Here is a 72,089-nt window from a genome sequence, read left to right as displayed (position 1 = left end):
GCAAAGGGTGACACATTTATGCAAGCAAAACATATTCTATTATGTACATGTTTAACTCCTGCCATAATATGTATGTTACAACTCAAAGTCAGAATGATTCCCAATTTTTACATGGCCCTCCATGAAACAAAAAAAATATATATTTAAAAAAATGTTGCATCAACTTCCTTGGACTACAACTTATTTAGCATTATGGTTGTGGTATTTTAGTGTATTTCTTTTTAAAATACAAAATGTATAGAGTTTAAGGAGGTGTTTTGAGAGAGAGAGAGGATAGTGATTGATTGATTGATTGGTGTGTTAAGTATTTGTTGTTACACCATATGTTCCAAGACATAGTACTGGTAATTGACCCAGAAACTATGCATCTCTGTGCTGCATAATCAATTCTAAAGCAATCATTTGAAACTTAAAACCCCATGTCCCTGATTAATAGTGGCAAGAAAGACCAGGTACTTTTGAAACAATATTCCCAGTGTGGCTTTATTGTGAACTAGCATTGCGATATTGATTTAGTTTTGTTTTTAAGTATAAAACATTTATTAAATAGGTATACTAGTCCTCATATCCTTAACCAGAATGGTGCCATTTTGAATTTGGAAGCGGCACACTGATGAAAGTCAGAAAACAAACACAGGATTGGCTCGAGCTCCAAGCTTTAGCAAAGCCAGTCGACATTTTATGATATTTGCATCAAACGGGGAAGCATCATGTGACATCGCAGCCTGTCCTGTCAAAGGCTTAGCTGGCATTACAAAAAACATGGCAGGTCCTAGATTTGTATCCCTAAAATTAAAATCTTGTGCCAAATCAGAATTCCTGCAGGATCTCCGATATCAACAGGGAATTCGGAAGCCTACAAGTAAACATATGGGTATTAAGATAATTGTCAGTTCTGTTGGTGGACATGATAGAAGACAGATGGATGTGAATCAGTGCACTTTGAGGCACCCTGGGAGATCATTTTCTGTTTTACCTGCCTGAGCAGCTCTGCCATGTTTGCAACTGCTAGATGATGTTCAAGTAAAATAGCCTGCCTTCCTGTTGTGATTTTTGTGGGGGACAGTGCCCTCTGGAGTTGAACTCCAGCACTGCTTCAGAGAGCCCCCCCCCCCAACTACAGGAATACTTCATAAAAATTAATTACAACTTAATGTAGAAAAATTGGATAGCTGAAGCTTTTGGTATATTGGTAATGTGCAAGATTAAAACAAACATACTGGTTTCTGCTGTGGTAGATTTATGTTATTTTTCTACTGTAGGAATAATTTTCTTAATTAGTACCGCACACCTTTTTATTTTTTTAAATTTGCTTTGCTCCAAAATTAATATACAACTATGTAACCTGATTTATGTTAATACTGGTGAGTTACAAACTACGGATTTGTATTTGGTAGGCAGAACGAAGACCCTTTGTGACCACTTTTTTCTTTGTTCTAGGTGGGAGCTCATCGTGAGGATGGCGTGGGATTACGTGGCACAATTGTGCCAAACCAAGTGCCAGTCCCCCAGCTCCCAGTACAGTCAGCAACTTCGCCTGAATTAAACCAGACTCCAGATCCTTACAGGGGTAAGTACTGCTACATGATACACTGCATCAGTACAAAGCACAGTTTGTGAGGTTTGTGGCTTACTGAAGCTTGTTCTACATTTTTTTTTTTTTTTTTTTTGTCTGAAGGCTTATTCCCAGTCTCTGTCCAGACTCTCGATAAGAAGATATTTGTTCAGGTTCAATCAGGTCAATTTTTTATTCTGTATTTCTGGGAATTAAATTTGTACTTCAGGTTGATTACACATTTTGCTGCTGTTTTTGCTGCTGTGTGTGTGTCTATATATATATATATATATATATATATATATATATATATATATATATATATATATATATATATATATATATTATATATATATGTAAAATATACATTTTAGTATGCAGTAATTCATCTGGTAAATTAATTTAAAGGGAAACATCAGGTTACAGACAACAGTAAACTGCATATTTCCACTACATTAGTTTGCTTATGAACTAGAGACATTATAGAAGTTGTTTTTTTTTATTCACAGGAGTGTAGCACAGCCAATTGAAGCCAAACAAAGGGGGCAGTGTGCAGATTTGGGACAGTCTTCTTTATGAAAGGGGGAGGGTGATGCCCAGCTCAAAATTCTATTGTGCTAAAAACTAACGACTGCTTCACAGCTTTTGTTCTGCGCCGTTCTATTCCAAACTGGGCACCCAATAAGATGAAGATACACTGTGTCCAAGATTTCTAATGGCAGGGCTTTATAATATAAATCCATTTTCATTTGGGGGTTCACACCACTGTTTATTTTAATTTTGTTTGACATTTTCCTTCTCAAGGATAAAATCCACTCATGTGTCTGTGGACTGCAACAGCACCATGTTTCACTGCTGTGTACTTAGCCAAACAAAACCTCAAATATATTTTCAATTATTTCTTTCCACTGCCAGCTTCTAAGCTACTTGTATAATTTTACATTATCAAGTAGTATATTGTTTTGCTACCTAGCTGCCTCTTTCTGTAGTTAATTTTTTTTCTGCAGTGTGTTAAGGATGAAAGGTTGCAAGCTATGGCAGGGTAACACCTCTCCTTTGTTAGCTCTCTCAGGTGGGCTCCAGGGACACAGCGTGTCATCAGTAAGCTCGGAGATCAAATCCGAAGATGAGGGGGACGAAAACCAGGATACCAAGTCCCTGGATGAGAAGAAAACAGAGGAGGACAAGAAGGATATCAAATCAATTAATAGGTACCCGTAACAAAAGTGTTTGCTTCATTTATTCCTTTGCTGAACTGATGAAGTGAACAATGTGCTTTGAGGGACAGCTACATTCAAACTTGGTGAATCCCAACCAGTTTCCACATTAACACACAAAACACACATTCTTCATTAGTCCTTGAAAGGCTGTGAAAAAAAATACTGCGATAAATTAAGTATATTTCATTATGTCTTCTAAAACTAGAGAGATCAAGGCATAAAGTAACTGCTCCTGTATACAGTGGTAGATCAGTTTTGGTTTTGATAATTCAGAGAGATTCCATGCAAGTTTAAAGGCAAGTGCTGCTATTTACAGGTATTCATTTGTTGATAAAACAAAAACAACATATAAACACATATTGGTTAGAGATTAGGCAGTAGACTATATACAATGTGTGTCACTTAAAGTCCGTGTGTATTTACATGACTAAAACTAAAACAGGTACATTCTTAAACCTGCCTGTAGCTTCCAATACATGGGTTATACCCCAGTTCTCGTGGTTTTGTCCTTCACACGTGAGTGTAGGTAAAATAGGTTTTACTAAGTGCAGTCTTTCCAGGATAAACTCTTATTGGCAGTGTCTTAGAATGGTTTATGTATCTGATTTACTTGGGCAGCACAATTTGTAGTCTGTTATACTGTTTATGCAGTATGTGTAGAGGTCTCCACAGCTTAATGCTTTCACTTCCCTGTATCGGCAACCAGTGGAATTCTGTTTTAAAAACAGGATTTGGCCATCAGGTGAAAAAAGTGAAAATGACATAAGAGTAAGTAACTTCAAATGTAAGTTAATTTGTGTAGTAGTAGTAGTAGTAGTAATTTTTTTTACATTTGCTTACTGTTTTATGGTTGTTGAGTTGAAAGGTCCTGTTACATTTGAAGCTTATTACTCTTTAAATGTAAGGTTAATAAAAAAAATATATACCATAAAGGGGAAGATATATTTATATATTATAACCAATAGAATCAAAGGCCAGTGGGGATATTTTAACACTCATTGTGCAGCACATGATAAGCATGGGCCACTTCTATGTTTCTGCAGCAATAATGATGACGAGGACCTATCACCAGAGCAGAAGATCGAGCGGGAGAAGGAGCGGAGAATGGCGAATAATGCCCGGGAGCGTCTGCGCGTGCGTGACATCAACGAGGCCTTCAAGGAGCTGGGGCGCATGGTGCAACTGCACCTGAAGAGCGACAAGCCGCAGACCAAGCTGCTCATCCTCCACCAGGCGGTGGCCGTCATACTGAGTCTGGAGCAGCAAGTCAGAGGTCAGCTAACTCATTCGTTTAGCATTGGTGCTGGGGAGTTTCAATCATTCCAATGCCAAAATTCACATTGATTCACAAATCTGTGTTTTAATATGTTTCCCAGCACTATGCAGTGCTCACATGTGGGATTGTAAAGACATTAATGCAGATGTATAGCTTTGTTATAAAATGTTGTTGTGTAGAAATTCCCACATTTCTGGCATCTTGACTGTTTTTAATACTCCTCCGATAATCATTTAAACAAATAAGTATAACAAAAGAAACTGAAGATATTTTTGTTACATAAACAGCTCTTGCGCTGTTCTCGTGCTGCACACTAGGTGACACTGTGATACAAAAGAGTCTGATCCATTAAGCTACCATATGGAATGTCTACCACTCAAATAACTGCTGAGGGCTGGGAGAATGAAGATACTTGATTCTAGATGTGCAGAACTATTCAGGGAGAGGCATTTAACTTTCTCATGTCTCATTACTGCCGGTTAGTCCCCAAAAATTAGGGGTGGCATCATTTAAAATGCAAAACTATTCATAAAGCTTGTATTTTGTGCAGCTGCAACCTCCAGAATCCTTGCATCTTAGACTCCAGGCATCCAAATATGTAAACATATTTCCGTTTCTGTGTATCGTGCAGAAAGAAAATCCATCATTTTACCAGTTGAAACAAAGTCCATGGAATGGAATCTACAATACTTTACAGTATGTCATAAGAAACACCTTGCCTCCTGGTTAATTTACAGTGTCACTTATGATATCTGCAAAACATCTGATCAGTAGTGCAAATTAATTAAAAACTATGTATTTGGATAAAATACAAGTCTATTTTAAAACTAGTAACCCCTAACTAAGTCAATTGAATGAATTGCTTTTTATATAGCGCCTTTCATAACAAAGTTATCACAAAGCGCTGAACAATCAAGAATAAGCCAAATCAAAAAGGTATGTTTTTAACATGCTTTTAAAAATTAAAAGGTGAATACTCACAGGGAGCGAATTCCAGTCTGTAAGCATGATTAGAAAAAGCTCAGAGATTAGACCTGAGAGTGAACGGCTTCTCCAGCTCATCGATGTAATCAGGGCTAAGTTCCTTACAAGCTTTATAGGTCAGAAGTAGGATTTTTAAAATCAATTATCTGCTTAAAAGGCAGCCAATGTAAGGATGCCAAGAAAGGGCTAATGCATTTAGTTTATGTTACGAGGCGCCCAGCAGAGTTTTATAGGAGCTGAAATTGTGAAATGGTAGAATCAGGAAGGCCTATAAAGATACACAATAATCAATCCTGGAAGACAAAAGTGTGGATCAGGCTGCCTGCATCCTTTTTAGATATCATGGGGCGAATTCTAGAAATATTCCTAAACTGAAAATAGGTATGTTTTGTATGGTTGCTTGCTGCAGATTTAAGTTAAAGTTGATTGTCATCAAAAACAGTGAAAAGTAGAAGTATTTTCTTAACATGTATAGATCCAATCAGCATAACTTCATCTGTGATTGAATTTAGCTGGAGAAAGATATTACTCGTCCAGGACTTAATATCACTGAGACAGGGAAAGAGCAGAAGAGGTGTGTTTGTTAGAAGGATTATGCATTATAATTATGCATTGTGTTTCTGGATTACCTGCCCAAGAGGGAGCATGTAAATACTGAAAAGAAGGGGAGCGAGGACCGAACCCTGAGGGCCCTCAGAGGACACTGGCAGAGAAATAGCCACCTATTGTAGCAAACTGGGATACCAATGTCAAATACGAGGCAGTCAATCAATCTCCCATGGTGTACAGCATTGGACACCAAATGGCGGAAGCCTACTTGGCAAGGCTGTATCAAGGGCTGGGCAAGAGCACAACTTCACCGTGCGCCATAGGTTCTTTGAAAAATAACCTGTTTTAATATCATCTCACAAACCTGCTTATTGTCACGTTTTGTGCAGCCTGTCAAATGCTGCGTGGCCGGGCTTAACTAAGTAACCACAGGATAGAATTAATTTCCACTTCTACATGGGTGGTGTAATGGGATACAGTTCAGGTACAATTACAAAACACCACCATCAACTAATGTTTCTTCTTTAACATAGTCAGTCTATACAAATGCACACAAAAAAACACCAAGAGCAACACCTAACTGATAGCTCTCATCAGTTGACAATTCATGTTTTTTTTTTCTTTTAGACAACGTATTTGTCCTGTAGTAAACTATATGTGTGTGTGTGTGGTGTTTAAATGTAAAGAATGGCTAAATGTACAGTAACAACACTGCTCTTTAATTCACTGTTAGTTTTCCTTCTTTTTTTCTCACACTCATAATGCAATCTCATAGGCAAACGTGAAACCTGGTTGATATCATGACCCGCTTATCACACAGTATGCCTGCATGGCAATTATAATGTAAAGCGGGCTCATCGTACTTGCTGATTGTGCTGATACTTCTATGCATTGCTATGGTACTGGAATCTTCATATGATAGACAGGGACGCAGAATAACAAAGCTAAATTCAAAAGTAGCATACAATTTTTATTTTAAATGCTAAATTGCGTTATGACAAATTTTATGAGAAAAATTGCACTTCTGCGATCAGCTTTAGAACACCGGGTGTGATAGACATGAAGATGATATGTAGGCAGTCCTCCAAAGATTCTTGTGTCAACCTGTTTCGTGCATGTGTTTTTAATATTGCATTCATTGTGGAATAAGCCACTTTGCATGTGAAAGTAGATCCAAACATGGAGAACACAAACAGAGCCTCAGGGTCGTGTAGTTCTCTGGCTATATATAGGCAGACCAGAATTAGTCCAGATTTGCATTGTTAATTAATTCAGCTTTCAGTAACGACAATGCCTGCAAATCTATTAGTTCTAGTTGCAGAACTGCTTCGTTGATTGCGGGAAAGAACTCATGGGACAAGAAGTCACCATAGGGGATGACTGAAAAAGGATCACAGACAAAAACAATGACGTCCCTGTGAATGCTGTTTGTTAAAGTAAGCGCTGAAATTGTCTTTCAGCTGAGCAATAAAGTCTGTCATAAGGCCAGTGACTACATAGTTAGGAGTAGCTTAATAGGTACAACACAGATGCTATATATTATAGGAGGCTCTGTGGTCATAGGAGGCTGTGTGGTCCAGTGGTTAAAGAACCCAGCTGAGCCACTGACTCATTGTGTGACCCTGAGCAAGACATGTAACCTCCTTGTCTTTCAGGTGAGACACTGTTGTAAGTGACTGCAGCTGATGCATAGTTCACACACCCTAGTCTTGTATCTTGTAAAGTGCTTTGTGATGGTGGTCCAGTATGAAAAGCGCTATATAAAAATAGATTATTATTATTATTATTATTATTATTATTATTTATTATTATTAGTAGTAGTAGTAGTAGTAGTAGTAGTATTACTAATATTGTTATTACTAATATTTATTTGGAGGTTACAAAGACATACTATCACAATTGATACTTCTTTTTTCCTTTTTGGTTTTGTTTTTCTGACCAGCTCTTTTTTTTTTTTTTTTTTTGACAAGCCTGTATGCCATGCCACATGCTGCAACAAATTTATAGGGCGAGTGTTTCTGGGGTGGGCGTGCGTTTTGGTGGGGGTGGGTGTTTTGCAAGTGGCCCACTCTGCGGCTGCCCGCAGGTCATTTGGCCCGCCATAAAATGTAATTACCGTCCACTGAGATAAAGCAGTACAAAGAGACAATTTACCAGTCTGCCTGTAAGAGAAGATCATTGGCGACCTTTAACAACGCTGTTTCAGTATTGTGTAAAAATCTAAACCCAGACTGAAACTGTTAAAAAATGTCCATGTTTGAGTTGTTCATCCAGTTGAAGAGTCACCACTCGTTCCAACATTGTAGCCAGGAATGGCAGGCTGGAGATTGGCCTATAGTTATCAAGGATCTCAGGGTCCAGCTGGGGCTTTTTTTTAGCAGAGCAGTGATGGCAGTGATCTTGAAAGCTAGGTGGAATGCAGCCACAGCCAAGCAACTGTAACATCTTAGAGGTTACTGGCCCTGCGACTGTCAAGCACTTCTGGAGCAGTTTAGTAGGCCATGGATGTAGCACACAGGTGGTTGGGTTCATGGAAAGAATTAGTTTATTGACTGATGGCGGAGAAACAGGCTGAAATTAATGTAATTAAATAACTTGAACAACTGCAGAGAACAAGGCTCTGATTAGAAGTCACCTAATCACTGAAGAAAGAAACTCTTTGCATTTCTGGACTGAGACTGAACCAGAATTACCTACAGGGTGTAATATAGTATTAATTGTCTTGAACAGGAAAGCTAGATTTGTTTGAGGTGATCAGCATAGAGAGATAGGTGGTTTTCCGTAAATGATATGTGGTGGATTTGGAGCCTAGATACCCTCCACATTCGCTATGTATAGTGTGTGTGTATGTATATACAGTACAGTGCAAAAGTTTTAGGCAGGTGTGAAAAAATGCTGTAAAGTAAAAATGCTTTCAAAAATAGACATTTTAATAGATTAGATTTATCAATTAACTAAACAAAAAGTGAGTGAACAGAAGAAAAATCTAAATCGAATCCATATTTGGTGTGACCACCCTTTGCCTTCAAAACAGCATCAATTCTTCTAGGTACACTTGCACAAAGTCTGGGATTTTGTAGGCATATAGTCAGGTGTATGATTAAACAATTATACCAAACAGGTGCTAATGATCATCAATTCAATATGTAGGTTGAAACACAATCATTAATTGAAACAGAAACAGCTGTGTAGGAGGAATAAAACTGGGTGAGGAGCAACCAAACTCAACTAACAAGGTGAGGTTGCTGAAGACAGTTTACTATCAAAAGTCATACACCATGGCAAGACTGAGCACAGCAACAAGGTAATTATACTGCATCAGCAAGGTCTCTCCCAGGCAGAAATTTCAAGGCAGACAGGGGTTTCCAGATGTGCTGTCCAAGCTCTTTTGAAGAAGCATAAAGAAATGGGCAACGTTGAGGACCGTAGACGCAGTGGTCGGCCAAGGAAACTTACTGCAGCAGATGAAAGACACATCATGCTTACTTTCCTTCGCAATCAGAAGATGTCCAGCAATGCTGTCGGCTCAGAATTGGCAAAAAACAGTGGGACCCTGGTACACCCATCTACTGTCCGGAGAAGTCTGGTCAGAAGTGGCCTTCATGTTAATAGATTGTATTTATCAATTAACAAAATGAGTGAACAGAAGAAAAATCTACATCAAATCAATATTTGGTGTGACCACCCTTTGCCTTCAAAACAGCATCAATTGTTCTAGGTACACTTGCACACAGTTTTTGAAGGAACTCTGCAGGTAGGTTGGCCCAAACATCTTGGAGAACTAACCATAGTTCTTCTGTGGATTTAGGCAGCCTCAGTTGCTTCTGTCTCTTCATGTAATCCCAGACAGACTCGATGATGTTGAGATCAGGGCTCTGTGGGGGCCATACCATCACTTCCAGGACTCCTTGTTCTTCTTTACGCTGAAGATAGTTCTTAATGACTTTCGCTGTATGTTTGGGGTTGTTGTCATGCTGCAGAATAACTTTGGGGCCAATCAGATACCTCCCTGATGGTATTGCATGATGGATAAGTATCTGCCTGTACTTCTCAGCATTGAGGAGACCATTAATTCTGACCAAATCCCCAACTCCATTTGCAGAAATGCAGCCCCAAACTTGCAAGGAACCTCCACCACGCTTCACTGTTGCCTGCAGACACTCATTCATGTACCGCTCTCCAGCCCTTCGGTGAACAAACTGCCTTCTGCTATAGCCAAATATTTCAAATTTTGACTCATCAGTCCAGAGCACCTGCTGCCATTTTTCTGCACCTCAGTTTTTGTGTTTTCGTGCATAGTTGAGTCGCTTGGCCTTGTTTCCACGTCAGAGGTATGGCTTTTTGGCCGCCAGTCTTCCATGTCTATTTTTGAAAGCTCTCTTACTTTATAGCATTTTTTCACACCTGCCTAAAACTTTTGCACAGTACTGTGTGTGTGTGTGTATATATATATATATATATATATATACACAAACACACACACACACATACAGCTCTGGAAAAAATTAAGAGACCACTGCAAAATTATCAGTTTCTCTGGTTTTACTATTTATAGGTATGTGTGTGGGTAAAATGAACATTTTTGTTTTATTCTATAAACTACTAACAACATTTCTCCCAAATTCCAAATAAAAATATTGTCATTTAGAGCATTTATTTGCAGAAAATGACAACTGGTCAAAATAACAAAAAAGATGCAGTGTTGTCAGACCTCGAATAATGCAAAGAAAATAAGTTCATATTCATTTTTAAACAACACAATACTAATGTTTTAACTTAGGAAGAGTTCAGAAATCAATATTTGGTGGAATAACCCTGATTTTCAAGCACAGCTTTCAAGCGTCTTGGCATGCTCTCCACCAGTCTTTCACATTGATGTTGGGTGACTTATGCCACTCCTGGCGCAAAAATTCAAGCAGCTCAGCTTTGTTTGATGGCTTGTGACCATCCGTCTTCCTCTTGATCACATTCCAGAGGTTTTCAATGGGGTTCAGGTCTGGAGATTGGGCTGGCCATGACAGGGTCTTGATCTGGTGGTCCTCCATCCACACCTTGATTGACCTGGCTGTGTGGCATGGAGCATTGTCCTGCTGGAAAAAACAATCCTCAGAGTTGGGGAACATTGTCAGAGCAGAAGGAAGCAAGTTTTCTTCCAGGACAACCTTGTACTTGGCTTGATTCATGCGTCTTTCACAAAGACAAATCTGCCCGATTCCAGCCTTACTGAAGCACCCCCAGATGAGTCCAGTTTTCAGCTTTGCCCAGCACCTGGTCGTCTAATGGTTAGACGGAGACCTGGAGAGGCCTACAAGCCACAGTGTCTCCCACCCACTGTGAAATGTGGTGGAGGATCGGTGATGATCTGGGGGTGCTTCAGCAAGGCTGGAATCGGGCAGCTTTGGCATGAATCAAGCCAAGTACAAGGTTGTCCTGGAAGAAAACTTGCTTTCTTCTGCTCTGACAATGTTCCCCAACTCTGAGGATTGGTTTTTCCAGCAGGACAATGCTCCATGCCACATTGCCAGGTCAATCTCCAGACCTGAACCCCATTGAAAACCTCTGGAATGTGATCAAGAGGAGGATGGATGGTCACAAGCCATCAGACAAAGCCGAGCTGCTTGAATTTTTGCACCAGGAGTGGCATAAAGTCACCCAACATCAATGTGAAAGACTGGTGGATAGCATGCCAAAACGCATGAAAGCATCTGGTTCCAAGCCCGTACGAGTATATAAAAAAAGGTGGAGATTGTTTTGTATTTGAGTGCATCTTTGCATGTGCTTCAGTGCATCTTTCAGCACCCACTGCTTTATGCCTTCCCACTGCTGGTGTTGCTACCACAGTGCCTGGAAAAAAAGAACGGTGTTGGGTGGTCCTGGTAGCCCTGAATTGGCCCAGGAGAGCCTTGTTCTTGGCACTGGTTTCGACCTGCTCAGCCAGGCAAGGGAAACATTGTGGCATCCCGACCCAGCGAGCCTGTAGCTGTGGGTCTGGTCGAGCCCCTGCATTTAGCAGAACTGAAATATTTATCTTTAAGGCGGTTTTCATATTAGCAGTCACCTCCCGGAAGCGAGAAGGTGAAATAAAAACATTTTCCATTGCTAAAGCCTGTCTATTTTTCATGGAGGCCAGGACTACAGTCACACTCCATACTAACCTTGCGTTTGTCCCTACAAGTATCACTGCTTTTCATGTCAGTGGAGTTAGAGGTTTTTAATCCAGTCTGACAGGGAAAGGAAGCTCCACACATCTTCCCAGTTAAGGCATTAGCACACTGTTGACCGGGTATCATAGATTCCCCAGACATTTTTTTTTTTTTTTTATATACCAGAGTGCTAAGGGCAGATATTCAGTCTACCCTTTACAGCATGCGCACTAAGGTGCGGGTTCTCCACTCACTCTTTTAGGTCCTGTGGACTATGTGTCACGGGTCCTCAAAACCTGGGCTTTACTACCAAGTGCTTAGGGTGGCCTCCCGGTCTACCCTTTTTAGCACATTTGACAGCTGCAAGTCCTGCACTTGCGACACTTGGTTCCCTTAAATAGAAATGCTATACATGACCTTTTGAGGTCGCTCCGTCCACGCCAACGCAGAGGGTCTGAATAGAAAATTGCCATTAATCTGCCTTCTGCTTTCATCACTTTATCCCCTCGGGGTCCGGGACTCTGTGCCTGATGCTCTGTCGAGCACCTTTGACATACATATTCAGGTTTATCGGGCTTGTGGCAGGATAGCATCATGGCCCAAGCTGTTACTGGCAAGAATGAGAGACAGAAGATGCAGTTTAAGCCCTGGTGCACCCGTTTTATTAATTAAACAGAACAAAAACAAACAAAATAAGGCACAAGGGCCAAAATTAAAAAGGTTAAACAAAACAGTATAGTAACTGCCTGTAGGCTAGGCATTTACCTTCACTACAGAGTTATTTTTCAAAACACTAACATAAAACTCACCAATACCATCTCACTCCAAACTCCCTCTCCCCAACAAATGATTTTACTTCCCTTATATACATATGGTCATTCTCCAGTTAGCACTCAGTTACCTAACTGGGGAATGACCACACTTGTGATTTGCTGGCAGGGACAGAATTAACCATATCCTTGCCAACTTTAAATTTCCCCACACACTGTTTACATGTGCAGGGCTTTCACCCTGCTACAAGGCTACTCAGGGATATATCCCAATTGGTAATGGAGAAAATGTTTAGGCTTGTAAGGGTAGATTGTTTACAGGTTTGTTATCTCTGTAATTATTTTGTTTATACAGAGAGGAACCTGAACCCGAAAGCAGCCTGTCTGAAAAGGCGAGAAGAGGAGAAGGGATCATCTGACGCGCCTCCTCTCTCCCTTGCGGGGCCACATCACGGATTAGGAGATGCATCCAACCCCATGGGACAAATGTAAAAAGAAAAAAGAAATGGTTAGAATACTTCACTTTAAACTAATCTGCTGTTTCACATTTGTACCATGAATAGTTATACTAAAAACAAAACAAACAAAAACAAACCTTTGTGCAGTGATTTAATTTCACTTATGCGGTGTGTTTTTACTAACGTTTCATAATGGTATGCATATTTGTGCAGTGTACAAGAAAATGTAGGGAAGGTACTGTAACATTGAACCTGACATCACCTGTGGGTTAAACTGACCCAGGGCCTTGTCATACTGTATAAACCTAGCAAAGCTCAATTTGGAAATCATTAAAAAGTAAACAGATGCTATCAGTGGCATTTATGATAAAGATAATAATAAATACCTAATCAACTTTTTTTCATGGGGTACATTTTAACAACAGATTGGCAGTAAGTGTGCTACTAACATGTTTATATAAGCGTGAAGTTCTTCACAATGAGCCACTGTTTGTGGTGCTTGCTGCTGCGGAAGCACAGTGACCAGTGCCACTTCCAGCTGGTTTTAGCAGACAGGTAGCCCCAAGTGTGCTGCTTCACCTGGAGGCAGGCACCTTGTCGGGCAGGGGCTTAAACTTTTGACTTTCTGCCCCAATTCAACTGTACCGAGGTACTGATCTGTTTGTCGTTATGCCTTCATGAAAACCTTTTCTGTTATCATTTTGCTTACATTCGTGGAGACATTAATAAGTCTCTAAGAACGTTATTATGTAATGACCTTACTGAAGGAGAGCATAAACACTAACTGCACACATTTGTGTTGGGTGATTTAAAAATAAAAGACGACCACTGGGTATTGAGCATGATCTCTTCCCTTGAGATCTTTGCTGGATTTAATCAGGGGTCTTTTAGATGAAATTATATAGGGTCAGCCAACAGTAAAGTAACAAACAAGTAAAAAAAAAAAACATTCTAGCTATTCCCAAGGGTATTTCATGAAATTTAATTTTGAACAGATTTCATTAAGATTCTACAGCGTGGCAGTTTAAGTTCTCTGAGTGCCTGCATTGGCCTCTGGATTACTAATGATCTAGTCTTTGTTTTGTTTAATTGTACTTGAATGAGGCAGCAGCTGCTTACTGTCTTAATAACCCCAAGCTCTTCTCCTCCACAGGTCCAAGTTGCCAGAGTTCTTCAAAATGATGAGCGACCACTTCCTTTGACAACGTTAATATCTTAATCCCACAAACCAACACTTTCCCCACCCCTTTCTTGTGTAAAATAGAGACAAATGCAAGTAGCGTAGAAACACAGACACAAGAGGTTTTTTCAGCATTCCCGATAACGTTAATGTGCAACTTGAGGTGAACAGCTCTCTAAACATATCATTAGGAATGTTCAACAATGTTGCAAGCTGTTGTGCACAGCCTAGAGACTGAATGGCAATCTTCTCCACACTGTGGAACAATGCATTTGTGCCTGAACTTCTTTTGGAAAAAAAAATATAATCAATTTGTAAGTCTTGGGAAAAAAAAAATATATAATTAAAAAAAATTGTAAAACTTGCAATAATGAAAAAGTGTACTTCGAAAAGAAAAAAAAAGTGTCGTTGTTCTAGTCAGCTAGTGTTTCTATTTACTGGAGGATAAAGGGAATCATTGCTGCCCCTATAGCTACGTAAACCAGCAAATGTCCTGATTATAACTTTATTCATATCATTAGCCATTCCTTTGCATGGGAAGAGCAGATGGATCTTATGAGCATAGGGGAGAAAGGCAGTAGTTTTTTTTACTGTTGCTTATTTGCTGGGCTTATGCTGTTATGCAGTGTGAGATGGAAATGAGCTAGATGAGTAGAATTTAGTGAATCTTTTTTTGTACCTACTAAGACCTCTCAAGACTTGCTTTGTAGGTACTGTATGGCTCAGACTTACATTGCTGTTGACTAGCTCTGCGTACGTTTTCCATGGGGAAAACCCTGTATCCAGTGCCATGGCTATGGATAAATTAAAGCCACGTGAGCTAAGGCACATTTAGCTTTTTTAGTCTAACCCAGGTTACTCCTTACAACCCATCCCGACCCCACTCCCCAGAGATGCAATGTTAAAATGCTACAGTTTTACCAATGTGCCTTTTAGAGTTCATATCATTAAAGGGAACAGGAGGATGCTATCTGAACTTTTTAGGATGAAAGCTTAGGGAACTTGTTGGTCATTAGGTCTATGCAGTCAGGTTTTTTATAACCTGTTAAAAAAATAAATAAATAAAAAAAACAAGAAAAAAAAAAGTATTTTTTGGATAAACTGTATTTAATGTATTGTATGCTTATAAATGTAATTTGGAGACGTGTTCCTGGACGAACCTGTTTATGAAAATTATCCCAAGTTGTGGCGCGGTTTCGTACTTAGTGAAAAGGCACGTCAAGAAACAAGTTTTGTATAGGTCTTAAGTAATGGCTTTCTGAGAGCCACAGTAGTCTTTCAGTACAGTATGTGGTTGTATGTGTAGATTTGATTTTTAGTCTGTTTTGGTTTCGCTGTCAAGGCAACCGCAAATTCTGCAGCAGAAACGATGGAAGATAAATATACAGAGGTTATGCTGAGTCTAAAAGAGAAATTTAGAAAGAGAAGTGTTTTCTGTAATCATATGGGGCAAAATGGAAAAGGCACCTCAGTATAACCTTTCTAAAGTCTTGGGTTGTGTTGGTTGTTTAAGTGCCGTGGAAGGTGATGTGGCAACTCATGGCACCATATAAACTAAACACCATCGGAAAGGCAAAGGAGTTCCATCTGCTCTACTTATTGCCAATTAGCTGTTAATGAAACACAGATATTTGTAAATTTTATGCAACAAATGCGAACTTATCATTATTTTGAAATTGTGTACGTAAAAGTTATATTTTTACATGTAGACTCTTGTTATGTGTTTAGAATATGTTGTATCCGTTTTTAAGAAAAAAAATAATTCAGTGTGTGTTGAAAATGTGTCACATTGAAAATGTAGTGAGATTCAAGCTTCAAAAAAAAAATCTTTCAATTTTATGTTTATATTGGGAACATTTTTGGGTGAAAAAACAGAACAAAATATGGTATTTAAGATTATGTGTCATGCTCATCTACATTGCAGTTAGAAGTGTATTTGGAAACAAATTGTGTATATAGTCATATAAAAACAGGGTTAAGTGTCTTCGGTAAAGAGAAAAATTGTTTGACTTAAGACCTGGAGGTGGATCAATTGAGTTGTATAATTGCTGTGCTTCTATCGATCACGTGAGCCAAGTGCCAAAATAAGTAATGAAGTGCATTCATTACAGCTATGCACACTGGGCACATATCTGTTCTGCACAAGTGTATTGCCCTCTGTCCAATTGAGTGAGAGCATCAATTACAGATTACATTGGTTGAACTCTGCTTTTGTTGAAGTGGATCTAAAAGGAAGGGGTATATGAATGCAATCATATAAGTGCATTCAATAATAAAAAAAGGACGAGGAATCAAGCTCAATAACCAATACTTTACAGCCATTAATATTTTCTAAAAGTTGAAAGGGAAGTTTGAAAACTTCATTTTTTTCATTAGGTACTCATATACAGGTGCATTCCAGTTAGAACGGACCCTGTTAGAGTTCTGTGAACAATGTACTGAGAAGGCATGTCCCTGCCAAACAACATGGGTTTTAACAGTGAATTACTCTGGTTAAAACAGACTCATTTATAACGAATATACTATTTAATACATACAGTTTTCCTGTTCCATAGGCATGTCTTTTGCATTTAATATGTACTGTTTAAACGTACAGTTTTCCTGTTCCACAGGTAGATATTTTGCTCAAATTAGCTACATCCAGGACAGTAAATGACAGTCACGGCGGCATTTGTGACGTCAGGAAAAACAGGAAAAACAGTTGCTATTTATTCTTCCGTGTTTTTGTTGGCACAGTCGTTGTACAGTTTAAATGTATAATGGATACAATTTTGATCGCATTCAGCAAAAAAAAAAAAAAAAAAAAAGTAAAATGGTACAACTTATTACATTATACGTTCAAATAATAATAAACTCCTGTTCTTTGGCAGTTAAGCTTTCTTGTATTGTTTATATTGAGCTACTTATGTTCGCAGTTACATACAGCATTTCAAATTGTGTTTACTTTGTACTTCGTTTATAAAGTACTGATTTCCATTGTCCATTAGAGTCCGTTATAAGTGGAGTGCACCTGTAGTTGTGTGTAAAGAAGTATTAAAGCGTGTGAGCACCAGATCAAGGGCTAATTCCAATACTGTATATGTGTATGTATTTGGCCCAGTAATAAATGGTCACAGTTTTGCCTGCTATGTGGTCACAGTCAGCAGGCAGATGTTTATTCAAGTGTTACAGGCTTGTCGAATGTCCCATCAAGTGTTTGGTATTGCGAGTATATTTGAAGAGCTGACAAGACTGTTTCCATTCCTCTGAAATTTTGATACTCTGACAAGCCCAAACTTGTTATAACACTTATTGATACTATCCTAATGTTGCACTTCTTGAAGACTAGAGGCACAAGAGCTTTTCGTTACAGACTTCTTAACCCATGGGTCATCATAGCAATGGAGCACAATTAATTTGTTTTCATAGTTCATTTCCTTAAATCCAAAACAATTGTAAGACACAAGGCTTAGAAAAATGTTAATATTACACAGAAAGTTTCCATTTTGCTTTGTTTTTGTCGTTGTTTTTTGTTTTTTTTTCTTTTTTTGTTTTTTATTGAAAACATGATGGTATCCTAGCATCTTGCCTTTCAAATGCTTCTTCTGCAGTATGCTATGTGACGACAATAATTCAAGGATTCATAGATGTTTGTTGTCAGCAGCCAACTAATTTGCACGTTATGCATTAAATGTTTAGAGCATTTAATGTTTGCTTTAGCATATATTACAGGAGTCTTACACTACAGTCACTTTGCTAATGAATTGTCTTCTGCTGGTGCGTGCACACAACGGATTACACAAGTTCAGTCCCTTCATTTGTTTAATTCCACAATAAAAAAAAGGTCAGGCTAGTTTATGCTAGAAGAATTTGCATAAACATGGTTTATTTGAAGAAATACATTTTTGGAATGTATGGTTGGAGCGGACCTCAAAGTTTCATGCACCAATGATTACTGCGTAAACAGAAGGTTACATGGCTAATAGGTAAGGGTTGCTTCAGTTGACTTACACTTCAGATTTACTGCTTACAAGAAATTAACTGCCAATAAAGAATTCCGGTCAGAAGTTAATGGCAACCATGTTGGTTATGAGACGAAATAATTTTTATTTTTTTGGCCAACATATTTTCAGTAGCACTGAAGGTTCTGAATTGATCCACCTCCATTCTTTTTAGAACATGCTAACATATAAATTAGAAACTGTTCATTTAAATTTGGAAGGGGAAGGGGGGTTCCATTTGTCTTCAGAGTAGCTACAATGAACACTAACGCCTATAAACTGTCAATCAAGTCGAGGATGCAATTTGTACTGATCCAGTCTTCCGATGTTTTTCTTTTTTTTTTTTTTTGAGGGAGGGAAGGGAACCCTTTTTTTGTGTCGAGGCTAAATTTACAAAACTGAATAATGAGCAGTCATCATCATTAGAAAATAATCATGAACAAGCACAAAATTGCTGACTGGAAAAAAAAATAAAGTAATATATATATATATACATATATAAATATATAAATCAAGTATAATAAATCAAACATGAGGCACCGAAGCTTCTAGGCCTGACTTCTTTTTTTTTTTTTTTTCTTTTGAGTAGACATTTCTTTCTCATGGATTTTAATTCATCTTTGTGCAGTGCTGGTTTGACCATGATCATTTCAAAGTATTATAGACATATGTAATGGTGAAAATATATGAACTGTGGCCTTTTTCATTCTTCTTGTTACTTGTGATGCAATTAAGTGAAGAAAAAAAAGCAGAGATATACCATGTATCAGTGCCTGGCTTTTTGTTATAAAGCTTCTTTTGTCTAGTGCTCTTTTGCTATGAAATAGACTAGTGCACCCTATTACAAAAAAATAAATTAAAAATCTAAATTTAAAATTAAATATATTTGGCTTATTTTTCGCAGGGGCAATCCTTTTATACCATGAATATTGAAAAAAAGACAATGTCAGATTCTGAATATTTCTCTTTGTAGATTTTTGGAATCATTCTTGAGTAAAAGTTTGTTACTTTATTTTACTATTTAAAGATGTTATTTTACCATGTGTTACTGAGATGAAACTGTATGGTTTTTCGTGGTTGGTCGCATACTGCCATTTGCGGCTGTGCACAAACCTGCAGCAGTGAAAAATAAAAAACAGTTACACTTTGTTTCCAATGTGTGGCTGACCGCCTCGACTTTTTTTCTATGTTTTTGATGTATTTTTGTTTTCTGTTTTTATTTTTATTTTTTTTGATTAGTAGAAGTGTCCAAAACAGGTTGTGTGCTGGAGTTATTCTTCAAGCCAACTCATTGTAGGCCATTACCTGTTATTTTTCATCTGTAGTTATTCAATGAAGTCATGTACATGACCGTTCTGTAGCAATAAATGTGCCATTTTTATAACCTAGTGCTTTCCTGTGTCTTGTTTCTTTTTATCCTTCAGGACAAAGTTATAATGTTAGTTCTTTATCTCTTCTGCCTGAGGCCCTATTATGTCTTAAATGAATGGTCGCACCTTGACTTGCTTCGTCATGCTTCAGAAATTAATAATTTGCCTACAGGTTAAACCGACTGATTCCAAGAAGGAATCCATGCTGTGTAGGGTGGGGAATATCAATTGTGAAAACAGTTCCCATCAAGCAAGATCAGTTGCCAATAGCTAACGAGTCTTTTTTTGTTCTGTTCTAACATGCAACTAAAAACTATAAAAACACTATTAGCAAGAAAAGAGCTATTGCTGCTTCTGACAAAACCCTTATTGTATATTGGTTTCAATATGACGGCGGGACTGTAGTCAAAATAGTGTGGGTGTGAATAAGATAAGGGAATATCCCGTAAATTCAAAGTCACTGTTTTATCTATTTCAATTTACAAACACAAGCAAATGCACAAAGGTAACCAGGCAGTGCACTATTCTTTACCCCACAGTATTGAGGGCGTCTAGTCTTTAAATAGTCATAACCCTGCCCTGGGTTCTAAATTCCAGTAGGTCACAACGGAATGAGTGTTTGGTGGTGAATTTAGCAATTAGTGAGGAGTCAGCGTCACAAAAAAAAAATCACACATTTGAGGCACTCACTGCGACAGTGCTGTAACAAATTTCAAGCTGTACTTAAAATGATTTGTACTTTTTCAGACAAACATTGTTAACCAGAAGATGCATGCATGTTCCATTATGTGTCTTAAATACATGACATTGTTAAACAAAAAATTACAGCAATTCCATTAGTTTCACATTTGTCGTTTTTACAGTACCTTGTTAGTGGTCTTGGTTTATTGTAACCTTAAAGTAAGAGTTTTGTATGATATTTCATAAAGATGAAACAACGTTGATAATCTAGATGTGTAGTAAAGAATTTAGTTTTTCTGTGGAAAATTCCCTTGGCCATATTCATAATGCCTGTCATTTTCCTAACATACTATTTCAAGACTTCTGTTTCTGTTTTCCTTAGTGTTCACCTAAATTGCAACAACTGGATATTTGACTTCAAACTGAATGAGGGATTGGCGATGCCTGTGCCCCACCCTGCCACTCCCATTACACTAAACTGCATTCCTCATCCAGACTCCAGTGTCAACTTGCTCCCTTTAATGTAAACAAATATTCATTCACAGACTTGCTGACCTCAACCAGATTTATCTTTTCCCCTAAACTGCTGCACACCCACCTACCCCAAGGGCTGAATACCCAGGTGAGGTTTAGTGGGGGCGCTACATGTGTGTTTATTACTTACAATTCAGCAGCAGCCTTTATGACAAAATGCATTGTTATAATACTGGTTTAAAGGGTTAGCAGAAGATTATACACTTCAATACTACGGTCAAGGCAGCACCAAAAAAGTGTTTTCCAAAATGACACTTTACTTGTTGTCACTATCAACTACTTCATAACATTTAGGCATTGTTGTCTTTATCAAATATTGTATTGCAAGATGCTTTTGAGAATTTTAATTTAATGGCAGGATACAGTCACTAGAATCAACACTTTTTCTTTGGTTGCTCTAACATTTTCCATCACAAGAGGGTTTTTTTGTGTTTTTCTGCATTTTTTATACAGATGCAATATCTAAAAAGGGCTGAGTCGTATTTGATATCTACGTAGATTACCAAACAGATTAATGAAGCCTGTGAGTCAGTCATTAATTGCCCAGAGAAGTGATTTGGTTTACCACTAGTTAAAGCATGTCTAACAGATGATGCATCATGCAGGTTATGAAACATCTTGCTTTATAATACCATGATGTAATCATATCAGTAAGCCAATTACAAAGTACATTGGAATTCCTTTATGTATGCTTGAATTCTTAGATTTCACCAATGTGCTACCCAGCCTTACAATCCACCATTTTATACTACTCCAATGGGTGTGGTGGACCACAGACACAAAAGTTTGAAACCCCTGTCCCTTTTTGATCCAACCAGAGAAAGTTTCACTGCTTGCATAGCAATGTGTGTGTAATGGAAAAAATATTAGCCATATTCTGAAGTAAAATATCTCAAGGTTAATATGGTTTGAAGTACAAAGTTTGCACGCCAATTAACAAACCTAAAATGCCACACTTTATTTGCACAATGCTTAGGTTGTGTTAAAAAAAAATAAAGGAATGCTACATCTAAAAAAAAAACATTTAAGATATTTACAAAGCAACTGGTCTACAATGGTGTCATTGCATGTTAACCTGCAAGGGTAATACAGTGTGACAGCATAGTAAAGACAACTCAGCCATGGGCCCACCGTACATTACCACAAGCTTTAAAATGTGTCATTCCACAAACAGATATAAATCCTCACATATACAGCATTGTAGGTGTCAATGTTCTTTATTGCATGAAACATTATTCATATCATACCTCATGCCCCACACCTCTGAAAGCCTAAGGCTAAATTGGTCTCCGACAAGGGTGATTAAGCATTACTCAGTTTACCTTATAAAGTTGTATTGGAAATTCCCCTTCACTTAAAACATACACTGTATACCAGACTTGCAAGCAAGTCTAATTAGACGTTTATACAATTTGTTTCAAAGTCCAATACAGCATTCAGAATTCAACATTTGAGTCCAACACCTGGTATAGTATATTCAAAGGTCCTTTTTTCAGAGTTTATTTAAGAAATGCACAAAATATTATGATAAAGCATGTACTTATTTTGTTTTGAAGTTGAAATATTAAAATTGAGCAACAGGTCACGGTTGCCCAGTTACCAAGTATATTATTTTGGTATTGAACTCCTTAGTGGAAGTTAAACTAGTAAAATGGGTATAAAGATTTTTTTTTTTTTTAAGTACTTCTCATATTACTGAATTCAGGGATATTTTTACATTCTACACACATTTTAGTACAAAAATTACATAGGACGAATACAAGGCTTAGAATTCAGAGCTGAAGGTAATTTTGTTTAACTAATTATTTTGTTTTGCACTTTGATATCTCTCTCCCCTTCAACTGATAAAGTGAAAAATGAAGAACCCCAAACTTCTCAAAAAAAACATATTCTAAAATGTTAACACCGAAATTATAAGTATGTGAATGTTTTGCATAATTCTCACATTTTTGGGCATTGAATCCATGGTTACCAACCAAACAATTACATAGGTCAAAACAAAAAAAAACATTCCATTCCAGAGATAATAATTGCTCTTCACCAAGAGTATGATTAGGCTCAAGTCCACAAAGCCAAACAAGAAGGCCATTCCGGCTCTTTACCTTTGCAAGGTATGAACATTCCATTCTTGAGATTACAGATCAGAAACAATATATTGTGTTTGAATGTATGTTGAGAGTGCTTCACTTAGTTTATATTGGGTTTTATTTGAAAATGTTCGTCTTGTTTCAAGAGAACTATTTAAATAAATAAATAAATAAAAACATGTCATACCAAAACAGTACAGTACTAAGAAGAAAACAATATAAAGGGAATGGTATATTGGATAGAATGAATTGAAAACATTAAGTAGAAGGAATTTGTGAAACAATGAGTAGTAATTGTAAAGAAAGGGCCTTGTAACCAGGAGGTTTGTGGTTTAAATCCCGGCTCACTCAATGACTCAGTGTGACCCTGAGCAAGTCGCTTAACCTCCTTGAGCTCCATCTTTCGGGTGAGACGATATTGTAAGTGCAGCTGATGCACAGTTCATACACCCCAGCCTCTGCAAGGCATATGCTAAATAAACAATAATAACGTTTAAGAAGTATGTATAGCTAACAGTGTCTAGTGGTCTCGACAAATGTAACTGCAGAATGGTTAATGTGAAGTATTGTATATGACCAATAACTCAAAGTATGCTGTCTCTATTCAGCAGAATGGAAAAAGTCTTCACATGGCTTCAATAGGACAGCAATATTAGGTCCCAGATCAAAGTAAAGTGTACTGTTACATTTTGCCCAAAAGAGTTTTCATTAAATTGAAGACATGAAGGTGAGAAGCACTGTAAGTAGCTGAAGCAGCAGGTGCGGAGACGTGTTGTTACAAAAACATAACTTCGCTATATGGGAGACTTCATAGATGTACATCACTAAAAAGATACAAGTTTGGTCTACTGTATGGCCACCTGAAAGACAGAACATTTCTTCAAGTAAGGACATTTTTAAAGCATTACTAACTTTTCAACTCATAATCTTACCAAAAATATTCATGTGTGTATGGGTAAGACAAGTATTTTGTCACCTGATGAGCAAAAATACTATTAGCAATTAATACAATTTCTGTATAACAGGAAGGTGCACAATTGGGTGCTGGCTTGTATAATAATACTCTCTAGTTTGGTGTCATCAGGCAATGGTTGTCACTTGGATGTGTCAAAACAGGCAACACATTCCTTCAATCAGCACACCTTCTTGTACTTCTGAGCTATGAAGTTATCCTGCAGTAAACATTCCACATAGAGGACAACGCCCAAGGTATCTATTGTTTTCAACACAAACCAAAGATTCTCAATGTATATTTAACAATACAGAAGACCTTCATTTTATGTGTAAATATTAACATACTGTTTTGTCACATGACAAAGAAAAAACTAATTGACTTGGTCCCATATTGTTCCAAAATGTGGGTCACGCATCACAAATATCTCTAAAAGCTATCAAATTGTAACATCATTATCTTATTACACTATATGTATTTAGTTACTGTAACTGCAGAGTCATAACAAGCAATGTCTTTCTATACAGGTATTTTATCACAAGTCTTCAGTTCTTTCAGCTCTTTACTAGGCAGAACAACTATTCTAGGATAACTAATAAGCAGTTTCTATGTAGAGTATTTAATTAACAAATAAATAATAATTGGCATATGTACTGCCTGCACTTAATTAAGACCTACCCTGGAGTTGGGCATGTTGTCCTCGTACAACCTCGGTCCTTTGATTACTCCGGAAGGCTGAACGAATGTAATTGATTACCTATGTATTGTTGGTAATCAAATCCCACAACAATGAAACTATAGGCATCTTCCAATTGAGCAGATGTGGGATGAACTTGAACAACACTTTCAAAATCACAGTTATCTGTCTACCTCTCAGCACCAGTTGTGTGAAATATTAATTACTGAATGGATCCATCCCTCGAACACCTTCCAGCACGCTGTGCAGTCTATGCCACGTCAAGCCCTAACCCGATATTAGTTCAGATCCTAATAAGGTGCATATTAATAGAATATTATTTAGGAGACTTTTTGGACTCTGACATTGAGTGGGATGAAAACCTGTATCTTTCAGCACCCTATGCTGTATATGTGTCATTAATGTACAGTATAGTATGCAGTATAAGAAAAATGCTACTGTATCTGTGACATAATTTGCATCTGATACCAACTATCTGATAGAAACAGTGTAAGAACAACTGGAAAATGAACTGTGCGGGTATTATGTGCAACTATTCAACAACAAGCATGAGAATCCAGAAGGTTCTTGGTTACTTCATAAGGTGAATGATACTAGGTACAGTGTATTGCTATAGCTTTTGTATTATTATTAGTAGCAGTAGTAATAATTATCGTCTGATATATTTTATAAATAGTGTTATTCATAACAAATCCTCATACTACCTTATATACAAGTGATGTAATGTTTTGGACCATATTTAATCATAGAGCTCTACATCACCATTGTACTTGTGAAGATTCACAGGGTGGTGTGGTTCATCAGTGTACTTTATACTACAACTTGCCTTGCGTGAAAGAAGTTGAAGGGAGCTGACGATAAAACAGTAAATAAACCAATACAAACTGAACGGTTATTATAAAATCTACCGTGCAGCCGTCTCACTTATCCGTGCACTTCACAGAGGTAGGTAGGAAGGAGACTGAAGTATACTTGCAGTCTTAAATGCAGGTAGTGTTTTAAAAAAATCTTAACAGGTATGCTCCACCCACTAGTTATGGTTTTGAAAGTCTATGTAACTGTACAAGCAGTCAAGTTTCCAGAGTTGATGACACACACGAGAAGTCAAGGAGCTTTGGTGGGAACGATCACTGCACAGGTAAATCAGAATTGTATTAATTATAGTAGCCACGCTGTTTCTTGAACATCTTGATCCTCAGTTAACACGTAGACAAATGTGATTAACTGTAACTTAAACTCTAAATGTACCGATTACTTATACCTTTTCACAGTTTAATGGTTGTGATTCGGTGATTTGACAAATGTAAAATCGTTACCAACAGTAGTTTTACTTATTATTTATCATGTGTAGGTTATTGGGTTACAGTATTTGTCGTCACTATATAACGACAAATATCAGAAATCCTGCTGAAAATCCCAAGTGGGAACTGAAAGAAATAATGAGTGCTTTCAGGATATTTCGCAGTTGCACGTGCTTCAGTCTAGAATTTGGTTTTAAACTGAACATAACTACATGTAGCTTTTGAACCAGAGTTGTTTTGTTTTTGTTTTTGTTTTTTTAATAGAACTTTTCATGTAAAAATCGTATTGCTGGTGGCATTGTTCCATGAGCCTGGAATTCTGGTACTGTATTGTCCTTTACTGATATGTCTGAGTATAATAAACATTGCTAGTTGCCATTCATAAGAGATGCTATATTTCATAGGAGTGTGAAATGTATTGTATTGCATTGGAGAGGATGTAAAGTTTTAAATCCTTGTGGCAATAATAATCCCCTGGTGTCTATTCACTATTGTGTGTTATTCCTTGGGTAGCCGTACCTTATTGGGAAGCAGAAACCTTGTTCACAGTCCTACTTGTTTACATTCCCCAATGTAGGGCATGTGTGAGTACATTTGGAGCTGTTATTCTGTTGAAAAAACTGAAGGGCAAATACTGATGTTCTGTTTAAAGCTAGCAAGTGATAAATGTCTTGCAGTTTCATTGAAATGTATTGAATGGTAATTTGTAAAAACGCATGCAATGAGATACAAATTCTTGGGGCTTTTTGTGGGCATTGTCATATCAGATAGATATCAAATAGTATTCAGAAAACTGTAAAAATACTCTTTCATGTGACTTTGAGGCAAAAAGCACAATTAGAAAATCAACCAAATCTTTGCTGGTGGTCACACATAATCAATAGGTTGTTATGTCATCTGAGAATAAATTATTGAGACCAATAAAAACATAAAAGATACCCTGACCAGAAGAAAAATCATGTATGTCCTCTGAGCCAGAACTACCAGTTACTTTCTCCTGTTGACCTAGGTTAACCCACCAACGCAAATGGTGACTCAGTGTTTTAAGACCATCTGCACCAAAAGAGGACAGTTTTGTAGGCCAAAGAAAATGGACTCTTAAAGATTTTCACTAGTGAATGCCTTCATCAGTACTGAAGGCCTTAGCTGAAACTTTCCCACGTTGGGATGCATTGCGGCTGTTTCTATTCATACCATTATAAAAAATATTAAAATTTTTCAAACCTGATCTACAAATGCAGTTCAGATATGTTGAAAGTGATTGAGAGGTGTGTCTCCTCCAGCAGAGATGCAAGATGCTATCAAATATCAACTAAGACGGGAAATATTACATTATTAAAAATAATCTTTTTGGACTACACCCTTTCTTGTAGTGGGGTGTTCATGACAAGAATGAGGTGAGCACACAGAGCTATGCTTATAAGCCATCATGGCGCCTGTTTGCCATGTGCCTAATCAGTACCATCGACCCTCATTTTTAAGGGAAAAAACTCTAGTTTTCATATGGCAAAAGCATGCAGTAATACTCTTCCTGTCTTGTGGAATCACCCTTTACTTGGACAAGTTTCTCTTGACTGTTTTTTTTTTTTTTTTTTTTCTCAGATCACACCCAGTAGTGTAGACATATATAAATACAAAGAATAATGGGAGCATTGTGAGGATAACAAAACATCTTTGCTATAGAAGCACTAGTTATAGGGTACCTCCGTGCCAGGTCAACTAGTCTAGTCCTCTAGTGTACTGAACAGTTCAACATATCATCCCTATGACTGTTTTAAAAATACATTTTTAATTCTCTCTCTCTCTCTCTCTCTCTCTCTCTCTCCTCTGAAGCCTCCATACCTTCAGGAAGCAACGACGCAGGTCCCGTCGATATATATATATATATTATATATATATATATATATATATATATATATATATCGTATATATATAGCAATATTAGCAATGTATGTACAGTTAATTTTTTCAAAAACAGTGTGTCGTCCAAAACAGCAGGCAAAAAGAGACGTGATGCTGCACTACACCAATGAATTTCCTGGCAGACTTTAGCTAGTAAACATATCAATTATAAAAAACAGCAGCATAGACTATTTGGGCGTTTCCATGCTAACAGGGTACACATACAGTACCAGTCAAAAGTTTGAGTACACTTGCTGGAAACTATTTTTTTTTTTTTATAATTGACATTGTTTTACGTCGTATACTTTTCTGGAAATACTTGAAAATGAAAACATGGTACAATATACAAAACAAAACATAAGGACTATCAAAGCAATGTTCAAGAAAATTGAAAATTGTCCCTAAATCTTGGTTTCCTCAAAATAGCCACCCTTTGCCTTAAATACAGCCTCACAAACACGAGGCATTCGGTTAACAAGTTTCAGCAGGAAATCACCCGATATGTCTTCCCAGCTCTTCTGCAGAAATTTCCAGAGATGTAGGGCACTTGTGGGTAGCTTTGCTTGTTGTTGAAGCTGACACCCTGGGATCCTTCAAGAAGCTGCTTGATGAGATTCTGGGATCAATAAGCTACTAACAACCAAACGAGCAAGATGGGCTGAATGACCTCCTCTCGTTTGTAAACTTTCTTATGTTCTTATGTTCTTATGCTTCGATTCTTCTGTCCAGTTCGTCCCATACAAGTTCTATGGGTTTGAGGTCTGGAGACTGGGCAGGCCAGGTCATTAGATTGAGTTGTCCTTCACTTTCCTTCTTCAACAGATAGTTCTTGCATAACTTTGAGGTGTGTTTCGGGTCATTATCTTGCTGAAGAATGAAGGACTGCCCAACTAGCCTTAATCTTGATGGAATGGCATGCCTCTGAAGTATGCTATGATAGTCATGCTAGTTGAGCTTGCCATGGACTTGGTAAAGATCACCAACTCTGTCACCAGCAAAGCAACCCCAGACCATGACACAGCCTCGTCCTTGTTGACAGTGGGAACCACACATGCAGAACTCATGCGCTCACCCTCTCTGCGACTTACAAATACTCTGTGGTTGGACCCAAATATTTCAAATTTTGACTCATCGGTCCATAAGACAGACTTCCACTCCTCAAACCTCCAGTTTCTGTGTTTTTTGACCCAGGCAAGTCTCTTCCTCTTATTCTGCACTCTTAACTTTGGTTTCTTTGCAGCAATTCTTCCAGTTAGGCCAGCTTCACACAATCACCTCTGAACAGCTGATGTTGAAACATCTGTACTTCTAGTAGCATTTAGCTGAGCTTGTATTTCAGGAGCAGTTAATCACCGGTTTTGCAGACTTGTGACTCAAATGAACTTGTTCTCTGATTCTGAGGACACCCTTGGCCTGCCTGACCTTGTTCGGTCCTCATGAGTGCCAGTTTCTTCAAATTGTTTGATGGTCTTGGCCACAGCAGTTACAGACACTTGCAAAGTTCTTGCGATTTGTCTTAAAGATTGACCTTCATTTCTTAAAGTAATTACAGACTGTCTTTTTTCTTTGCTTAACTGAGCGTATTTTGCCATTTTCTGCTCCCTTACATTCAGGAATGACAAACTTGTGCCTATGGTACCTATATTTGTAGTAATCATGGACCCTCACCTGTTAACAATAATTGGTGACAAAAGGTTAATTAGGTAACATGCTAGTTAACTCAGAGAACATCTAACAAAGACACTTTTATACTTAGGCCAGTGTTCTAATACCGTGTTATACACATTTCAGACTTTTAACTGACTTGTGCTTCAGACTGAAATCCCCATGCTTTGGGTGACCATTTCACTGAAATTGACAAGATTTACATTTTCATTTAAAAATAAATTTTTTGAATGCAATTCACTTATGATTATCAGCTTATATAAGTACACATATCATATAATGAAATATTAAGTGTTTATAGACACGTTTATACAGTTAAAAGCATAGATAATCATGAAATACCTGGTTTCAAGCAGGTGTACTCAAACTTTTGACGGGTACTGTACAGTATGTAACACAAAATTCATGATGTGATGTTCATCCTCCTCTTATATATGCTCTAGAGTCTCAAAGACATAGAATTATTAAAGGGAAGATAACTTTTCATGTTGCATAAATGTTGCAGGCACTTGAAGTTCATACTCCATGCATGGACAGAATTCAGGACGCAAGAGTAAAAACCTTTATTAGTGATTAACAAAATCCTGCATCCCCAAAACCATGTTTAATAAATAGTACAGGTATAAATTGGCTTCCAAAAAAGAACACTTTATTATTCCTTCCTAAAGAGGTGAAATAATAACTTTCACGTCGTAACAGTGTGGACAGACACTGATATGAATGTAGCGCATTTAAAAAAAAACGGATCTAGAATATAGAATCGTTTGCTACAGTGGTTTCGTTTTTTTCAAACAGTTATCTACACTATATATCCAGTCTGTGTGTTTTTTTTAATTAATTAATTATTATTATTTTTAAATCAAATTTTAATATTTAATCTAAAAAAAGTCAAGCTGCAGTTTATCAATTTACACATGTGTGAAATGTTCATTAGCATGGAAATGCCCAGTTCTTTTCTTTTTTTCTGTTTCAATTAAACCTGCGACACTTACAGGAAACTCTATAAAAACTTAAACATTCCTTTCATGACAGTTTTATCATCACCAAGTGCAGTACAGTAAACGATATAAAGATAACTTACTAAGGGTATGAAAATGCCAAGACAAATAAATTCCACTGGTATTTTAGTCTTAAGTTGTGAATTGAGAATCTCTGATGTAATCTGACAGCGTTCCAAAAATTAGGGAGTGTATTGGAAAATGACTGTGTTTAGAGTCACTCAGGGATGTTTCTAAAGAGAGAAAGTGAATTAGAGTTAACAGCAGAATAAAGCATTCAACAATATACATTCCTTTAACAAAAAAGCAAACAAATATATGTATGTGTTAGTTTGTATTAATATATATATATATATAGAGATAATATATAGATATATCTATATACATTATGTTATTATATATAATATATGTACATAATGTATTTAGTACTATCTTAGATATATAAGGTTAATAACGCATGCCCAAAACAAAACTCTCTCAGAATCTTTACATTTTAATTGTGACAAAGCACTGACAAGGTGTGTCTTTGCCTTGCTTTGATCACTGTTTCTGGGGTCTTGTTTGCTGTTTTCTATTGTAATGATTCCAGACAACAGTATTCACAGTTCAAACTGGGGGTTACCTGTATCTCTGTTCCTTTACAGTGTCCTTTCACAGAAGGTACTGACCTTTAATATACAGTAAAACAAAATAAACACAAGAAAACCTAGCTCTGTTCAAGAGCACCAACTAAACTTTGTTTAGACCTGCCTAATAATTGAACTGCTGAACTGTTACCGATTTCTCCAAAATGTGTATTTTTCCACAATATATAAAATAATAATAATAATAATAATAATAATAATAATAATAATAATAATAATAATAATAGTGTTGTAGCGCTTGTTTACCTTTTGACCGAAGCTGTGTCTATTCATATGAATCAACTCAAGGTTTTTCACACCAGTCCTCATGGTCTCCACACCCCAGGAATAATAACTACACTCTTTTTAATAAATGACCATTCGTAATTATCACCAGGTGTCATTCATTATTGGCTCAGTTGTCAATCATCCCCAATGCAGCTTGGGAAATGTAGTCTTGTCATTTCTGTTAGCTTTTTGGACTACATTTTACATGGGATGCACACTCTGCTTTATTCTTGGACCTATTTATTTGGCTTTCCCAATCTTGCCCCACAATTTACCACATGTCCTCCCCTTGGCTCAGACCCAACTGGGCTAAAAACCTGCGGAAAGAAGCAGTTTATAGAAGACAGACCATCTGCATTTCCTTGTCTTGTCCCTGCTCTGTGCTCAATTGTAAAGTTAAAATGTTGTAAGCTTAAAAGCCACCTGGTGACCTGTGCATTCCTTTTCCAATTCTGGTGCAGCCAGGTTAATGTTGTGTGGTCCGTGATTAAGTTAAACTCTTCCCAAGAGATAATACTTGAGTGACTATTTAATCGCTGAACCGTGGTGACATTTTTCTCCTGGGTGTTGAGCTTGTGATTAATTAACAAAATGGGTGTACTTCACTGCCAGACTCTTGTGAGAGAACTGCTGCCATCCATCTGTAAAATAAACTCTGGATTAATTAGAACGTGTTTGAGTGCGGTTTTGAGATTGGTTATGTAGTGTGGACAGGGCCTAAAAGTAAATATCCTTAATATTGCTGCATAAGCACAATTTGAGGCTTATTGCTGCCACCTACAGGACTGGAGTGTACTTTAACCAATGCTATTATATTGCAGAACAGTTTTTTTTTTTTTTTTTTTTTCTTTAAACAAGATTACTGTGAATATTCATGTCTGCATCCCTTTCCCATTCTGTGTGTTGCGTGAACACAAGCCAAAATATTTTTCCATCCAATGGATTTATTTTGCGTCTAGGTCGCAAAATTTTGCGTTAACACTTTATTGGTCAGCACTTAGTGTAGTTCCAAAATTGAACTACATTTTGAAAATTCTACCAGAGAAAGACATTTCTTTTAATTTTGAGTCTTCACTTAATTTACCCCTATTTTTCACACCCGGTTTAGAATGCTCATATTCATTCATTCCCATAACCAATCCAGAGTGCCATGCCAGCCCTGCAGGTGTCCGCTTGAGCGCCCTGGGCATGTCGACAGTTTGGTTCTTTGTAGCACAGTGAAGAGAAAAATAACCTATTTTTGTCCTCTTACACCATAGAAGCGTCAGAGCCAATGGGAGACTAGGACAAAAATAGGAAGTTATTTGAAGGGTCTACACTACAACTGTGTGTATATTTATTTATTTATTTTTTTATCTGTGTGTATTGTTTAAAATCTAAAGTCAGTCTAAAGTAGAGAAGCAGTTTGATACTTCTCGGGTGCAGCCTGAACAAAACATTACTGTTACACAAGCATTCTTTGGAAATACTTTGCATATGTGTGATTATTTATTTGCACATCATCAGCATACTGTAGTGATTATTTAGACACTGATGTGGAAAATTACTTTGACAGTTTGTTGGTTTTGTTTGGCAAAGATTTTTGCTAAAACTGAAAATGAAACAGATGTCTGTCTTTTCATGTGTCATTTATGGAAAAAAAAGTAATACAATGGCTTTATACTGGCTTGTTCGTGTTCTAAACTAAAAGAGCAGGATACAAGCTATCAAATGTTGCTTAACTTATGAGATATGTCTTGACAAAGACAGTTTTTATTTTGTTTTGTTTAATTCCAGGTCCACACAATAGTGAATCACGCAATATGCAGTGCACACCAGGGTAGAGCTGCTGAAACTTAGTGACCTAACTGTGACACGTGTGAACAGTATGTGTCATTTTATAACAGTTTTGCTCCAAAGGTCTTATTTATTATGTTCCTAACTCAATAGGGGGATAAAATGTATTTCGGTTTTATAAAATGTTGCTCAGGAAGGAATCATGGGTTTTGAATTACTGTAAACTCGCAAAGCTTGGTGATTTATTAATCTGGTCAATGTCTTAAATGTAATCTGTTGCTTTGTCAGTGGAATTTGTTTGCATATGTTGTATAAGTGCTTACTCTATTGAAGGTAAAACAGATTGGTTTCATCATTCACCTGCAATGCACTATTAAAAGTGATTTGGCTGTCATGTGGTCACTCATACTTTTCATGTTTGTGAGGGATTTACTGTTTTCCTTGATCACTATGTTTTTTTTTTTATATTGTTTGTTGTTGGTCTGTTAACTCAGTATCAGTTGTATTTGTTATGACTAAAGGTAATTTGTCATATGCTTGTTAGTTTGTGAATTTTTCATTTATAATTTATAATATTCAATGCAATGAACAGAATTTTTGCAAGTAAACAAACAACCAAAAAAATGGAATACAGTACATTTTATTGCAGAAGAAGGAGAAATGATATAATTTTTTTTATTTTGAAAATGCATTATAGGAAATAATTTTAATGTTTTCTGTGTATTTTGTGGATCTCTTTTGATGATTATTTTTTATGTAGCTAATTAAAATGAATTAATTAAACAGAAATGCTTCTACTATAAAGATTGCATTGGAATACCTTATAATTATGTCATTCGTTGAAAGCATATGCATCAAAGAATGAATACTTAAAACCAGTAATTAAAGACACGTGGTCTGGTCTTTCTCATGATCCAATTACCTGATTAAAGAGCTGTTGTTGGCAGCTAGTCAAACAGCTACATTGTTGTAAAAATATTAAGGCTGGGGCAATGCCTAGTATTTCAGTATTGATTTTATCGATATAAAAAAGCAGATGCATCGATTCATCGACGTTATGAAGGGATAAACAAAAAAGCCGTATTACACGTGGAGCTGTGGATTACTGTGCAACACTGCAAACAGCGCGTTAAATGGTCACGCAAATTAGTTGTGTTACCGGAGTATCCCAAACATTACTGTCTTTACTTTTCTTTCGTGCCGTCTTACTTTAGAAAATAATTTTACGGTTATGGATAGGTTGCGGATGAAAGAGAAAATTATCACCAAGAATACTTTTGGGATATGCCTGCTTATCAGGTATTCACTGAGAATTTTATATCAAAGCTGCCGATAGGCCCCTCTGTGGAGTGTCGTCCTCGGTCTCTCCTCCCGAGGTAATAAGTAGCCACTGCACGAAGACATCAGATTCTTTTGCATTGAACCCGCAAATGCAAGTGATGCGACCTCTCAAGGTGGACAGTCATCTTCTCTTTCAGGGAAACAGGGTTGCATTCATAACATCGTTCCCTTTTAATTCTAAGATGACCGCCAACGATACTTTTGGGAAAGTATATCAAAGGGAGGGAGGGAGAACGAGTGGACAGGAAGCACACAGGGGCAATGGGTCATCTCTGCCGTGCCAAAGAGATCGACCTTGGCTTTCCCGAAGCGTTCCCAAATGCACTGCACCACCTGAGGGTACAGTCGCCATTCTGACGAGTGAGGACACTCCCTGGAAAGGAGGTCCCAGTTCACCACTCCTGGGAGGTGTACTTCCCGGAGGGACAGGAAGTGTCCTCTACCACTGGAGCGTTACAGGATCTCCTCTACCGCTGGTCCGAAAGTATGGTCAGGGGAGATTCAGTTAGGCAACCATTTTTTTTTTTAGTAATCAACAACCTGTAGGGGCACTAGGCCGTGCACAGTGAGTGGGCATGCTGAGGTCGCAAAAGAGACAAAAGGGACTGAAGTGTGCAGTGACATTCATTACCTTGGGAGGCGGGACCGAGGACGTCACACCACGGAGGGGCCTATCGGCAGCTTTGATATAAAATGCTCAGCAAATACCTGATAAGCAGGCATATCCCAAAAGTATTGTTGGCAGTCATTTTTCGAATTGAAAGGGAATATAAGGATATGGTGACATACTTTTTTTAAATGAAAAAAACACAAACAATTTTTTTATTGATGCCAACTAAATGCCATATTTAGGTGGAAACAATATTTTTCCTATCTCGGACTAACTTGTTGTGCTTAAATGTGTATCGACTGAGACCAGCAAGTTTATGCTAGTGACTAAACTATTTGAATGCCTCAAAACCTTTCCTCTGTTTAAGATTAATTTGCTCGTTCTGCTGCTACTGCTGATACCATTAGGACATCATTTTTTTAATCTATTTATTTGAAAATAAACAGGCTGTATTTTGTCCATCACTTTCAAACAATTATTGCAATAGAATGCATTCTTTGTTGTGTTATTTAATGATTCCTTATTATACAGTGTAAATTGAATTTACAGTCAATCATGGTAGGACAAGATGGTAAAAAAAAAAAAGTACATTATATTTTCTCTTCCCAAAGTCCCTCAAGCAGGATGGGTACAGTATTTTAAATTTTTTAGTATAGGCCTATAGCCCTAGCTAAATAAGAGACAGTAAACAAATGACAAATGTTTCATAAGTGGTCTTTGTCAATGTCTTTAAATGTTATTTTGAGAAATAGTAGGGCACAATGCAAATTCAGTCCCAAGTAGACACAATAAAGGCTTAATTTATGATTGTTCATGTCCTTGAGGGTGAAATGTTATCTTCCCTAAATTGCTCTGTCCAGTGTTCTCGTGAAAGTGAAATGTTTAGTTAAAGTTCAACACAAAACAGTGAACACATTTTGTATAAGACCAAGCATGCTGTGGTCTGTTTAAATCTCTTATTTAACAAAACAAATGCAGTGGATATTAGTTAAATCCTGTCCAAACCACATGGCTGTAAATGTGTTCATTATTATTAAACATTTAATTGTATACAAATAAACCATTATCAACATTACATTGTGTTTAAATGATGATAATGTAAACACACTTCAATCCCTTACTCCCTGTTTATATTAAAGAACATGTAAGAGGTTTGATTGTTTTCTTAAAAATAATGAATATTCAGGTAAAGTCAATCAAAAAGGAATTCAGGAATTGAAAATGCAAACAGGAACAAAGAAAATCAAATGTGATGCATCAGTGATCTCACACACAGGCCTCACTTGATGGTGTTCTGAGCTGTCATCAGGGTAGATGTTACTTACTTCTGAGCCAAGCTGAGCTTTCATGGCATCAGAGATGTTTACTTTTTTTCTGAGCCGGCATGGCACAGAGGTGTTAGTTTCTGAGCTGAGCAAAGAAATTACTTCATACAGCACAGATGTACAGCAAGCTTACGTAATTTCCTTTACCAAATTTGGTCTTATTTCCATAGCATGATAAGTAGTGTGAGATGAATCACATTATGTGTGTTTCTTCTTCACTTCACCAATCTCACAGGCAGCACAGCGCTATACCCACGCATCACCAGGTTGAACAACAAGGCTGGTGATTGAAAACTGCCGATGTACACCAGCTATGTACAACTTAATTTCAAGAGTTAATTAACCCTACGTTGATTCAGAGCTTACATTAAACACAGGACAATCACATAGTGTTTATAGACAGTTTCAATGATTTCTCATTTCCTTCACCATAAATGGGAAGCATAAGTAACGGTTTGTGTAATGAAAAGGAGCAAAGGCTGATGAATCAATAAGAGCTTGTGCAATTTAGCTGGAGCAATGTGTACAATGCCCCACACAAGGTGTGTGTTTATCAGAAAAAGCCTAGGTGTTCCAGTTGTATAGTGCTTTATTATACGTTCCATGACACTTACCTAAAGTTATATCAAGTCACTTTTAACAAAAGTAAGTGATTTTTAAACTTGTTTTAATTGGTTTTGATTATGGTTTGTAAAACCGCTTATTAAGCAGAAACAAAGGTTTTATCATCCCTCCAAGGTCACAGCTGTACTCTAAATTATGAAAAGCCAGTCACTCCCAACATGGGTGTATTTCGGGCCATGTGCCAAGCTTCAAGGTCAGGAAAGCAAAACCTTACAATCAGCCAGACAAAACACTGTCCAATTTTATTTCAGCTTATGTCTTTGATCTTGTTTGATCTTGTTCCAGGCCTCCAGTGCATTGTATTTTCCTCTCCACCATGCTGGAATTGTCTGTTTATGGACATAAAGTGTTGCCTTCAAATACCATATATACGTCATGATTTGACTTGAGTGTTGGGGGTAGATGTCAGGATATGTGCAAAGTGATTGGCTGGCGCAAAACCTCTATAATTAAAAAAGGACCAAAAAGAAAGTACGCAGAAAGAGTACACAGAACTGCAAACGCAAGTCAAAAAGGAAGTTAGAAAGGCCAAGAGAGAAATAGAAATGAACATTGCTAAGGGAGCTAAAACCAATTCCAAAATGTTTTTCCAATATCACAACAGCAAGAGAACATTCAAAGAGGAGATTAAATGTTTAAGAGATACAAATGGCAAAATCGTAGAGGAAGAAAAAAAAATAGCAAATATATTAAATGATTACTTTTCACAAGTTTTTACAAAGGAAGATACTGACAACATGCCCCACATGTCATCCAGTTCCTATCCAGTTTTAAATAACTTTAGCATAACTGATGCAGAAGTGTTAAAGGGACTAGGAGCTCTTAAAATAAACAAATCCCCTGGGCCGGATGAGATCCTCCCAGTAGTACTCAAAGAAATGAAAGAAGTAATTTACAAACCGCTAACCAAGATCATGCAGCAGTCTCTTGACACAGGGGTGGTACCGACAGACTGGAAAATTGCAAACGTAATACCGATCCACAAAAAGGGAAACAAAACTGAACCAGGTAACTACAGACCAGTAAGCCTGACTTCTATTATATGCAAACTTATGGAAACTATAATAAGATCCAAAATGGAAAATTACCTATATGGTAACAGGGTACTGGGAGATAGTCAACATGGTTTTAGGAAAGGGAGATAGTGCCTAACTAACTTGCTTGATTTTTTTGAGGATGCAACATCGATAATGGATAATTGCAAAGCATATGACATGGTTTATTTAGATTTCCAGAAAGCTTTTGACAAAGTCCCGCACAAAAGATTAATTCTCAAACTGAACGCAGTTGGGATTCAAGGAAACACATGTACATGGATTAGGGAGTGGTTAACATGTAGAAAACAGAAAGTACTGATTAGAGGAAAAACCTCAGAATGGAGTGTGGTAACCAGTGGTGTACCACAGGGATCAGTATTAGGTCCTCTGCTATTCCTAATCTACATTAATGATTTAGATTCTGGTATAGTAAGCAAACTTGTTAAATTTGCAGACGACACAAAAGTAGGAGGAGTGGCAAACACTGTTGCAGCAGCAAAGGTCATTCAAAATGATCTAGACAAGATTCAGAACTGGGCAGACACATGGCAAATGACATTTAATAGAGAAAAGTGTAAGGTACTGCACGCAGGAAATAAAAATGTACATTATAAATATCATATGGGAGATATTGAAATTGGAGAAGGAATCTATGAAAAAGACCTAGGAGTTTTTGTTGACTCAGAAATATCTTCATCTAGACAATGTGGGGAAGCTATAAAAAAGGCTAACAAGATGCTCGGATACATTGTGAAAAGTGTTGAATTTAAATCAAGGGAAGTAATGTTAAAACTGTACAATGCACTAGTAAGACCTCATCTTGAATATTGTGTTCAGTTCTGGTCACCTCGCTATAAAAAAGATATTGCTGCTCTAGAAAGAGTGCAAAGAAGAGCGACCAGAATTATTCCGGGCTTAAAAGGCATGTCATATGCAGACAGGCTAAAAAAATTGAATCTGTTCAGTCTTGAACAAAGAAGACTACGTGGCGACCTAATTCAAGCATTCAAAATTCTAAAAGGTATTGACAATGTCGACCCAAGGGACTTTTTCAGCCTGAAAAAAGAAACAAGGACCAGGGGTCACAAATGGAGTTTAGAAAAAGGGGCATTCAGAACAGAAAATAGGAGACACTTTTTTACACAGAGAATTGTGAGGGTCTGGAATCAACTCCCCAGTAATGCTGTTGAAGCTGACACCCTGGGATCCTTCAAGAAGCTGCTTGATGAGATTTTGGGATCAATAAGCTACTAACAACCAGACGAGCAAGATGGGCCGAATGGCCTCCTCTCGTTTGTAAACTTTCTTATAATGCAGCGTATGTAAAGAATGGTGTTCACCTGGTGTTCTGCACCCTCTGTCAAATTTGCACTTTCTCATCATTAATACATTCAAATGAAGAAAAGATCATGGAATTGGGCGGGATCTGGATACTAAACGGGTGCTAACATTATACTGTGGTGTAAGGATTTGCTGACCCTCCAAAAACTTTACACCTCTTCTTACAAGGTGCAAACCATTGTAGAAGTGAGCAATTAAGAGCTGTATAAAAGCACACACCTGCAGAGACCTGTCATTGGCTTCGGGATGGCTGCTGTGGTTCACTTCCTGATGCAGCGACACTTGGCTCTTGTTGAGGAGAGGCAGGAACATGTTTGGAGGAGAACGGCAAGATGAAGAAGACCCAGCATATTCAATCCCACTTTGTTTGGGATGCTGGAGGATGCAGTACTAAAGCATTATTGTTCCACTCCACAGGTCATTCTAGAACTAATAGCTGAACTGAGGGATGAGTTAGACCCCAGCATCAATCTAGGGACCACTCTCCCTGCACATGTGAAAGTGCACTACTGGCACACAATTGGAATGTCTGGAGGGATAGCCCAATCCACCTTTTCCAGAGTGTTTGTATATTAATCTTGGTTCCAAATCTAATGATTTGTACTGCTGCTAAAAGTTTTTTTCTGCCAAATCTAACCCCAGTTCTCTATATACTATAGATTGTATATAGTGGACGTTTATTTTTCTACTTCTTTTAAACTTTTAGTTACAGTAAATGTTTGTATATTTGCTATGTTCTCACATCAGAATAAACTATTTGGTGCACCCAAAAATTAAGGCATTTGTTATAACTTGCTGTTGATACTGACAAGGGAGCACTAACTAAAAAATAGAAGGCCAATTGCTGCTGATTGTGTGTGAATCTTACTTACCTAAAGAAAAACAGGAAACTAAATTGGAGTCCACATCTTTTAATTAGTACAGTATGCACGGGAATGTCAGCACAAGAAGCAACATTAAGAACAAGGTATAACAAAACAAAAATACAGAAAACTGCAATTGATAGACTACTTCCTGTCTCTTGTACATGGTTTTACTCCTATAGGTCTCCTTATTCACATTCTTTAATGCTTAGTAATCTCCCTTATATGTGATCTTCTACTGTATTCTTTATCTCCCACTTATCAGTATCTATAAAGAGAATCCAGTTATAGGGAAACAGGGCTATATATATATATATATATATATATATATATATATATATATATATATATATATATATATATATATATATATACACATATAGTGTGTGTGTGTGTATATATATATATATATATATATATATATATATATATATATATATATATATATATATATAAATTATTATTTGAAATTTGAGAGATAGGAAAGGGATAATCACAGACATATTTTTCTTTCCTATTTTTTCTTCTTTGCTTTCACTATCAAAAAAACTAAACACAAAGAAACAGGTATTCCCATTGGGATTCCTGCAATCATTTGATCTCAACCCTTGTTTAATAGATACCCTGCAGCCAAGTGTACCTTCTCTGATAGTGATCCTCCCATTCAGATGTTTTGGCATTTCCAGATCACATGATACATTTTTTCAACAGATAAATTTAGCCTCTTTTTCAAACTTTCACACAACAGTGAGGTGCATACGGGCAGGGTTCTTTTACTTCTAAATGGTTATTTGTTAGCCATTTTGAAAAGGTATTTAGTTGTGATACTATGGTATTAACATAGTGTAGACATACCTTTCATTTTAAATACACCTGGAACAATGTTGGTCATGGTAGTTAAAGTACTTGCAAACAATAACTTGCCATTTACCTAAAACACAAACTCATGACAAAGCAAAGCATAAGCCTGCAGTACAGTCTAATTTTGCTTTCCAAGGACACTTTGAATTTCTTGCGCTTACTGTTTTTTCTTTTTTCACTAGGGTATTGGACTTTCCTGGAGTCACACTTTCAAGTGGAGAAACTTTTCTGGCAGATATACTAGTATAGAGAACCCATCTATTGGCTGTAAATAGGGTTAGGTGAGTGTCATAATGAAATCCAATGCTTGTTGTTCCTTTATTTAGTAAATGTGTGCATCACAGCGTGCATAACTGTATTAGTTATAAAACTGCAATCCGATATTAAAATGAGAGTAATAAAAACAAGGTAATTTGCTTGTATCCCTTCATGACAAATTAAAAGGTTACTCTCGTGTATGTTTAAGTATTATTGTCTGATGCAGCGTGATTACCTGCTAGATAATTGGCTGCAGCGAGTGTTAGGTGGCTGGAGCCGAAGGCAAGGTCACTTGACAAAATGTAGTCATTTATCTGCAGTTAATGACCACTGTGAACGATTTGAATGCTTTTACAAACCAAACAAATGTTGTTGTTTTTTGTGTAGGAAAACATATTTGAAACATGTTTTAGGTTATTTTTTGGTATACATTGCTTAGGCTGCTTGATATGTATCGCTGTTTGAAGAAAATTCTCCAAATTACCAATAGATTTTCAGAACCTGATTGGCTTAGTCTATCCACGTGGTCTATAATTTCATAATAAGAAAAGTCTGTCAATATGTCACTTACCTGGTTGTATCTTGATAACTACGTGTCAGAATTGCATGAACCTTTACATGGACATGTGTTACAGTAACTAATTACTCATCTGGTGTAATGTCGGTCATGGTGAACTTGTTCACTATAGTGACACCTACAGTAATTGGCTCACCTTCTAAAATACATTTCCTGTCCCCAGAATCATGCCACTGCATGTTTAAAGTACAGGTTGAAACTCACTTGAGGAATTTAATTGAAATCATTTAATTACACTTTGTATTGTGTAATAAGGAAATGCAAGCTTTTCCCAAGGGTTAGGCTTATAAGCTGATTATTCACAATGGGATTTTAATCATTACTGCCAAGTATACGTTCTAACACGTTAAACCTTTGAATTTCTTCCTTCAGTAACTAATTACTAACCTTTAACTGGTGTACTGTGTGTATGATGAGGAGAAGTAGTTAACCCTTTCTCTTCAGGTCTATGTTCCAGGTAGAAAACAGTTGAGGTCCTTTACTCCAGATAAGTAAATAGAAAATATGTCAGGATGTTAACAATGAAAAGAAAAATGACAGGTACATTATTTAAATAGTTGTAGCAACACATGGAGACATATAACGCTATATTTTTAAAACCCCACTACATAATCTTTAAGTATAATAAATCGTTAAGATCTCAGAGCAATCCTGCTCTTACTTGTTAAATGTGTTCATGCTTATATTTTGATTTTGTTTTGTTTGTTTGTGTTAACAGTATCCCATCCTCCTCCTATCCCCTACTTTTGAAATACTTTTTGAAGTGTACAACATTTCAATTCCAGATATATGTAAAATATTTATATTATAGATATTACTCAGTCAAAACAAACATGTAATAAATATTAAAAATGCATGTAAGGCTGTGAAGTCGTAGTCTCCCAGACATATTGATGGGGTAATTTGCATTACACAATGAAGATTCAGTTCTAAACCTCTAATTAAGCTATAAAGAGCAAGAACATTGGGCAGAGGGAGGGAGTCTTTAATAATTCTGGGACAGGAATCTAACACAGCAGGTTGCTGACTTTGGTGTTACTGTAAAATCAAAGACATTTAAAGAGCCAGTATCATGTCCATATAAGTTAGAACAATATCTGTAAGATATATTGGATATTGCTGTGCATTTTCCTATCTTCCCAGGTCATTCGAAATGACTTTCAGTATTTTTTCAGCATGAAGAACTGCGTCAGGCATCTCCGATTTTTTCCGAAGCTTGGCGGTAGGGATGTCACGGTATACCGGTTTTATGGTAAACCGCGGTATAAACTGCCGCGGTTTTGAAACCGCAACAATTTTTCTATACCATGATTTCTGAGTTCACACAGTTTAACGTGATACGGGTGTGTTTTTTATTCACCGTTTCTCCATTGGTGAGCCACTGTGTTCATTAGAACTAACTAATGTTGAACACTGACATCTCAATTTCTGAAAAGTGCCATGTATTAGATCAGAGTAGGTTAGTAAATAAGTGACGTCATGTTTAATATAGACCGCCTGTGACGGGGTCTTATTCAGGTCATACGTGTGGGTAGCCGCTGTTCAAGCATACAGAGAGACAGACGTGGTGTTGAAACGCCGGCACAGGCGCGCAGGTTTTATTCACAAACAAACAGAAAACGGAAGTAAAATAAAGGTGGTCATGTAACGTTACCAGCGATGGTAACGCACAGAGGACTAGTGCATCACGCTGTACAAAAAGTGCAACATAAAACACAGTACAACAAACTATAAATCAAAGGTGCCGTGAAAACGGCAGGCCTCGCAGCAGTCCTGATCACAGCGATTGCCAGGCTTTTATACTGACTCTCCGCTGAGACACGCCCACCCGCCTGCGGGAACAGCTGATTGCTTTCAGCTGCTGCTCAACCCAGACAGGTAATCGTCCCCAGCGGAGCGCCACAGCAACTAAACAATTAACTAAATAAATATTAACAATTAACACAAAAACATACAATAAACTACATATTTCCATGTGCAAGGCATACGCTTTGCCACACCGCCCTACTAAACAATGATCGCTCGCAAACGTGACTGTCAGTAAATTTCCCAGAATTAAGTCATTCTGTCCGGTCAGGTAGTGGCCGGTGCACCAAGATAAATGTCAGTAGATGCACCTATTATTCTCACGCAAGAGTTCCCCTGAGCTAAGTTAGAGACAGTAACTGTTCTAGTCGTTAGGATACTGTCTGACTGCCGTCACAAGCAGCAGTGTCTTCTGGGATGAATTAACTAAATGGCATATCGGTTTTAAACATTTGTATTTCAGACACCATTCATTTTTTTATTTCTTTTTTTTAATGTGTATTATTATTATTAGTGCTAGAATATTGTAATAACTGTTGCTTTGACTAGCGTATGTGTAAACTACACATTATCTTTGTGTTCTCAACCATGGTCATGAACACAGACAACATGCACCTCTTAATAAATACATTGAAAAAGTGTCAAAAAATATTTTAAGAACTAGTCATTTAAAAAAAAAAAAGTCTTCTCCTCCACTGATGGGGTGGCAATATTTGAATGACAGGTAACTTGTATTGCCTGTGAGCAGGTAAATCTGGATTCCTGAGATCTGTTTATTTTTTTTTAAAGTAAAAACTTAAATTTGGAGTAAAATGTTTTGAGAAGTCACCCATTAATTAAGTAGCCCTTAATGAGTTATTTGTCACAATATGTGCTTCTACGTAACTTTTTTCCTTTATATGTTATATCAACAGTAGACTGTTTATAGAAATAACTAATAAATACCAAAAATGTATGTAAAAAGCCAAAAGTTAAGTAGTTTCTAATAAATTAGCGTAAAGAGAAATAAGCAATAAGGCACAATTAGGTCCTGCTCATTATTAAAACCAGTCAGTCCCAGGTTGTGTGTTGCTCTCTAATATCACCACTTCACCTGAGTCATGGCGATATTAGAGTGAAACACCCACCCTGGGACTGACTAATATTGAGCTAGGCAGCTGGGAGTCTGCTGTATATCTAAGGAGCAGTCCGTGTAATAGCTAAATTCAACCCAACTGATCTAGCATGAGTGTTGACTTTGCCAGTGGAAATTGGTATTATTAATGCTGTAATCTTGAAGCCATAGAGATATTTCCAAAGTCGTTTCCTAAAATCTGTTGCCCCCCCCCCGCCCCAATCTACAGAAAGGGCCAAGTTGGGTAATTAAATATGTACAACTATACTTCATTTACAGTATGTTTATCTTCTTCAGCAAAGTCTCACTAGTGTTTTTCCATGTTTTTATTCTACCATGACTGAGATTCTAAAGCTTTTAGCAGCAGTTGTTCAGCATCAGTGATTCTTGTGGGTGTAGTTCTTCATAGTTTGTCACGCATGTTTTCTCTTCACTAACAGCAAGAGTCAGACGGAGAGAAGGGGCATGCATCTACATGACTGTGTTTTTTTAACTGTAGTATTTTAGATTACGTGAAACATTAGTGTAAAACCAGATTTTTTTTTTAAATTTGGTTAATGGTCGTGTTTTCTGATTAATCGGCACGTACCTGTACATTCTAGCTTTAAAGAAACTCTCTTTTATTGACCAGCGACGACCCCCTCAGTTGCTTTGCTGTATTTTTGGTTTGAAACCCTGAGGTCAGATTCCAGAGTAATGTTTCGCTTTAAAGTGTTACAGAACACCCTGGAAAGTTTACAAGAAACACATTATGTTATGTGTCCCCAGCTGTCTATAAAAAACCAACTATTTTAAAATGTTCGTAAATCAAACGCATTTCTCAAAACATACTCGGAAGCGTTCAACCACAAGACAAAAAACAACGTCTTTTAAGGATTGCAGTGTAGACCAGATCATGTTATCTCCTGCAACAATAACCCACGCATTTCAATCAGACCACCAGCATTGTTGCTTGAGGGAACATGAACAGGATACACTGTGGTGTTTAGAAGAAAAATATCTGATTTCTGGCCAGCTTTCCCAAGAAAAAAAAAAAAAAGTATATGCTAGATACATGTTAGATTAAGAATACGAAAGATCAGGAATGCCATTCTGAATGCAATCTAATTGAGCTATAGTGCATGTCGATGAAGGCTGTACCATGTGGTAGTTAACTGTGACTGGAGTTATGCATCCCAAGCAAAAGGCACTATCACAGTGGTTCCTAACTGTGGTACTGGGGACCCACTGTTATGCACTGTTACGAGCTCACAATTACTTAACTGGATCTTTATTTGAACAGATAATTTACTTAATTAGACCTTTTTAATTGTTTTCAGCACTTAAATAGTTGCAGAGTTCAAGTTGCTTATACAGTGTTATAGCTATCTTGAAATATGCAACTGTTTAAGAAAAATGGAAAAAATGGGAGACCAGGGATGGGAACCACTGCATGATCACTATTAGAAAATTATTTTTCTTCTTATTTTCTTTGAAATAAGCTACATTTACCTTGAACTTGTTATGATTCATTGGTTACCTATCTGCTGAGAAACTTTTTAGGAAAATAGTCCCACAAATGTTCGTAAAGGATCACACACATAATTAGTAAAAAAACAAACAAACAAAAAAAAAAAAACCTTTGTTAAAAAAATTACTTTTTTACTTGTCAGAGCTGCTTATAGTTTATCTGAACAGCATTGTGCTTGTTAAGTACATTTCACCCTACACTTGACTCGTTTGTGACCATTGCAACAGCCGCAACCGTTCAGTACACTACTCCTAAGACATCGCTCCATGTTATGGTACAGCACCCCCTAGTGGTCTGTTGTTAGTCTAAGTTGGAAACAACCCTGAAAAGGCTACCATGGGTGTTTTTTCATCTTTAGAAAGCATTGTCTTACTGTTAACTAGAATTTTTTAATTAAAAAAAAAACAGCAACTGCATAACAATAGTTTATATTCTTAAGAGAAGCAAATCATTTCTCCTACTGCTTATAATGGTTGTTCCAAACACTGCGTTACGTTTGTCTATTATGAATAAATGTTAAGAGAAAACATGATTTCAGAGAGTGCAAGATACACCTCTTTTGAATCAAAACATTGGGGGCATTTATAGGTGTTTGATGGCATGACAGCTACTTGTTATTGTTTATATTCAAATCCATGATTTATTCTTACATGATGTAACGGTGTTCTATATATTGTGACATCATGTTTACTTATATATTTAAATCTACATTAATTCTAATTAACATTATTTTATATAAACTTATATTTATATTATAATGCAATGCTGGCTCTGAGGATCAGCCTTGATATGGTCTCCCCAGCGCATCAGCATGCACAACTTTTGAATTCATTTTGTTTATTTAATTATTTTTAACTTTTATATATTTATTGGAATAAATTAGTTCATTCTTTTCTGTTGAGTCCCGCTGGCATAATCGTGTTCAGTCTATTTATCCATTTACTTTCTTTTATTCTTCTATATGTCGCATTATCTAATTTTAGCTCTTCTAATACTACAAACTTTACATCATTTATGTCATGTCCTTGACTGGTGAAGTGCTGTACTATTGGTTCATTCATGTTTTTATTTCTAATTAATGAAAGGTGGTTCTGAATTATTTTATATAAAGTTGTTCCAGTCTCTCCATTTTATTTCATCACATTTTTCACAGGCTATTCCATAAACAACATTACTATATTTACAGTAGATATTAGTGGATATGTGTTGTTCTTATGTTTAATTATATTTTGACTTTTGTCCATGTATTTACAAACTTTACATGTACTAGTGCGAGTATTTGTAGAACCTATTCTGTCAATTATTCTTTTATGTTTACTGTGAACTAAAATATCACCTAAATTAGCTTCTCCTTTGAATGCTGTGTGCAACAAAGCCCCAGCTCTTTTGTCATGTGTCTTGTGTCATCTATTCAAGCATTGCTTTCTCCTCTTTGTCTATTAGGCTGGTCCGGACAAAAAAGTACAGAAAGAATCACCAAGATCTGCAAGTTTAGTCTATTCAAAGGTTTTAATTGTATTGCTCCTGTTAAACCATTGTTAGATTTTTTCAGAGGATCAGTGTATGCTTTTCAGTTAGGCTTTCAGCAACAGTTTAACCATCGCTGTAGTTTATTTACCAGTAGATATTTAATTTCCCAGATCTAAGCTAACGTTAATTGGAAACAACTGGAACTGGCCAGCTGGAATATTCAGTAGCGACCCCCCCTTTATGTTTTGCTGAAAGACGCAACATGGGCACAAAAACGTACATATGTCACCATGACACACTGTCACCATGTGTTTCAATCAGAAGTATTTTAAAAGTGAAAAACGTTTATTTTGCTAATATTTAATTGCTTGTGTAAATCAAATTGAGTTGTTCTATTTCATAAATGTACCCTTTGCAGTTGTTCATAAATAAAAAGGGAACATTTGCTGAAAGTATATCCATTTCTTAATGTAGTCATGTTGATGCCATTACAGAATTTTGAGTGGTTTGTATAGTGTTGTGCAGAATATTCTTCTTTTTTCCTGCAATTTTAATGTATTTTTGATGTCAGGGAAGATCCATATGGAAGAGGGTATACAGTGAAACAGTTGGTATATTGATGAATTGTAGTATAGAAGGCTCCCTTGGGCAATAAAAAACAGAAATAATGAAGTTAGTTAGGACCCATATGAACAGCTGGAAATCCAAGAAAATGAATTAATTACAGTGATGCTTAGCTTTCTGGAAACAGTTGAGAGAATTTCCTCTGGATATTGAAATTTATTCAGATATGGAATCTAGCCAACATTAATGTTTAAATAAAATGGTTAACTTATATCATATATTCTGTGCCAGTATACTATTTGGAAAAAGTGGGCTTTTAAACTTTGTAACTACTGTACCATTGAATGCATAAGTTGTTCAGTTCAGCTATGAAATTATGTTGTTGCTTGTTGCGTTATAATGCATGTTATTCAGGAGCGAGCAAGAGAAACGAGGATGAACTGGAAAAGGGGAAGCAGGCCCTGACAGATCTGAAGGGAATGCTGCTGGAAGACGTGCAGAGATACCAGCAGGCTATCAAACTTCACTACTTCTATAAACATATATGAGGCTGTAAAACGATTCACTTATTGTTTTTTTAAAAATGTTTTACCAGGAACAGAACCCATTTGTAATGTTATCAAGAAACAACTTTTAAGAAGGAGCAGCTAAATGATAGATAACTCATTTGATCTGTGCTTCAAACTAGGGTCACAGGGAGGTGGCCCCATCATGACTACAGAATATTCATTTTTAAATCTGACAAAGCTGTGGTATTCTGTACAGGAGTTATGTTATTTTATTTTATATTGCCTCTGCTTTTTAGAAAAAAAAAAGATTTCTGGAATCTCTCAGTCCAGTTGTTTGAAAGAAGGCATTACTGATCCTGTGCTTCCTCTGTCTATTGTAGTTTATGAAAATATAAATATATTGCAACTTGCAACTGCATTGACTAATATGAGGTAGCATGACAAAAACCATGCTAACAAAACTAGTCAATTGTCACCTTTAGAGGTCAATAGTCAGAAAGCAACTGAACTAATCTTGTCTCCAAATTTGAGAGAAAGGGGAATTGTAAAGGATGGTTAAATGAATACATATTTTACTGTTAGCAATATACTTAGAAAGTGCCCCATGGGATTCCCCAGCTGGTTTTAAAATGGGTTTGATTATAAATCCATTCTTAAAGCTATAGGTAAAGAGTTATATAAAAAGCTAGTATTCAAACATTTCTAATCAATTCATAGAAAATTGAAGATAAACACCCTTCACTCACCTTTAAGTTACGGTTCATCATGTACTATACATGTACAGAGGCATATCATAGAAAAAAGGCAGCTTTATTTCTGTTGCCACATTTACGTGCGTTTCAGGGGGAGAAGCCTTCAATTTGCACAGCCGTTTGTTACAAAAATCTTTTGGATTGCGAATCAGTTTCTGACGATAATCCAGTTAATTTATATAATACAATTAACATAATTGCCACATTTACGTATTAATCTCTGATTCCTGGGTTTTTCATTTAGACACTCAATCCGTTTGGAATAAAATGTAGTCATAAATATTGTTCCTGCCTATGGAGATCTGTCCACTGCCAACAACAGCTGTTATATGGTTCTCAAGCAGGTAAATGCAACAGATGGGTGAAGCATGGTAAGCTGTCTATAATGCAAATACCCAATACGGTAGCTACAGTATAGACCAATGGTTTTTAACCTTTTCTAAAAAAATGTACTCCTTCTGTCTGAGGGTATCAGCACAAATACCACTTTACAATTTCCACTCTTCAGAATGTTACCACAGTTGCAATAAAAGATTTTAAAACATGTTCCTATTTATTTACTATATAATTAGTGTCACAGCAGTTTGGTACTGACAAACTGCTGGTTTAAGATATGATACCAAACATTAATTCTTATACCTTTTTTTTGGATGGACAGAATCAAAAGACTTTGGGAATCTCTTTGGAAACATACATATTCGCTTTCTGTTTGGCTAAATTATTATAAATAATCCAGAATAGTCTACACTGTACATGGTTATCGTGTTACCATTTCCCATCTCAGTATAATTATGTTTGCCTTTTTACGAAAGCTAACATAAAAATTATCAAAAGGGACTCGATATAACTGCACTTTTTGTAGACTCAAGAAACAACAGACAGGATAATCTGGATGTACTATGTCAACAACCGAAAAACAATTCAACCACCCGCTATTGCCGTTACTAAAACGCAGCCGTGACGAATATCAGAGTGGAAGCCCGATCAAGCGAAATCACGCGTTCCAGATGGATGATAATTTTGAAACTATAGTCAGACTGTAAACTATGAGCTGCTAAACAAATATGAAATATTTATTAACAGTGGTTTACAGATAATATATACTGTAAAACTTTTCAACAATCATTATTTTATTTTACTTTCATTTTTTTTATTTTGTATTTCTGAGTCGTCCTGCGTACCGCCTGTCACCATTATAAGTACCCCTGGTTGAAAACCCGTTAAGAACATTGTCCAGCAATAATAACAATTCAGAAAGGAGGCAGTACATTTTAATTTATGTTAGATACATACAATAATACTCAGTCGTCTAGGAAACTAAATTACATTAGCTGGCTAATTAGTTATTTTGTTTGGAAAACTTTGCATACAGTACATGTGACTGTTTAAACAATTTGCATGTTAGGTTATTCTCTAACTGATACTCCAAAACATGTACAAGATGTGATAATGCAATTACAGCAAGTAAAACAACAAACTCATGAATTACCTTTCTACACAATGGCTCAATTATAATTTTAATCCAATGATGACTCATTGATGATTCAAATAAATAATTTTAACAAAAAAGCTTAAGAAAAGAAAAATACTTATGTAGATCTTTGTTTTATTTAGTTTTTTCTTCTCCCTTACATTTACGTTAGGATAAGCAGTGCAGGCTGTAGGATTTATTCCAAATCACCATGGTAACCAGACAGTTTTTTGACAACTGCAGCGTGCTTTTTTGTAAATTAATCCAGTATGTACAATTTATTTTTATTCGTTGAGCTATATATATAGTACTGTGCAAAAGTTTTAGGCAGGTGTGAAAAAATGCTGTAAAGTAAGAATGCTTTCAAAAATATACATGTTAATAGTTTATATTTATCAATTAACAAAATGCAAAGTGAGTGAACAAAAGAAAAATCTACATCAAATCAATATTTGGTGTGACCACCCTTTGCCTTCAAAACAGCATCAATTCTTCTAGGTACACTTGCACACAGTTTTTGAAGGAACTCGGCAGGTAGGTTGGCCCAAACATCTTGGAGAACTAACCACAGTTCTTCTGTGGATTTAGGCAGCCTCAGTTGCTTCTCTCTTCATGTAATCCCAGACAGACTCGATGATGTTGAGATCAGGGCTCTGTGGGGGCCATACCATCACTTCCAGGACTCCTTGTTCTTCTTTACGCTGAAGATAGTTCTTAATGACTTTTGCTGTATGTTTGGGGTCGTTGTCATGTTGCAGAATAAATTTGGGGCCAATCAGATGCCTCTCTGATGGTATTGCTTGGTGGATAAGTATCTGCCTGTACTTCTCAGCATTGAGGAGACCATTAATTCTGACCAAATCCCCAACTCCATTTGCAGAAATGCAGCCCCCAACTTGTAAGGAACCTCCACCGTGCTTCACTGTTGCCTGCAGACACTCATTCGTTTACCGCTGTCCAGCCCTTCAGTGAACAAACTGCCTTCTGCTACAGCCAAATATTTCAAATTTTGACTCATCAGTTCAGAGTACCTGCTGCCATTTTTCTGCACCCCAGTTCCTGTGTTTTCATGCATAGTTGATTCGCTTGGCCTTGTTTCCACGTCGGAGGTATGGCTTTTTGGCCGCAAGTCTTCCATGAAGACCACTTCTGACCAGACTTCTCCGGACAGTAGATGGGTGTACCAGGGTCCCACTGTTTTCCGCCAATTCTGAGCTGATGGCATTGCTGGACATCTTCCGATTGCGAAGGGAAATAAGCATGATGTGTCTTTCATCTGCTGCAGTAAGTTTCCTTGGCCGACCACTGCGTCTACGGTCCTCAACGTTGCCTGTTTCTTTGTGCTTCTTCAAAAGAGCTTGGACAGCACATCTGGAAACCCCTGTCTACCTTGAAATTTCTGCCTGGGAGAGACCTTGCTGATGCAGTATAACTACCTTGTGTCATGTTGCTATGCTCAGTCTTGCCATGGTATATGACTTTTGACAGTAAACTGTCTTCAGCAACCTCACCTTGTTAGCTGAGTTTGGCAGTTCCTCACCCAGTTTTATTCCTCCTAGACAGCTATTTCTGTTTCAGTTAATGATTATGTTTCAACCTACGTATTGAATTGATGATCATTATCACCTATTTGGTATAATTGTTTAATCATACACCTGACTATATGCCTACAAAAACCTTGACTGTTCAAGTGTACCTAGAATAATTGATGCTGTTTTGAAGGCAAAGTGTGGTCACACCAAATATGGATTTGATTTAGATTTTTCTTCTGTTCACTCACTTTGCATTTAGTTAATTGATAAATATAATCTATTAACATGTCTATTTTTGAAATCATTCTTACTTTACAACATTTTTTCACACCTGCCTAAAACTTTTGCACAGTACTGTGTGTGTGTGTGTGTGTGTGTGTGTTTATATATTCAATTATTAGTTAATAGGTTCAACGTTTGTTCGATGTTGGATGTACTGCTTGCAGTATGCAGATTCTGTATCAATTACTTGTCATTAAGACGTTGGGAACATTTCCTAGCAAGACATGTAAGTAATTTGTCACCAAAAAGTTACCATAGAATACCGATTAAGCATTTTAAAGCAGTGATTTAGAGTCTCGGTTGAACCTGGTTGAATAAGGAAACTTCTTTAAAGTAAATAAAATGTTTAATTATTTGTTTTTAAGGAAATCGCTGACAAGGAGTCAAGCAGAAACTCTGAAAACAAATCCCTTTCTGCAGAGAAAAAAATCAATGTTGTAGGCCTTGAACTTATTCATTCAAGTGCAGAGGCTGTTAGTGTAAGCAACCAGAAGAGTTTGCTTATTTCTGAGGTAGAGAACACTGAGGTGGATACCAAAATCAAGGAATCATCTGTGACTAAAGGAAGCACTTTGACAAGAACAGGTAGTGTCAAAGAGCAGACGTTCTCAGGTGGTGAAGACGACAAGATACCCAGAAGTGCATCACAGGGGGAGAAAGGTGATTTAAAGTTAAAGAAAAGTAAAATGCCTACACAGATCACTGGCTGTGATTCTGAGCCTCTGGGAAAAGAGTTGATGAGCTCTGGAGGTGGACTTTTAAGCATCAGTAATGCTGAACAGGAGGCTAATAATAAACCAAGAACAAGCAGCAAGGATACAAATGGTCAGCCACCAAGCAGGTTAACAGTTACCCCAAACAGTGTTGCTGTAGCAACCAACCCATTAGCTGAAGATAGTGCATCCAAAAAGCAAACCAATGGCCAGTTGATGTCAAATGACAAGACAGGATCCTTGAAGAGACTGAACCAGAACCGGAAAAGTTTGGTAAGTTCTAGCCTTAACTAAACTAGATAAGCTTTAAAGCTGAAGATTGTGCTGTGATATGTAATGTTTCCCAATTGTTCAACCCAACATTAAATCTCTGTCCCAGTACTTGTGCAGGATAAAGTTGGTTAAAGGTTTAAAGTAAATAGCTGTTTAAATAAATCAGGTTTCCATTGCTGAATCGCCAAAAATTAGTATACATACTTGCAAGAAATTATCAGATTATTTTTGTAGATGTTATATTTTATTTGCAAGGTTTCAGTTATAATTAATCACTTTTAAATCTCATTTTTATTAGAGTATGGAAATGAAGTATGAAAATGACACAGGCGAGTTAGCAGCTAAAGTCAGCATGAGCCCCAGATATCAGCTGTTTTTGTCCGAGGAGAATCGGGATAGGCTTACAGATACAGCTCATACAACAATCCAAAATGAACAGTGTGGACTGAAACACACTGTGAAGAATACAAACCCAGCCTTGTCAGAGGGATCCGCTGTTACCAGAACCACAGACTCAGGGTTGGATTCGACTATAGGTTCAGAACGTGGACATGAGATTGATCCAGACCTGGGACCATCTACAAATCCAAACAAAACAGATAGGGTTGAAGCAAATGAATTCGTGGGAGGGAACTATTCTGAAGCTTTATCGATTAAGGTATGTATTTGTAGATTATTCAAGCCTTGGGGTGAAGGTGTATGTGTACATTTCTTTATACCCTTTAAATCTTTCAGAGGAATGCAGTGTTTACATCACTGTTATGGTTGACTGAGTTAATTTCTTGAGAAAATTATAAGGCAATACTGGGGGCATATGACTAATATGAATTTTCAGCTGTCATCAAAATGTGCATACAATCACACATTGATTTTTGAAGGACATTTTAATAAGAAAAGTTATTTCAAAATAATTTTGCAGGAATTCATACAATGCAGCTCTCAGTTAATGTATTTCTTGTAAACTCCGAAGCCTGTTCTGTAACACTGTAAAACACCAGTTATTGTATATTTTAATTGTAAAAATGTTATGCTAATAAATACTGTATCTGGTTTATGTTTGTCATGTGTAATATACAGTGTAATATATAATATCATTTTAATATACAGTGTCATGGATTTTTGTTTTTAGATTCCTGGCAATGAGACCCCACCCAGGACATTTAATAGCCCATATAGATCTCTATCTGCTGAATATGACCGAATCTTCAGAATGTCCGACTTCAAGGTAATCTGTTGCAAGTTACTTAGTTCTGAGCCTGAGAGATTTCAATTTAAATGGATATGCTCAGGCTCTCCTTATAATATAATCATTTATGCTGGCAAATAGCAGTAACTAGCAGACCAGAATTAGTCAGTTCAACTATTGTGTAGTGTAATTGCGATGTGTTATTGAAAATAGTATTTTATTCTGCTTTCTCAGGAATGCCTGTCTCCTTCACCCTCAGAAGTCTCTTTCAACTCAGTGAGCTCGAACAGCCAGTGGAGCGGCGTTGCTCTTCCCCCAACCAGCTTCCCTCAAGGTAGATTCGCTATCTATGAGAGCTGGGGCAGGCTTAAGGGGGTAAGCTCAATGTATTCCTTTATTACTGGAATAAAAAAAAAAAAAGGTTTCGTTTTTCGCTAAAACATACTTTAATTTCTTGATTTTTGTTTCTTATATGAAATAGTTTTCTTTACACTCAAAGACTTTTGCTTTTTGATCAAATGAGACCCAGTAATTTGTATTTATAAACCATTTGTAAATGTGGACCCTACAGTTAATGGGGTCTGTGTTAATGATAGAAACCACAACATGCAGTTGGAATAAAAACCTGCAGGGACACCGGCCCTCCAGGACCGAGTTGTGTACCACTGATCTAAAGGGTGTATTATCTACACCTAATCTAAAGGGTGTATTATCTGCACCTGATCTAAAGGGTGTATTATCTGCACCTGATATAAAGGGTGTATTATCTGCATCTGATCTTAAGGGTGTATTATCTGCACCCATATATATGAGCTAACATGGCATGCTTCTGCTACTTGCAGCAGTGGTTTTAAATTACAGCTCAGGAAGCAAAATTAAAAGCATCAGTGCTAATATAGGTTTATATTTATTCCTCCAGTCATCCATTTATTAAACTAATTTATCAATTGAATTTATCTTTTGCTGACAGATGTTGCCTGCCCTTCCTAATCTACGACCTGGAATTCACCACAAAAGAGATTATATTCAGGAGCTCATCAGGCTTTTAGATGTCAGTGAAAAGGTACAGAGTTTATTCATAGCATTTCGTCTTTCAGTTTTGTGCGCCATCATTCAAATTGGCAAATGTTAAATTTAAAGAATCGTGGATGACAGTTCTGTTGTTAAATTATGCTTATCTGTGAAAAATACTTTCCCTCTGTATTCGTGCTTACTGAATATGTACATTTTCAAAATATACAAATCTCCTTGATTTGTGCGATGGCTTGTCATATCTCCATTCATTCATGATGAACCCTTTCCAAGGGCCCTGTTTTGAAGCAAATGCTAAAGCAAGTCTTCTGAGGGGAATTTCTATAATCAAAAAGTAGCAGTATAAAACTAGGGAGAAACACCAATATTTAGAGAATGGATCAGATAAATTTGAGTTTTGACTCGCTCCAATTAGTTTATTGCTCTCTGAAAAAGATCTACAAAATGTCGGTTGGATCCATTGCCATTTTTCATTTAACTTCAGAATGGCCCTCTTCATTGGCAGAATGTTATTGTCTAGCACAGTACTGAATTGCCACATTATATTTTTGGTGTTATGGCAGAGAAATGCTTTTCTGGAGGCAGAGAGCTTGGAGATGTCCCGGGAGAGAGGCCAGATACGGTATGAGATGAGAGGGATACTGGTGAAGAACGAGGACATGATCAGGAACACGACAGTGATGCAGAATGAATTAAAGAAGCTAAAGGACAGGGTCGTGGAGCTGGAACGAGAAAACTTCACGCTGAATGAGAGTATCACACACCTGGAGGTACACGCTTATTAAAACTTGAATTACCTGTCATAATGGTCTGAGCCCCTATTAGTCATAGAAGCAGAATCTGTCAGGGCACTGACATGTATCTACTGTGTACCTTGAGAGCTGCAACTGAGACCATGTTGCTAAAGCATTTACTCCAGTCAAGGTTTAAGAAACTAATCTGATGCTTGCAAATGAGTGCTCACAATACCAATTGCTATGTTAGTAAGTTTCCAATTATTGATTCAAATATTCAAGTTACACACATTGTTTAAGCATTTATCGTTAGACACAACAAATATGGCACCTAGTTATAAAGAGAAATCAGATAATGATCAGTTGCGTAATGTTCTGGGAGATAGCTCAGCTATGGAGAGGGTCTGTTTTCTGTAGATTCAGGTAGCTTTTTCTCATTCACACTCTCTTTCCAGTTTGTCAACTCCTTGTTCTTGGGTTGAAAGTATTTTCTGTCTTGTAAGCTTATCTGGTATTCCTTGTTGTCTTTGCAGAGAGAGCTGTCAAATACAAAGGATGTTCTGGGAGATGTTAATGACCAAGAATATGCATTTACCTACCTACAGCAGTCTCTACATCAAAAACTACTTGAAGCTCAGGTATACAGTAACTATCAATACATTTCATGCAGCGTGTGTTTGCGTTTCCGTTGTCCAGTGCTTGAGTGTAACATGACAAAAAATGTATTTTCAATTAATAACATATTTACGTAATTACTTATTGAGAGAGAGAGAGAGAGAGAGAGAGAGAGAGAGAGAGAGAGAGAGAGAGAGAGAGAGAGAGAGAGAGAGAGAGAGAGAGAGAGAGAGAGAGAGAGAGAGAGAGAGACCCTTGTAGGATCTGAGAGTAGGATGCAGAGAGTGACCGTGATGAGAGAGAGGTGGAGAGAGGAGAGGGAGAGAGAGAGAGAGAGAGACCGAGAGAGCTGTCAAATACAAAGGATGTTCTGGGAGATGTTAATGACCAAGAATATGCATTTACCTACCTACAGCAGTCTCTACATCAAAAACTACTTGAAGCTCAGGTATACAGTAACTATCAATACATTTCATGCAGCGTGTGTTTGCGTTTCCGTTGTCCAGTGCTTGAGTGTAACATGACAAAAAATGTATTTTCAATTAATAACATATTTACGTAATTACTTATTGAGAGAGAGAGAGAGAGAGAGAGAGAGAGAGAGAGAGAGAGAGAGAGAGAGACCGAGAGACCGAGAGACCGAGAGACCATTCCAGTTTTGAGAGAGAGATGCACCATTCCAGTTTTGAGAGAGAGAGATGCACCATTCCAGCTGTGAGAGTTAACCAGATTAGGATGGATTATTTTGGCCAAAGTATGATTGACCTAGATTTAGATTTAGCCAGCAAAAAAGATGTCCATTGGATCTGTATTGTCCACAGAGTAAACCTGACCTTGATTGACATCACAGCACTTCCAGCAGCACTGTGCTCCTTGACACCATGCTCAGACACAGGCTGAACTCCAGCTGAGGTTCAACATTACCCTTAGTGTGTCACCAACACCACTTTCCGAAGCACCTGAGTTTCCCTGGAGGTCCAACATTGCTTAGCAATGAGAGCAGTCAAGACCAAAATGAAAAGTAGTACTGTTCCGGGTTATTGTATGGGAATTGTGTGACTGTTCTAACTTCTTTTTTATGTTAAATTAGATTTTGACCCTTTTAAAACCTTTTTTTAAGTTTCCAGTTTCTCAGAAATACAGGACCATTTTTACAAATGTTGATAATTACAACACAGTGATACCTTTAGAGGTACACACATATAGACGACCATTTTTGCTTTATTACAGGAGGCCTTGGATAACCAGAGCAAGCAATGTGATGCAATGGCAGAGAAGCTGTGGCTGGCTGAGAGGAACCAAGGCCAGCTGGAGATGGAGAAGCAGAACTTGGACACAAAAATTGTTAGCCTCAGCAGCACTGTGCTCAGGCTAGAGACAGAGGTACTATAGTCATTGCAAGAGTTGAACATTACTTAGGAATTGGGGTTCTCTTTGCACTTTGTCCTGAAAGCAAAATCTGAGCTCATCTTGACCTGGAGCTCGATTTTACAGACTCCGATAATAAATAATTGTGAACTAACTTATGTGTATTAACATTAGGAAGTCTAACACTGGGGGTTACCAGGGTCTCCGAAACCAGTCGACTGTAAAGGGACATTTAATGATCCTGAAAATGTCTAAAATAAATACATTTACAGGAACTGTTTGTTTGACACATTATATAAACAGACTTGTGGCCCTTCTCTTTGGTGGCCACTCAATTTGTATTTATTATTCTTAATTGTTCTGTTGCCTTCCACACACACACACACATTCAACTAGACTTTGACCTGGAGAAAAGGAGACACCGACAATGTTATGTAGTATTGGTGATCTTTCAGTACAAATATTATCAGTATTCAAAATAGCTAACATTAAAGTGGTCTTTATCTGGCAAGGGCTTTTGTTAAACAGCCTTATAGCTTTTTTTTTCACGTTTTTCACGGTTTCTGTGAAATGTACCCATTATCGTGTAATAAATAGTTCCCAGTGAAAAAATACAGCCCTTCTTATAGCACACTGGAAGCACAGTGCACATTCTGAGTGTGGCTCCTCTGCTTTCTTCAAGCTCGGGGAAGCACTGCAGGTGTCAGCTGAGGCTGCTGCTGGGATGACTCTCCACCAGCAGTACAAGGAGACGACCCAGAATAGCATCAAGGAGCTGGAGGAGAGGCTGAACGAGAAATGCGAAGAGCTGGCGGAGGCACAGTGTACGAGGACTAGACAACTGGAGGAGGTATTGGGGACAAACACTCACTTAACTGAAAGGGTGTCACAAAGTATTATTATATCCAGCAGGTGGGAATATAGACTTCACACTGAGAAAAATGAATAATGGTGTTGGGAGGATATGGATTTCACCTACATTGATTGCTGACAATGGCAGGGTTCCATAGAAAAAGAAAAATAAGTCTATCTTTTTTCTAATGCTATTTTTATAGTACCTAGTTTTCTTTTAGGGAGATAAATTTTCCTTCCAAATAAAATAACCTCATTAATATTACAATATGGGAGGCTATATTTAAATGTTTCTGTGTCTGAATTCCAAATTGGCCTTGCTCAACTGCTGATATTGTGCTGCTGATATTGTGTTTTTGTTACGTGTGTGGATCGTCATTGAACAATACTGAGGCAGACACAGAGCATTGGGCCTTTATACTCCCCACAGGCGCACAGATTTAATTAACACCAGTGGCCCCCCTAGTGTCAACATTTAATAAAGAAAACAAAACAAAACAAAGCTAAAAATTAAAGTTTGCCACACAAGGCCAGTAATAGTCCCACTAAAAGGAGCATCCCGCTCCTGGAACCTACTGCTCTACACAAACCCTCTCTATACACTATTTGGGATCAACATCCCCTAAACGGGCTTACATCTGAGCTACTGGAGTGCCGGGACTCTCACAGCAACTCCTGCCTCTTCAAAAGGCCTTTTCACCTGACCTTGGCTGGGCAGTGCCTTCACAAGTATCATCTTGGAGTGGAAGGGTTTCCTGTAATAGTTCCTGCAGAGTGGACGCTCTCCTCCTCAATGTAAACAAAACTTGTGCTTAGCACCCATCTGTATGGCTATGGCTGTGCAGTAGCCTCGAGCTGTGGTGCGGTTGCTTTTTGAAGTCCGCACAGCCTCACTGGACACACCCCCAGCCAATCAGGACCTCCCGATCAACTCATCACCGGCCGAGCCTACCTGCTCAATTAGTTCCTTAGCAACGCATCTCCTGTTGCGCATCCCAGCTGCTTCCATAAAGGCACACATGCAATCCAGAACCAGCGACAGGGTCTCCCTGTCACAGGCCACCAAAACAATGTAATAAAAAAAGCACGAGAAACAAGACAAAAACTCAGACATAGCGTTACACATATACATAAATTCCATAAAAAAGTGCAGTGTACTATCCATTTGTAATCTATTGTGAGCTATTATACACTACTAGAACAAGACATAGGGCCTATATTTAAACAGTTTTTTTTTTTAAATTATAAATGTTAAAAAATGAACATATATCTTATAATTGTTGTATGTATGACAAAAATGAACAGGCATATACTTCAGATTATGACTACAAAGAATAATGTAGTATTATATTGTGTGCTTGACAGCAATTTGTACATTTTTTTACAACAAAAATAACACGTTGCATTTGTACTAGTAAAATCACTTTTGTAGAATAATATATATAATGTGACTTTAACTTTTATAGCCATTTACTGTCAAATATTGCTTATTATAACTTCGACCTGTACTGTACAGTAAAAAAGAAAAATGTACCCTACACAATGTCAACTACAGCAATATTTGTTAAATTCTTATTTTCTGCATATGCTGCTTAAAAATCCAGCCCAACCTGACTGTGAAAAGATTCAAATGACTCAGCTGTGAAGCTGCATACTGTACATCCTGCTTCAGAGACAGTTTATTTTTTATTAAATCGCTTTGCTAAAATAAAAAATAAAAAAGTACATTTCCTAAACCAAATGTTTCTCAGTCTTATTCATTTAACTGTAGGATAATGCTTTTGGAATATTGAAAACAAATAATAATTGAACCTCTGTATCGCGTACACTAGGGGTAGTAAGACAAATTTTTTGCCACTGTCGAATAGTCGCCACTTTCAAAAAAGTATTAATTAATCACGTCTTTGATAATGCCTGGTGCTCTTTCTGTGGATGTACACTTTTGTAAATCTTTGTGTGTCGCTATAAAAAAAAATATTTATTTTATTTTAAAAAAAATTTAAAAAATCTATAGTACTTGTGATGCTGTCCTTTTTGACATGGGTTTACAGTGGGTATCATTTTATGACAATTAAGGAGGGGCTATGATAATATTACGGACGTCACGCATTACAAGAACTGTGTCACGAATTAAACACGCATTGCTTTAAAAAGAGTGTTTATAACCACTTTGTATGATTGCAGAATGATACAGAAATGTTCCAATTGTACGTACCTAATCGTGTCCTCACTCTGGGTGCCAAAAGTTGTTCTGAACAATAAATACAAAAGCCTCAGTCTTTTTAAATACATTACAGTTATTTGTAAGATTAAGTTTGACACTCCTGCATGATTAGACATTTATAATACTGTACATGTCTTTCTTCACATTCTTTAAAACACTGAACAATTGAAGTAAGAAAGCTTAATGTTTAAACCAATAACCCTAAGGGACTGTTCCCAGGAATAATGTTCTTGAAAAGAAAAATAGCATCTTTTCACACTAAAGGTGTAATTTATCATTAACAGCAAACCATATGGTTTCACATCATAGAAGCGAGACAATCAGAAAGTGAACTGAGGAAAACAAAAGGTTTCTACAAAGTGCAGTTCAGTAGTTTGTGGCATTTGTTTTTGTTTTATTAGGAGTTTTTATTTAGTAACTACTATTTATTATTTAGGAGGTTTATAAATAATAAGGTAGAGAGCTTTTTCATAAAAGTTCATGTTATGTTACCAACCGGCTATATTGCAACAGCTTACAACTCTTCTGAGAATTTTTATTTTTACTGTAAAGCGTACTTTAATTTTATGAATCATAAAAAAATAACAATTGTCTGTATGTTTTTTGTTCTTTTTTTTATAACTTAATAAATTAATTGGTTTCTTCTTTTCTGTGTGGCATGATCTAGTGGTCCTTAAAGCAGCTGGACAAAGACAGGCAGTTAGAAGAGGAGATACAGCTGCGGGAACGACTGCAGCTGCTGTCCAAGCAAGCGGAGAGATCCATCGAAGACCTTCAGGTGGACCTCCAGACAACAACCCAGGCCAAGGAAGAGCTTAGCAAGCAGCTCAAGCAGGCCCAGGTAACATGGTTGACAACCTCTGGGCACCTGGGTCTGTTTGCTTGCTTGTTTGTTTGTTTATTGTTTTATTTATAGATGGCCAGCTTTGCTAAAGATTTCCCCAGTTATTGGGGATATTTATTGAATGATCGTGTATCCACCGCAGAACCATTGCAGATTTGCCACCAATTCAGCGCCGTCTTTCCAATTTTGGCCTTACACCTCACTGACAGTGTTTACTGTGTTTATTTCAATGGTAAGATGTTTGTCTTTGAACAGTGAGGTTAGCAGTTTGTATCCAGCCCTTGCCTGAGATACTGTACCAAGCCATTACAGTGGCGCCCTATGGGAAAGAATCCTGACCCCTGTGGTTGAAATTGGTAATTAATGTGTGTGTGTTATTTGCATTCTAGGCTGCCTTGTGAGACATTTGGTTCCCTCTAGAAGTTTTACTCTGGTGGTCCAGATAGTTGTCACAAAGTAAAGAATATTCAGTTTAAGTTGCAAGAAAAAAAACTAAAATGAGTATCATGCTAAGTATAGGGAGTGATGAGCCCCCACTGAATATTGTTGAATATTTCTGTTAATTAATTTAAGCAAACCAGGTACTACTTTCTCATTCTTCTTACATTCTTTTTGTTAATGCTATAGGAAAAAATAATTGATCTGGAAAGTGATTTAGAAGAAATGAATGACACTGAACATCGATGGGCAGGAAAACACAAAAGAACCATGGAACAGGTAATAACATTTACTTCTGTCCTTTTCTGAAAACATGTCTTTTGCGTGCCTCCTATAATACACTTTATTAATCCTCTTCTATGAGTTGTCAATTAAACTCCCATTGAAAAGAAATTGCTGTCATCAAAAGACTTACATTGAAGGAATGGATTGATTGATACATACATTATTAGAGTGGGATACCTTCTTCTTTCATGTCAAAAAGTGAGAAAATAGAATTCATAAATATTAAATAAATGCAAATAAATGTAATGAGTTCTAATTATCAGATTTTGTGAATTGTGCACTTTGATTGGCTGAGAGGGACTTAGTGGGTTATATGCACACATTAGTGCATGCTGAATTTAATACTTGTTGATGTTAAATTGTTCAGATCCAAACATGGGTCTGCATGTATACAGTAAATGGAACACTCTTCATATGCCTGTCCCAGTCTGTTTAAAAGTATGTATTTTACAGAATGAGCAGCTACAGATCAAGTTACTTCATGAAAGAGATTTGAGGGAACAACTTGAATGTGACAAGCTGATGCTGGAGAAACAGGTAAAATGTTTTTTTGAATACATTGGGTATAAACCTTTCCTGTAACTCAGATTTGGAAAAACCTTTCTCCCTAAGAGGGATAGAAAAAAAAAAAATAAAAAAATATATATATATATATATATATATATATATATATATATATATATATATATATATATATATATATATATATATATATATTCGACGAGTGTGGATGAATAAACAGAATGTACAGACTTTAAATGTTTACAGGTTGCAAAATCACGTTTTTAGTCTTTAAACAATAAGAAATTGTTTGATTATTTAGACGGGGGCAAATTATAGCGTTAGAATAGCCCCCGTAGATAATATTATTATTATACTCAATATGAGTTAATTAACAATCCACTTCCGCGCACAGAAATGTGCTTGGGTCCTTTTCCGTACTTGCCGTGCTGTGCCGTGCTGTGCTGCGCTGTGCAGTGCTGTGCAGTCCTGTGAAGTTGGTGCTGGGGTTTTTAGTGCTAGCTCGCTGTCTGCAGCACCCTGGCTCCGTACTCCGTTATCAAAACACAAAACAAAACAAACGGCCAGCGTTCCGGCTTATCAGTTATTCAACGTAAGGGGACGTTCTGACATTAATCAATCAATCAATCAATCAGTCATTATTTCATATAACGCTTTTCATTGTGGACCACCATCACAAATCGCTTTACAAGATGCAGTAACAAGAAAATCCATAAGACTTTAAATATAGAGAGATGCATAATACGTAGCTGCTTCCACTTTGTACAATGAAACTCCACAACTATTCCGTAGCTACGCACTCCCCCTAATATGGTCACCTTCTGTTTTCTGCCTACCTTCAAGGCTGCCCAACTAGGAGGAAGCATACCGCCAACCTTACACAGCGCCCTTTCTGGTCGGGAGGGGGAATTCCAGCTGGAATTCCTTTGCTCTCTGTCACACACCCCCTATTAAAGTTTCCCATCATTTTGCACTTTATCATGGTATGCATTAACAGTGCTTTACAATACTTATCTGTGCTTTTATATTTTTACAATTAATCATATTGTTAAACCAATTGTGACTTGACAGACAGAAGGCCAATCCCTGTCCTGGAGAGCCACATTTCTGCAGGTTTTCTGGGTCTCTTTAAATCATCTATGGCCAAAGACCTAGGAAACATGTTAGTGTTGACCAATTAAGAAAACAGTTGCTTCAATTAAGTAATTGAAACTCAGGTCGAACAGAAAGCAGAAGACCCTGCGGCTCTCCAGGGCCAGGATATGCCACCCTTGTATTAACATATTAGCTTACATGAAGATTTTTTAATGCAGTACCACTCTTTTACTTATGAGGGAGCTACAGATCAATTTATAGCTAAGCAGTATCTATACATGTATTTATCTCTACCTTAGAAGATAAGAAACTGTGAAGGACTAGCAAATGGAATTTAGCTACAGTACCACTGTATTTTCATGAAGCTTTCAGAAACTCAATACACACCACTAAAAGCCTTCATGAGTTTTCTTGAAGGCATGGGTTTGTTTACAAAATGCTTGTATTTTAGAACAAAGATCTAGAACTTGAAGTGAGGGACCTGCGGAGCTCTCAAACACATGAGGACATACTCTCTAAGACGGAACTAAAGGCCAAAGAGATGGAAAGCAGCCTGAGAGCTGAAGAGAGGTTAGTGTCTTCAGATGAAACAAAAGCTGGGCTTGGTTGCTGATCAATTATTTGAAACTTTTTGTTTTATTGGTTTTCATTTTTATTCAGATTATTTTGATAGGTGTCAGCTCAGCACTAAATATGAATACCATGTTTGCACTTTATTCAGATTCAAAATGAATTACTTAGCATTCACTTAGTAAAATAACGTTTGACTTAACGTAGATCATTTTACAGCAAGCCATGATTCCTTTGTATTATACATACATTCATTTGAAATGCATTCAATCTCATTTGCAGCTTTTGTTTCCTTGGAATGCCTTTTGAATGTGAAATGAATGCTATTTGACCTTGGTACATCTCACAGTAAAAATGGGAAGATGAGATTATTTTTTAATTATCTATGGAATGTTCTTTTTATTATTGTTGCTTATTGTTAGTGTTACATTCTCAAACTCTGATATTAACGTATGTTTACAATCAGATTTTTCGGAAAGAAATGCATCAAAACATGGCTTTCAGCACCATCCAATTCTAGGAAGAAAATAGTTTTAAAAAGACCACATAGTTTTGCTCAAACCTTTTTATTTATTTATTTGTTTGTTTGCTAATTCATAGGAACATACCAGGGAAACAGTGACAAGTTTTAAAAACAGATCCTATGTTACTTTAAGTCCCAAACTATTTAATTTAACTGTCCAATTGGGTCACAGTTGGTTCCAGATATGTATTTTAAGACCAATGGTATGAACTACCCCCACTATAACTTAGAAGGAGTTGTTTCCAAAGAAAAGCTGCATGAGGGTATTTTGGTATATGTAATATGTTAATTGCTTATCTGTTAATAAAATTATAGATCTAAAAAACTGAATCACAAATTGTTCGTATTTACTTTAAAAACGAAATGTAAATATAAGTTGAAATACTAAAGCGAGAAAGATGTACTTAAAGTGCAAATGTGCTTAAAAAATGAATAAATAAATAAATAACAAAATCCAGAAATTATTTTTAGAGGATTTCGGTTTTTTGGAGATGCTTAACTTCAAATAACTGGTATCTTTCAGGACCAGATGCATATCTGTTCCTGTGTCTGTTTCTTAATCTAATCAAGAATCACTTTTAAATTTCCAAAGACCATTGCCATTCATTGTTTATACAAAGTTATTTAAACCTTAAAACTGGTCTGCAGACGAGTCTGTAGGGAAGAGGAATTGAAAAAGAAAGGGGGGGGGGGGGGGAATCAAAACACAGATACATTCCAACCATCTGTATTAGTAAAATGATAAATTACATTCAATCATTAATTTTCCCCACACAGTAGTCCATAAATATTCATCGAGTAACCCATGTACCTCAACACATTACACCAAATGCATGCAGATATATCAGATATAATAAGAATACAGGAGAGGATAATAGAAAAAATAAATCATACCACTATCAACTTTATTTCTAAATGAATAAAACACAGTTCATTATGCAGCTCATGGTAGATTCACCCCAGGCAGGTGTAACATCCTATATAGTTAATAATCTAACCACTGTGCCTTGATTCTAATTCATGCTGTTCTCAAATTAAGTACATTCAACACAAATAAGTTTTCTAAAAAATAAAAAAAAATCTGTGAACTATGTAACATTCTGCCTTGGTTTTAAGCTTGTTTTATATAAATACTGATTTGCTAAAAAAAAGAAAAAAAATAGCTGATAAAGCTTTACAGTTTATTATGTATTCTTTAAGAGCTTGTGCTGTGGTTGATGTGACTGGGTGTATGGGATCATTAAATGTAATCTTAACCTAAAGTGTTACTTTGCTCCCCAGTAATGTATTCTGTGGGGTAATAGCACAGAATCTCTTGGGATAAACTCAAATAATCTAATTAGCTTTGATTATGATGTCCCTGACTGTGAAAGTTAATTACTATAACTCCAGCATCACTTGAATTAAAAAATAATTAGTTGAATCTGAATTTTGTAATGCGTATTATGTCTTAGATAATTTGTATTTGTTCCAAATCTACATGTCTGGGTTGCATAGGGCACAGAGCCCTGTGAACTCACAGTATACTGTAACTAGCACTTATTTAGGGTCTTTTTTAATGGATCAGGCTTTTTGTCTCAATGTATGCAAACCTTTGTCCTCATAAGACACACCATCAAAGGTAGTTAGGGCCATGTGAGGTGCTGGTTTTGTAACATGGACAGATCGTGTAAAAATCAGTGTTGACCTTGACTAAAACTGAACCATCAAGTCAGATGAAAGTCATCATGTCCTATTGCCAATCCACTCATCCCTTCAACATTGTTGTCTGACTAGTCAGCCCACAGGGATGAAGCCCATAACCCTCTCAATCCAACAATGAGAATCTCCATCCTGTTCTGTTAGATCTAAGGCACAAATAATGAAAGTGCCTAATCCTCTGTTTGCCTTTATCTTTAGGAACAAAGCCACGCTGATGGGCGTAATCCAGAAGCTGGAGAGGAAGAATAAAGATCTGTCTGAGCAGATGGATGAAGAGCATCGTCAGTTAGAGGAAGAAAAGGATCAGGTGAGCCAGCAGGCAGGGGACTGCTTCTACTGAGAACGCGAGTGGGAATAAAAGCTCTAGTCCGGGCTCTCTGTACTGTAGAAATATATTTCAAACAGTATGCAGCATTTTAGAAGAATTCAGTGTATAGTTTACTTGCAAAATGATGTACATTAATGTTATGGTTTAAAAATAAATAAATACATAAATTGTGATTTTTTTTTTTTTTAAATATTAGTTTTACTCTACAGTTATGATGTGAAATGAATGACACTTGAGTTAAAGTAATATGCCTCTGTTTTTTAGTGCGTTTCTTTTTGGCTATGTGGCTGGTGTCCCCTGCTCAAGCAGCACACTTTTTTAACCGTGTCTGTTTGTGTGTTCCAGCTGGGGCAGCGAGTGAAGAGCCTGAAACGGCAGTTGGGCCAAATGGAGGAGGAGGTGGAGCGGCGGGAGACTCAGAACCGCCACGCTCAGAGAGAAATGGCGGAACTGAAGGAGTCAAACAGTCTGCTCCAGAAACAACTGTCTGACTTGCAGATTCGACTCAAGTAAGTTTGTAAATCGTAGGGGTGGGCAACGATATGAAAATTGTATATCAATATCGTGTACGTATTTCGGTGTCGATATCGATAATATCGAAGTCTTGCAAAACACAGAAATATAAAAACACAATATCACACATATACAGACGTTAACAGATATTTACATATGAAAAGCAATAACTTACTATAATTTAGAGGCACTTTGCTTCACAATATTCATGGACAAGTATAAGGTCTTGTTATATTGTTTTAAACGTTCCATCATCAACCGCCTCAAAACCGAAATATTTCTATACTTCACTTGCACAGACTTGCATTATTAGATTTGCATTATTAGACATTTTTAATTGTTTTCAGCTCTTAAAGATTTGCAGAGTTCAAGTAACTTATAAAATGTTATAGCAAACTTGAATATGCAAATGTTTATTGGAGATAACAGTTTGTATTAAAGAGCTTGAGGATGTCTTCCTGTGTGTTATGAACTTCTTTAAAATAAAAATACAATTTTAAGTTTTTAAAATCTGTAATGTGTACAGGACCCAGCCACACAGTAAATTTGAGTGTGATTTCGTACCATATAAGACAATGTAAATATACCAACAAAAGGCAATCCAACCTGTTGTGTAAATATATACACTCTCAACCACCCTTGTTTGAGCATTTAGATATGAAGACAGCAGACTGACTTTAACTGATTTGTTTCTGTACTAATTCCTTATTTCATTAATAACCAGACTTGTACAGTTTGTCCTATATTTAAACTAATTACCAACAATACTTCAAGAAATCTATGATAATGTGTTGTGTGTTTGGAGCTCATGATTTAAATCTGTTTACATCAAACCCATTCCATTAACAGGAAGCAGGAATACGTGGTGTTAACCATTGCAATATAAACACTTTTCAAAGGTAGAAAATCTACAAATGCTAAAAGTAACTAAAATACATTGATCTTGAATGTCTTTGTAATGTGCAGTAGGTCCAACTCCAACCTCCAGCTTGCAGCAGCATAGTCAATACCTGCTAAGTCGGTTTTGTTTAGAAAATACAAAAATACACATTTAATTAATCAAAACTGTTTCTTTCTTTTTATACGTGAGCAAACAACATAAACGTTTATTCAGGTTCCAAGGAATGTACTTAATACACTGTAAATAATGCTGATTGGCACACCCTGTTCCTGTTTCTCCCCTCCCTCCAGGCTAAAGGAGTCCTTTGTAATGAAGAAGTCCGGGACACACGGAACATGAGAATAGATCTGGATAGCGAAGAAGAGGAAGAAGCAGTGTCTGACATTCCTAAACAATAAGAGCCAACAGATCAGTTGAGTTACCCATTCTCAACAGAACATGTCATACATAGACTCGGTAGATTTGTATATATAAAAATATGTATTTTAACAGGAGGTAAGGTTAATTTAGAAAAAAAAAAATCTTTACTAGCAAGTACACTGACTTAAAAACTTGCTCCCGAGGCAAGTGGGAGGCACTGCTTATTAATTCATATAGAGATGTTGAGCTTACAGAAGTAAGGGAGGGTGACCCAAATCAGGATGTTACACTGAACACTGTCTGTAATTTCATTCTTGAAAATTGGTGGTAATATAAAATAACGCAGATGGATAAGAGGGTGTTTTATTCCAGAAATTATTCCTATTCGGAGTATTAGGCCAGCACTAATACATGGTATTCCAACCAAGCTCTGGACTGGAAAGTCAACTGTCCAGTCACACAGTTTGATATATTTTTGTTCTTATGGAAACTAGTAGATGTTTAGCAAACATTTAAGAACAAATAAATACATAGTTTCAGAGTTTAACTCTTCTTGATCTATACACAAAGTGTTGTATTATTCTTTGCTATTGCACACGGGAAAATGACGTCTTGTGTTCTGTTCGTTTATACATATTGTTTGGGTTTTGTTTTGTATAATGGACAGTATAATAAGTAAGGCTAAATGTAATGTGTCACTCAGTTACATTCAAACCCTTTTCATATTGTGGTGGTGGGTTTTGAAAATCCCAGCCTTGAGGATTCTGTCCAAAATGTACTTGTTAGCTGCCAGCTTGCACAAAGTCTTCAGCAGAGGAAAAGGTGTTTTGGGAAAAGGAGCAATATTTTTGTTATTTATAAATAAAGTTACATACTGTAATACAACGTGATCATGGGACACTGTAGATTTAAATTGGGTCTCAGTTACTTTACAGACATTTTGATATTTTTTTTTAACATGGACTGTTTAAAGCTATATTCATATTTATTGTGTTGGTCACATGCTATATACAGAACTAACTTTATTTTTAATGGGTGTTTTTTTCTCCTATTACAATAAAAATCTATGTTATACCTTGGGGAAAAAGCTTTGAAACTAGCCCCATTTATCCAGTTCTTGTTCCTCTAATGTTTTCCTGTATGTAAATGTGAACTATTTTGGAAGAAGACAAGTAGGAATGTATTTGTTTCATCACAGTTTGTTTTGAAAACATTTCGGTGCTTTGGAGGCTGGGTATACGATACGACAAATAACCAAAATGATGGACCTTAAACTCCAACTTCAAAATTGGAATTCCCTAACTAATTCAAACTTATAAAGTGTCCACAGTTTACTTGTTCAACAGGATATACATATTATATATATATATATATATATATATATATATATATATATATATATATAGATATATATATATATTTCAAAAGCTTGGTAAAATGTTGCAAATAAATATTTATTTGTAAGAACACCTTTTTATTAAACTTTCCATTTTTTAACTCTAAAATGAATCTTTCTTCTTATTACTGTGTGACTATTAAATGAGGAAACTTTCCTTCTTAAAACAATTGTATTGTGTTTTTCCCTGACTGACCGGCCTTAGTGGTGTATGTTAATGAATTATACCACATTCTGCACTTTATGTAAAACAGTAACTAGGCAGCATATAAAACACCAGGCTTCAATGCAGAAATAATCCCACTAGCATTTAGTACTCTGATAGAGATTTGACTATACACCACAAATACAGTCTGTAATAGTAGGGTTGTAAAGCATTTTAATAATACCAGCTCTTCAGAAGCAAATAGTCCTTGTGTTATACAGCAAACCAAACAAATGTTGAACAAAGTCTGTTTTGATTTAAATAATAGGTTCTTGAATCCATGCTTTATGAAAGGGGTGTGCAACATAAGCTATGTATATGGCTGTGGCTATTACAGCAAATGCATGTAAATGCACTACCCTGCCAAAAGTACAATAGTATTGTGATAGCAGCCCTGAAACAGAACCACTGGAAGCAGGGTTTAATGCCCCATTTTACGACAATTTAGACAAACTAAATTACTTGGCAAAAAATGACCCACTCCTACTGTAGTTTCCTATCAATTGATAAGTTTGGGGAATGACTGCACTTGTGAGATGGCCTTCTCATTGATATATTTGCTTATATTTAAAGAC

At 36.8% G+C, this 72,089-nt stretch overlaps 2 protein-coding genes across 16 annotated transcripts in view; both read left to right on the top strand.

Annotated features, from left to right (window-relative positions):
• Window positions 1-17,048, top strand: part of LOC121304414 (transcription factor 4-like) — a 172,921-nt gene extending 155,873 nt beyond the window's left edge. For 7 of the 14 annotated variants that reach the window (XM_041235621.1, XM_041235592.1, XM_041235614.1 and 4 more), the window contains 6 exons: window positions 1,441-1,570; window positions 1,679-1,738; window positions 2,619-2,766; window positions 3,819-4,048; window positions 12,853-12,985; window positions 14,109-17,048. In XM_041235621.1, coding sequence (XP_041091555.1) covers window positions 1,441-1,570; window positions 1,679-1,738; window positions 2,619-2,766; window positions 3,819-4,048; window positions 12,853-12,985; window positions 14,109-14,157 — 750 coding nt within the window. In that variant the 3' untranslated portion in view covers window positions 14,158-17,048. Of the gene's footprint in view, window positions 1-1,440; window positions 1,571-1,678; window positions 1,739-2,618; window positions 2,767-3,818; window positions 4,049-12,852; window positions 13,006-14,108 lie in introns of all 14 variants that reach the window. The other 7 variants (XM_041235651.1, XM_041235609.1, XM_041235608.1 and 4 more) reach the window with 3 other exon arrangements.
• An 8,409-nt stretch (window positions 17,049-25,457) lies between these two features.
• LOC121304405 (cingulin-like) lies at window positions 25,458-70,987 on the top strand. 2 transcript variants are annotated; one of them, XM_041235533.1, is made up of 17 exons: window positions 25,458-25,574; window positions 53,202-53,822; window positions 54,121-54,480; window positions 54,952-55,047; window positions 55,243-55,383; window positions 55,979-56,071; window positions 56,604-56,810; window positions 57,308-57,412; window positions 58,620-58,772; window positions 59,440-59,607; window positions 62,501-62,674; window positions 63,305-63,394; window positions 63,854-63,937; window positions 65,469-65,587; window positions 68,010-68,118; window positions 68,485-68,648; window positions 69,844-70,987. In XM_041235533.1, exons 1-17 carry the CDS (start codon window positions 25,473-25,475, stop codon window positions 69,890-69,892), a joined length of 2,835 nt encoding a protein of 944 aa, XP_041091467.1. In that variant the 5' UTR covers window positions 25,458-25,472; the 3' UTR covers window positions 69,893-70,987. The 2 variants fall into 2 exon arrangements, with proteins under 2 accessions (XP_041091467.1, XP_041091476.1); XM_041235542.1 differs by lacking the exon at window positions 25,458-25,574 and adding an exon at window positions 49,291-49,895.
• The last annotated feature ends 1,102 nt before the right edge of the window (window positions 70,988-72,089 follow it).

The sequence above is a fragment of the Polyodon spathula genome, chromosome 2 (genome assembly GCF_017654505.1).
Source record: "Polyodon spathula isolate WHYD16114869_AA chromosome 2, ASM1765450v1, whole genome shotgun sequence".
In the NCBI taxonomy this organism is placed as follows: Eukaryota; Metazoa; Chordata; class Actinopteri; order Acipenseriformes; family Polyodontidae; genus Polyodon; species Polyodon spathula.
This window is presented reverse-complemented; position numbering and strand designations above follow the sequence as displayed.

Bases quoted from the DNA above. Each gene is read 5' to 3' on its own strand.
- LOC121304405 (XM_041235533.1), top strand. From the start codon at position 25,473: ATGGTTTTGAAAGTCTATGTAACTGTACAAGCAGTCAAGTTTCCAGAG. The intron at 56,072-56,603 runs GTACAGAGTTTA...GTGTTATGGCAG, and splicing joins TTTTAGATGTCAGTGAAAAG to AGAAATGCTTTTCTGGAGGC. The intron at 63,395-63,853 runs GTAATAACATTT...TGTATTTTACAG, and splicing joins ACAAAAGAACCATGGAACAG to AATGAGCAGCTACAGATCAA.